Consider the following 71,492-nt stretch of genomic DNA (forward strand, 5'->3'; position numbering starts at 1 on the left):
AAAACTCCAAGTGAGAACAATGATAAATTTCAAAACAGTTAGAAACAATAAAAGTTAGGAATATATAAAACTAGCCTTGTTTGACGCTCGGGAAACAGCCAGGACACCCGAGTCTCTTTAGCATAATACAACAATCAGTTGGACATCCTAGTCAGTGGCAAGGCACTTCAGTTGCCAATTGGGCGCAGATGCCCCGAGACTCGACTAAGTAAGTTGGTCGGGTGTACGTTTCTGATGCAGCTCCGGATCTCACCCAAAATACCCAGGGTATTTTAGTGAATGCGTATTTAGTGAATGCGTGTAGTATAATACATTTATTAGTGAGGCACTGAGCTCGTAAGCTCAACATTCGGAATGTGTTTCCATGTGCAGGTTCATAGGAGACCAGTCGAGGAGCATTATCGTCGTTAGCAGTTCCAGATCATCCAAGACATCCATAGTACGTCTTGAGTTATTCTTAGAGGGCATGTACTATTTATGGACCCTTATGTATTCAGTCGTAACTCTTTGATTTAAACTCAGTGTTTTATTATTTTGAATATTTTGGGAGCTCTCGTACTTGTAAACTTGGTTTATTATATTTTCATTTACAATTATCATGGACGGATTTTACATATTACAGTTACAATTTTTTTTTAAAAAAAAGTTTTGGTTTAGTCACTCTGGTGGTCCTGTGTGACATCATGATCTAGTGACCTTCGGGTCAGATTGAATTAGAGTGTTACACCTTCTAAGTAGGGAGGGAGGTAGTGGATCTGGAAATGTAGGGAGGGTTATGATGATATACTCGTAAAGTCTTTGTTAATACGTGCTCATACACTCTTGTTAATAGTGAAAACCTGACAATGTAAGGTGTCAATACAATTTACTAAATGAAACAAGTCACTTGGATTTTGTTGTTAAATTGCGGTTGAATGATTTGCATATTTCTAATGTAATGCTCGGTCAGTGGAGTTTGCTACACTCTGGAGCAGTCTTGGACATTGGCGGGTGAGTGATTAAACATTTGCTTTGATTTTTCATTTCACGTTAAGCATTCATATCTAACCCTCGTGTTCGAGCACATCATGGTGTTCGTGTTAATATCATTTGACGTCTTTAATCAATTGATTAATGTTCAACGTATTCAAAATTTGTTGGCGATATTCGAGAGATTCCAATAAAGATAGAAGTGCGAGAATTGATTCGATGGAAGTAAGGAATGCTTTGTACAGCCTTGGATATGCAGTTCCACCTGTTTTTCAAGTTCTAATTTCCAAGTACGATGACGGAGTGGAAAGGCCCAACTCGATTTCGACAGATTCGTCGAGTAAGGCTTCCCTTCTCTTCGTAATTTTCCCCCTTTTTCCTCTTCGAAAATTTGAAATGTAATCTGAAGGATGTTGTTTTCTCATCTTTATTTTGATTTGCTTATGTGGGATGATTGTTAAGGTGAAATAGTGCTCTCCTTTTAGCTATTCCCATTCATATGGCAAAATGCTTATTGGTTCGACCGATTCAATCAGTTGAATCGGTCAACATGAACATGCATTCCGTGTAAAATCTGTATATACATGTTTACATTGATTTGTCATTGTTCGATTGAAGAGCTTGTTGTAATTTTCAGGGTCTTACAGACAAGTTCAAGGATCTTCAAATATCATGTGTATATATGCTATATATATAAAGCACATATATTCGTTAACCATTCCTGATTTTTGGCTTATGTTATTCGGGATTTAGGTTAGAGTGTCAAATAATAGTATGTGGTTTTTGGAATGTGTTATTTGGATTTAGCTGTGGGTGTCAAATAGTAATATGTGATTTTTGACTATGTTATTCGGATTTAGGTGAGTGACACGTAGTAGTAGTAGTATGAGATCTTTGGTGTATGTTATTCGGATTTAGGTGCGAGTGTCAAATAGATGTATGAGATTTTTGGCGTATGTTACTCGTATTTAGGTGCGAGTGTCAAATAGTAGTATGAGTTTTTTGTTGTATGTTATTTGGATTTAGGTGCGAGTGTCCAATAGTAATACATGATTTTTCGCGTATGCTGTTCAGATTTAGATACAGGTTTCAAATAGTAGTATATGATTTTTAGCTAGTCTTACTCTGATTTAGATGTGAGTGACAAATAGTAGTATGTTTAATTTTATTTCCAAATTTTTCTATGTATTTGAAGGGGCTTTAAAAGGTTTTGTGCCTGATTATGTGTTGGATAAATGTGTGTATTTCTAACAAAGCAAACTAAAGATTTACAAAGTATTTCGAACAAAATCAAAATGTAGAATTAGCACAGTCAGTATTCAATAGGGATGTAAATGAATCGAGTTTGAATGGATAATTCTTTGTTTATGTTAATTTATTTAGTTGTGAGTTTCTTCGAGTTCGAGTCTGGTTCGTGTTTGTTAAGAAGCTTAAAATTTTATTTTTGTTCGTTTATTTAGATTATGTATGTTATTATTTGTTTAATGCTTATGAACATGTTCATTTATCATTCACGAACATATTCATTTAGCATATTTCTAGACATGTTTACAAATATTAATCGAACATTTTTATCAATACGTTCATAAATATATAATTTAACATGTTCACGAAAAATAAAAAAATACATATTTTTGTGTCGAATTGACCAAAAATTGAATCTTAACCCAACCCGTTGTCATCCCTATTCATACTCTCTGACCGCCAGCATGATTAGGATCCATTGCAAATTGCATGATCTGAGCTAGGATTAGATTCGATACCTCAACTTCTATAATTCTAAGTCCTTATTTTTCTTATCCAATTAACCTTTATATTTCGTTGTTATAATTTCGAAAGTTTATCAATTCACACTCATTTGATGAACATTGACAGTCGAACCTAATATTTCTCTTAGACCAATTAACACCTCATGTCGTGTTACGATATTGTCGAATGAAATCTCGAGAGTAGTTATAGTTGGATTTAAAAGAAGAGTTTAAAATTGAGAGATGCTTACACTCTTGTTAGTAATTTAGATAAGAGTTTAAAGAGAGAAAAATTTGGGAAACATTTAGGCTCAAGAAGAATAAGATTCCTTGATTCAAGGTTGTTTGGAGTGTGTGTTCATCCACACCCGCCACTCGTTCATATCATGATTTATGCTTATGGATCGTTTGTCAACAAAGGTTCGTATGCTATCTCGGAGGTGTTGAATTGATCTCTCTTTGTGGTTCTAAAAATAAATTCAAGGATCGTCTTTTTGCTGAATGTGTTCTTTCAAGTTAGATTTGGATGAAGATATTGCATATTTGTCTTGTTAGCAGGCCTATGAGTGGTTGGACGGATATAACGAGTTGGATGCAAAATCATAGTAGAGATGAGTCATTAAGGGTTGTTGTCATACGGGTAATCTAGTGTTGTTACCTTTATCATATTTGGCTGCATGGGCTAGTCCTCGACATGATGGGGTTGTTCTTCAGATTAAAAATGTCGTTAACAGGTTGAGGTTGAGGGTGTATATAGGGATAATCTTAGGCGAAGCTGATGGAGGTGATAATCTCCTTAAAAATTTGAAATTATCATATATTTTAAATTTTATCTATATATTTTTTGTTAAAAATTTATTTTCATCTCCTAGAATTTTATAAGTTTAAATTTGTCTCTTAAAATTTTATTAGTTGAAGTTCATTTACTAATATAAAATCATGTGATTTTAGGGCAGGGTGCAATTTGATGTAGTTTTTCTTTTTCGTTTGTTTATGCCGACTGCCAGGTGTTGATTATCTTATCTGTTATAGTTGGTCTTTTATAATTTGGTTTACTTTTGGATGAATAAAATCATATTTATCTCAAAACAAATATATTGTCGACTGAAATTTCTAGAAATTTATTAAATTTTTATTTTTTTTAATGAAAATCATAAAATTCACATGAAAGAATCATAAACTCATTGTATCAGATCATATCTGAAAAATATAAAAATTGAACAATCAAAATCGATCAAATGTATTAATTTATTTAATTTTTTAATTCAATAATTTAATTGATTTATTTTATCCATTTGAGATTTGGATTGGGTGAAAATTTTTGATTTAATTAGTTTTTTCCCTCAAAATTTGAGGACTTTATACACTCTTAGACCATTAAAAATTGATTGTTAAAAGAAACCACCATTACCAACAACCAGTTGGTCTAGTAGGATGAGACACTAGGTCTCTTAAGCAAGGTCAGGGGTTCGATGTATAGGTTTTGTTCCGATACTATAACTACAAACATTTAGAAAAGAAACAACCCCTGTAAAGTTTTTGATTACCCAACACACATCAAATAATTCAAAGAACCAAGATCTTTCAAGACTGACGAGCTTATTGTTGCAAATATAGACTGCAGATCATAATATTATTTCTTACGAGTTAATATATCATTCACATAAACTGAGAAATAAAAGGCAGATGGATGAATAAACAAACATATGAAACTGAGTTCCGAATCATATTGAAGCAGAAAACTACTTATCCCTCGATACAGAGCTCGTGGTGCTTGTCTTGTGCAGTTTCAAAGAACGAGCTCCTAGATACCATTAAGGACGAAAGCCTTATTACAACATAAAGACGCTCGGTTGCACCAAATGGACAATCAATTATCTTGTGGCGCCTCAAATCTTGTTGGCGTATCGATGCCCATCATGCAGCAAAGGCCTGATACTAAAATTAAAAGCAACACGAGTCCCTGAAAATCAAGTAGTGCAGCCATATTAGAACCCCATATATGTCACAGCAGCTGACACTTTTATGAACATTGAAAGACCGGAATGCATATTCAAATTCGTATAATCATATCACGACACTGATAAAAATAAAAGCATACTGAATCCAAGAAAGGATTAGTTAACACTGAAAGACAATAATGTATATCCATATCCAAAAATATAACCATATAATAGAAAGTAGGCATGTAAACGAACCGAATGAACACAAACAAGGATGTGTTCATGTTTGTTCATTTAATTTTAACCGAACAAACACGAACAAATAAATGAAAATAATTTATTCTTCGTGTTCGCACGCTAAATAATGTAGCTTATTCATGTTCATTCATTAAAATGATAAATGAACGAACATAAAATATAATTTTCTTTTAAATCAAGAAAAAATTCTTAAAAGACAATAAATAAACGAACATAAATATAAATTTAATTAAACAAGCGGATTACCGAATGTAAATGAACATAAATGAGCAGATTACCGAATGTAAATGAACATAAACAAACAGATTACCGAACGTAAATAAATGAAGGAGCCCTTTCTTCGTGTTCGTTCATTTAATTAAACAAACAGAAAATCTTGTTCGCATTCGTTCAATAAATAAACGAACTTTGAGCCGAACGGTTCACTGAACGTTCAGTTCGTTTACAGCCCTAATAGAAAGACGTTATTGTTAGATTAGAGGTGAGAGAAGTGTGGAGCGCAAGGGCAGAGACTTACAACTAAAACTCCCTCTAGGAGTGAGGATTTTAGCTTGCAAACCTCATCACAGACTTGAGCACTAGCTGAAGCATTCTTTGGAGTATCTTCAACAAGAAACCTTTCAAGCTCTTTATAACCGGGGTAGTGGATGGATTTAAAAGGATCAGAAACATAAAGAGCTGCATATTTCACCCCAGATTGCTCCACTGAACTCATAACTTCATTCAAAATCTCGCCTGCATATTTAAATAAAAACGAATACGCTTCAGAGAAATGAGTCTTCAACAAAATAAGACACGTCATAGTATAGCATACTCTCAGGGAATGTCTGGTCGAGCTCTTTCAGAGATTGAAAGCCCCCATGGCATAGAACAACCAAATCAGTTTCCCCCTTTGTTCTCTGTTCCATCCTTGAAACTAGATGATCCTGTTTAATTTTTTATCAGAAAATTGTGAAAAAGGAATTAATAAGATTGAGATGACAAGATGCTAAAATCAATGTCATACTACCACATTTTGGGCAATTTTGATGGGATAATGAGGTGGGGGGGGGGGGAATAGTTCCTATGGGATGCCGTAGAAAGTATTTGGGGTGTTGTAGAAAGTATTTTTTCCAAGTAGGGTGAAATGAATAGTAGATGGAGGAAGACACTCATACTACCTGACATCTTTAGGAAGACGCTGGGTTAGGAAGACGTCGGGAAGCACAGCATCTTCCCTAGGCTAGTGTTAAAGCCAACCTTATCAATGTATCAACCCAGACAGCGTCTTCCCAGAGATGCCAGGTGGTCCAGATGTCTTCTCCCCCCATACACTACTCATACCACCCTAGTTGAGAAAATAAATTCCCCTTCACCCCATATGAGCAATTCTTTTTTTTTTCACCACATTATCTAAGGAAAATTGCCCTCACATTTTATATTGATACATTTTATTTTATTTAAAGAAAAAAACTATTGAAAACTTACATGGATCGAATGCAAGTTTCCAAGTTTCTGGAAACCTCCACCCTCTATAGAGCATGATTCCGAAAATGCAACATTACTGATTCCCAAACCACGCCCACAAGCTTCCTTAAAACTTGAAACCAACAAATTCTCCATTGTTTCCTCTTCGGAGGTAGCTACATATGGAAATGCCATTGAGAAGTTGGACCTGGTAAAAGAGGCCTGTTCAACGGTATGCGTCATTATGAAAAAGCAAAGACATCGAATCTAATGTAATTAATGCACTAGCTAATGACTATATATATATATATATAAGAATTGTAACCAGGTGAAATCTAGTCACCTTAAGCAAGTTCAAAAGAGCCGGATCCACATGTTTATTTCCTGCAACATCTGAAGAGTGCAACTACAGAAAAAAAAATCAACATCGTAAGTCAAGTGAACAAGGAAGCTAGCACAGCTTGCAGTTTATCACAATGCAACAGCGAACTAAATGTACCTTCAACCTCTTCAAGGAAATAATTAATAGCCTATTACCATCATAAGTCACAACCTTATGTTTATCCAGATCGTGACAAAATATCAACAATAATTGTAGATCACAGGGATGATCTACAGTATCGATTACCCAAAGAAGTAAAGAAATTCACTCCGCAAAAAACATCATCATCATCGAGGGGAAAAAAGGTCCATTAACATCATTAGTAGATCACTTCTCCATGTTGTAGGCAATGATTTGACGACAAAAGATGCTTAAAACTCAAAGCTTACAGAATAATATACAACATTCGAAGAATATTACCTCTCTACCAACAAAAACAATGGCGAGATCGACAGAGCGTTCATTTTTCCTCCCAGAGCACTAAAATCAAAACATAAAAATCGCAATTAATCAAGAAACCCAGCAAATTTAAAACCATGGCTAAAAGACTGAAGGGAAAGAAAGTTCAAAATACCAGTAAGTCAGACCAGCCCCCTTGAGAGAGAACAGAGTTTGCTAGATCCTTTGGAGACGTGATCTGATAATTTACATATTCCTTCAATTCATTGTTGGATAAGCTGCAAAAGCACAAGTCAAGATATATTCGGGGGAAAAAACGAGATCTCAATTATCAATTTACAAACCCTAAACTAGAAACTTCCAAATTTTACAAATTCGATCCAATGAAATCAGAAATTAAGACAAAAGAACTTACACCGGAGACCATAGAAAAGCGGGAACAGTGGATGCCGATGAAACCTGCGCCGCTGCAAAGAAACCCACCATCATCGCCACCACAAATATCTTGAAACCCATCGTGATTATTGGAATTGTGTATTTTCCCCCTCTTTTCCCCCTTATTATCTGAACAATTTGATCCGATCAATTCGTATATGTGAAGATGGAGAACCAGATCTTCGTTGGCACTAGAAAAACAACAAAATAAGGAAGGTGCATTGTTACACTTAATTTAGACTTTGGGAATTAGGCCGTCACTAATACTTTGGCCCAATAAAATTCTCAATGGGGTTATTTTCTTTGTATACTCAAACGAGTTAAGTCGAGTTCAAGTATTGTTGTGTTCGACTCGAAAATTCAAAAATAGAATTTGACCCAATTTCAAAATTTGTGAGCCTAATATTTTTAAACTCAACTCGAACTCGAAATCATTAATTGAGGCTCGTAAAAGCTCAAAATGGAAAAAGATATTAAATTTAACTTAATTGAAGCTCGAACTCGAACTCGAACCTGAACTTTAGATCCATGAAAATCTTATACTCTATTTTTATAAAATAAAAAAATAACACATAAATGTTAAAATTATTAAAAATATATATTTTTTTAAAATAAAATCTTAATATAATGTATTTTCGAGTTATTCGTGAGCTTTTCGAGTTGAATATTAAGTAGTTTGTTTCGGTTCGTTAAGAACTCGAGTCGAGTGCATTCGAGTCTATTATTTATTGAGATTTGACCGAATTATTTGCTCAAGTTCTATCTTTTCTCATTTATATCCCTATATATACCTATAGACACTTTCTCTCATGTTTTGTTGATACTTTCAAAGCATAAAATGCATATTGTATCAGTTGTTCAACTATTGTTATAATATGATAGGTGTGTAAATAAACAGAGTGTTCGATGAACTGTTCGTGAATCATTCGTATAATGTTTGTTTGTTAAGATAAATAAATGAACATGAATAAAAAAATTATTTTCATTTAATAAACGGACGAGCACGAATAGAAGTGTGTTCGGTTCGTTTATGTTCACGAACAAGCTCGATTATGAGCTCTTTTATAAGCTCGTTTATCAACTCGTTCATTTATCTTAATGAACAAACTCGTTTACCCGTTTCTCTTTTTCCTTTTATTTTTTTACATTTTAAATATTTGTGAAGATAATGATTAAATAGAATACATAATAAAAGTGCATTTTATACTTTTGCTTTAGCTTGCAAATGAAATTAAAAATCGAATATATAAACGAACTATAAACAAGCACTAAAACAACACTAAACGAACATTAAATGAACATTAAATGGACATTAAACGAATATGTTCATGAACACGTTAGTGAAGATATAAACGAACATGTTCATGAACACATTTGCGAACATTAAATGAACATATGAACATGTTTTGAATAGAGAACAAACTAGAGGATCCAGATAATTTTCGAATACGCTTGGAAATTATCAGGAATAGAAAGTATGAACTTACGTAAAAATTGATTGGATTTCAGGATCGAGGTCCCTATTAAAAGGGTTTAAGTGCTAACAGATCTAAACAACCATTCAGAGATTGATGCTTCATGACCATTTAGGATTTCAAGTGTACCAAAAAGGTATTTATGAAACTTTACATCATAATAAATTAAGATTTCAGATTGATTCCTCAAGTGTGATCCTGATTAAAAGAGTTTGGTAAAATAACGGATCAAATCAGACATTCAAGGCCGATACGTCGAGAAATTTATGAGTCCAAAAAAATCCACAGAGTATTCAAGAACTAAGACATTTGGATATTCACGATTTTAGATATATCAAAAAAGGTTCTGATATCCAGGCATGAAGGGACACTTTAGTCACTTTGAATCTTTGAGGAATTCCAGTAAAACGACCCACCGAGGATAAACGAAAATTTGTGGTGTTAGAGATCCCTAACAACGACATCAGATCCCAAGTCAAATTGAACTACAAAGGTCTCATCAATGTGGTACATGTCCAGAATTCTGACAGGAACACTTTACGAATGTAGATTTCTTATTGCGAACTGTGTTTTGAAGTTAAACAACTTATCCTATTAATTTCTTTGCCCATATCCCAAAGTTATTCAGGAGTATTCATACATAATTAATCAACTTTATTCTCATACTGTCGGTATGATAGAGACAGTTGCCATACTCGAGTTGTACTTCATAATCCTTATTGCCAAAAATGACATTTAAGGTTTTACCAATATTCCAAAACTTATTTCCAGTTATTCACTTAATCTAAGTCATAAGTTTATTTGGGGTCCTTAAAAAACTCAAAGGTATTATAGTCATTTTAATGCTTAGTGGTATTTATGTCATTTAAGTAAATTCAGTCGTACGAAAAGCATTTAGTATGAATAATTTCCAAGTATTACTCAGAGATCAGGAATTTAGATCGTATCTCCTCAAGGTTAAAAGTCACTGTCGAAACTTTCCCAATAAATTAGGAATTTAACAGGTAAATCAAAAGTCTTATAAACTTTAAAGGTATTTTGATCATTTTCCAAGCGAGAGTTGATGATATAGATTCTTAGCGGGAAAAATTAGGATTTTAGAGTTCGAAAGCTAACTTTTTTCAACATTATTTATACTGGTACTTTAGTTCCTTAAATGGGTCATTCAAGTCCTAAACAATATACCGAAATCAGAACAAGTTCATAATAACCAGTGTAACACTTATTCAACTAGTATTTAATCATGCCTTGAACAAATAACCCATGTGTATCCTAAAACATACATAGGGTATTACAATATTACCTTGATATCTGTGCCAAACTGGTTGATCAAATAAACTCCATTCAATCGCCCTTGAACTTCAATTCAACGTCCCAAAATATCTCAGATACAAGGCAAAATGAATTCAACAAAAATGAATCTTAAACATGAAAATATGATCAAATCAAATGATAAAATGCTAAACAAATATCTTTTCGAGTTGAAATTTGGCAAAATGGAACGGAAAAATCATATTTATGACGTTGAAAAGCATTAGAATAGTTGGTCTCAGTGAAAAGTCAACGTCGATCAACATCGGTTAACAACCAATCGACGGTGATCAAAGCGATCAACAGCTCAAGCGCACGACTCGCTCATCTCAACTCAACTTGGGTTGGGTCGAGTCGGAGGGAAAATTCAAACTGGTAGGCTGACAAAAAATAAGCCCACACGTGACGACGGTGCGTTCGAGCGCGTGTGGCCATTTTCAGTGATCGGTCGGCCATCAAAATGTGCAGAATTGAATTTTATAACACGGGGTGACACTTACCACTGGTTGAAAATAAAGAAAGATGAATGACTCGTTAAAGCTTCACTGAAACTTCCTTCTCCTCACCCCTCCACATATAAGCGACGGTGAGGGTGCAACTAGTACCGACGAACGAGGGACAGCGAAAGGGAGGCAATGGCAATGATGTGTCATCATCGAAGCGAAGAACGACGATGAAATGAAAGTGGAATATTTCTTAAAGAAAGGGAAAAAAGAAAGTTGGAAGAGACAAAAAGAGGTTTTTCTTTATTTTTCTCTAATCGAGTATGGTTTCTTTTGATTACATGCCAACTAGAACTTTATATACAAAAATACATATTATTCACCTCTCTTCTGATCTGACATTCGGTAAGGAGAACTGACCTGTCTTGTTCCTCTTTACTTTTCTTTTCGCTTTCCAAACCTACGTGTGAAACAATCACACGCTAAGTCGATGACTTAGTGAGGCATATAAAACATATATATTTCATATAACATAAAGCATACATAAACATATACCATATGGTTTCATGTAACACATTTCAAACCACTTACCTTTGATAACCATTTATAAACCAATCGTATACATATCACTTCAGTATGCTTGTTTAATCACTTTATTAGCCCATGTACACTAGTGAGAATTTAAGGTATGTGAGTACATTGAGGTTGTGCACACAATGCTGTCACCACAGCTCGATCAATATCCCGAAGGACCAGTCCATAGATTCCGAAGAACCTAAGTAATCATCCATATGTCCCGAAACATAGGTAAACAGTCCATATGTCCCAAAGACATAGGTAAACAGTCCATATGTCCCGAAAACATAGGTAAACAGTCCATATGTCCCAAAACAAAGGTAAACAGTCCATATGTCCCAAAGAACATAGGTTAAACAGTCCATATGTCCCGAAAACATAGGTAAACAGTCCATATGTCCCGAAGAACATAGGTAAACCTCGACCCTTGGCATGCCAACTATACCCTAGCTCTCATATCACATAACATGGGCATTATCATTTAACAGTTCACATTACTTGTCATTTCTCTTCTGTCACATACCACATGTATGTGTAACCATGTATTCCATATCATATCACATGTATCACGATTGCCTATTCATGTCATTTCATAGCATATATCATATGTGCATGTAATCACATAGATCGTATCATATAGCTTCATTCATATCACATATTCATATAAGCTCATAGTTCTTTCACATAGCTCACTATCATATTTTCATATCATATATCTTATAATAGATTCTTATATCCTTATTTGTTTCCTTTCTACCTATTCATAATCGCATAACATATACAAAGCATATCATTATCTTTAGTCATGCATACATACAATCAATGTAATATAGATTATCACATATAATTATAACAACACATAATCATGTCCATGACTTCATGCATATTACTCTAGGAAATAGACTCGTCGCAAGTCTTATTTCCATTAAACACTATATATCTCTAGTATGCACTCACCTTGGCCTCACTAGTCAATTCCAATCTCTTATCTTTCCCTTGATCGATCTTACTTGCCAAATGTTCCGGAATTGCTTTACGCGCAGAATCTACCTAAATGTACATTTTGAGGCAATCATTAGATACCTACACATTGTAATTGGATACTAGCAACTTAAACGAACTTATTAAACCAATATTCACAATTTTCCTTTAGGGGGTATCGATTCCCTACTGGGGGTATCGATACCCTCATGACATTCTGGAATTCTGTCGTTTGAGAGGGCATCGATTCCCCTAGCCCAGAAATCCTATTTTGAGCTCAAAATTCACTTCATTTTAGCTTAAACCTTCATATTTTACTTCCTTTAATATTCCTAACTTCCATACACATATTTAAACTCATTTCTATTCCCATAATCACTTCTTTAAACCCAAAATCCATCATTTACATGGCATTCAAGAATCACTAAATTTCAATGTGTTCTAATTCCAATTCTAACACTTCATACTTCTTAATTAGATTGATGACAAGTCAAATTCATCCATAAAACTTCAACAACCATACCATATCAAAATTCCATCTTAAAACTCATATTACAAATTCCTTCTTAATTCCTTTATCTTATTGTTTAAATCCCATATAAGCTTTCCTTAAGCTTATTTAATACCCAAAGAATCAAAATCCACTTAATATTTACAGTAATTAACTATAAAAACCTAACTTACCTATTGTAGCTAAGCCCCACGTGAAAAACAGAAAGCAAGAAGAAGAAAGCTTCCTGATAGCTCTCTTCCCACGTTTTTTCCACTCTTATAAAAGGGAAAAAATATCTTTTAAAGGAAAAAGACCATAATACCCTTAATTTCCTTTAATACTAAATAACCTTCATCATATATTTCCAATAATCATTGAATTATTTCATTCTTCTACTTTAGTCACCAAATTCTGAAACTTTCAATTTAGTCACTAATCCGGTATGCGGATGTTACAAATCTCCCATCCTTTTAAGAAAATTCACCCTCGAATTTTCACTGAACATTTTGATAAAACATATCTTCTAATGTTCTCATGTTGCTTCATTTACTTACTCTTTCTTGTCATCATCAGGAAGCGTACTTTTCAATCCTTTAACTTTTCAATTACCTTTTTCCTTTCTACATTCATTATGTCACTTCACTTAAACAACACCAATAACTTAAATCCACTTTCATCAATCAACATCATAAATCCATCTTTAACTACCTTATAATAATAACCAAATTCGTTTTCCATCATCATTTAACCAAGAACACGACCTAAATCTTCTTTAAATATGATTCAACATACACTTTATAAAATCTTTCACCTCACCAATCCCTATTTTCTCACTTGTATATCCAAAATTATCACCTACACTTCCATATAACCTTATCGTGTCTGATCCTTTAACTCAATCCCATTTCATTTCTTTATTCCATTCTTCCTTTATTTATTCCTTATGCACAAATCAATCTTTCCTTTCATGTTCACATACTCTTGTCTTATCACCTATATCATCGCTATATACCAATCTTCATTGCATCCTCATAACTTGATAACTATTCTATACAGAACTTTGTTCTTTATTATTTCTTATACTTGTATGTTCATTTCTTAAAATTCCATGCAATACTTATCTCCTTTCTACATCATAGCTATCTGATCAGAATACCCAACTATATTCATATTCACATCATATTGATTAACTCAACTTTACCTTTTATTCCAATCTTATAACTCTATCACTTTTACTCTGACAGTTAATCAATAACATCTGTCCAATCTAGAACACAACCCTAATCAACCAATCACATACATCCTTTCCAATCAAAATTATCTCAAAATTCATTTACTTAACTTGTCAATTCACCTCCATTCTCATACATCCTAATTTCGTTGTTCAACTGAACATTCTGACTTACTTTGTCTTATAAACTGATCATCGATATACCCATTCCTAAACTCTTCTTATCAATCCTCAGCTTTACTCAAATATACAAATCCTTATTCCCTTTACTATACCACAGTACTATGATCCAAATATACAATTGTATCCAGATCCATTTCATATTTGGTTGTCTTATCATGATAACATCTAAAAATATTAAATTCTATACCTTTTCCATCACATAATCTGGTTAGTCAACGCTAACTCTTTCCATCCAAAATATAAACCCTTATTCTATCCACATTCTTATTAATACACAGTACTATTCCTTTATTTCAAACTCATCAACTCTGACTGTATATATCTTATATGCTTGTCACTGATGCACTTATTCTTGAACTTTCCACAAATTCTAACCACATCCTTAGATCTTTTTAACAATCTTATAGTGACACTTTTCCACCATATTCTATCTTATCCACAAAATAACAAAACTATTCCATATCGTGTTTCCGATTCAAAACAATGAAAACTTTCTATCATTATTCAGATATGATTTCAGCTTTCTGAAATCAACTTTTGATCTTACTAGGCATTTCCTGAGGTGTCCGCTCTTCATCCTGCCTGGCCAGGGCAGGTGAATAGCTATCACAGTCAGGAATATCACCTTTCACTTACTTCAAAATTATCACGATCAGATTTCTACTGTATTAAACTATTCTTATTTTATTAGCAAGGCAACATACTCCTTACACTATCAGATCAGAAATTTTTCACTCTATGTTGGCATGTACACATTTTAAAACACTTTCGACTTCGTTTTTAGCCTAGAATCAGCTAAACCGTAGCTCTGATACCATTAAATGTAACACCCCCAACCCGTATCCGACCAGGATACGAGTCCGAAGTGTCACATTGACTTTTCAAAAATTTGTTCGTATAAAATAGTGAGTAATTTAAAAACTTTTATAACATTTAAATTATTCAAAACATTTACAAAATTATTCAGAGCTTATACAATATATTCTTTGATTACATGCCAACTAGAACTTTATATACAAAAATACATATTATTCACCTCTCTTCTGATCTGACATTCGGTAAGGAGAACTGGCCTGTCTTGTTCCTCTTTACTTTTCTTTTCGCTTTCCAAACCTACGTGTGAAACAATCACACACTAAGTCGATGACTTAGTGAGGCATATAAAATATATAATATTTCATATAACATAAAGCATACATAAACATATACCATCATATGGTTCATATAATACATTTCAAACCACTTACCTTTGATAACCATTTATAAACCCATCGTATACATATCACATTTAGTATGCTTGTTTAATCACTTTATTAGCCCATGTACACTAGTGAGAACTTAAGGTATGTGAGTACATTGAGGTTGTGCACACATATGCTGTCACCACAACTCGATCAATGTCCCGAAGGACCAGTCCATAGATTCCGAAGAACCTAGGTAATCAGTCCATATGTCCCGAAGAACATAGGTAAACAGTCCATATGTCCCGAAGAACATAGGTAAACAGTCCATATGTCCCGAAGAACATAGGTAAACAGTCCATATGTCCCGAAGAACATAGGTAAACCCTCGACCCTTGGCATGCCAACTATACCCTAGCTCTCATATCACATAACATGGGCATTATCATTTAACAGTTCACATTACTTGTCATTTCTCTTCTGTCACATACCACATGTATGTGTAACCATGTATTCAATATCATATCACATGTATCACGTATTGCCTATTCATATGTCATTTCATATAACATATATCATATGTACATGTAATCACATAGATCGTATCATATAGCTTCATTCATATCACATATTCATATAAGCTCATAGTTCTTTCACATAGCTCACTATCATATTTTTCATATCATATATCTTATAATAGATTCGTATATCCTCATTTGTTTCCTTTCTGCCTATTCATAATCACATAACATATACAAAGCATATCATTATCTTTAGTATGCATACATACAATCAATGTAATACAGATAATCACATATAATTATAACAACACATAATCATGTCCATGACTTCATGCATATTACTCTAGGAAATAGACTCATCGCAAGTCTTATTTCCATTAAACACTACATATCAATAGTATGCACTCACCTTGGCCTCACTAGTCAATTCCAATCTCTTATCTTTCCCTTGATCGATCTTACTTGCCAAATGTTTCGGAATTGCTTTACGCGCAGAATCTACCTAAATGTATATTTTGAGGCAATCATTAGATACCTACACCTTGTAATTGGATACTAGCAACTTAAACGAACTTATTAAACCAATATTCACATTTTTCCTTTACGGGGTATTGATTCCCTACTGGGGGTATTGATACCCTCATGACATTCTGGAATTCTGTCGTTTGAGAGGGTATCGATTCCCCTAGCCCTGAAATCCTATTTTGAGCTCGAAATTCACTTCATTTCAGCTTAAACCTTTATATTTTACTTCCTTTAACATTCCTAACTTCCATACACATATTTAAACTCATTTCTATTCCATAATCACTTCTTTAAACCCAAAATTCCATCATTTACATGGCATTCAAGAATCACACTAAATTTTCAATGTGTTCTAATTCCAATTCTAACACTTCATACTTCTTAATTAGATTGATGACAAGTCAAATTCATCCATAAAACTTCAACAACCATACCATATCAAAATTCCATCTTAAAACTCATATTACAAATTCCTTCTTAATTCCTTTATCTTATTGTTTAAATCCCATATAAGCTTTCCTTAAGCTTATTTAATACCCAAAGAATCAAAATCCACTTAATATTTACAGTAATTAACTATAAAAACCCAACTTACCTATTGTAGTTAAGCCCCACGTGAAGAAGAGAAAGCAAGAAGAAGAAAGCTTCCAGATAGCTCTCTTCCCACGTTTTTTCCACTCTTATAAAAGGAAAAAATATCTTTTAAAGGCAAAAGACCCTAATACCCTTAATTTCCTTTAATAATTACTAAATAACCTTCATCATATATTTCCAATAATCATTGAATTATTTCATTCTTCTACTTTAGTCACCAAACTCTGAAACTTTTCAATTTAGTCACTAACCTGGTATTGCGGATGTTACATGAAGTCGATCAGAAATTACAAAAAACTAGGCCTACTTTGGGGTATGACAACTCTCCCCTCCTTAAAAGAAATTTTGTCCTCAAAATTTACCTAGATCATAACGATACAGAAATTGAGTTCACCACTTCTTTAGGCTACTACAACAATGCTTGATTACCTTACTAAACCTTATCCATTAGAACAAGTTTACTTAACAAAACCATATCTTATCGCTATCCAAACTTTGAACAAACTTCTATTAGTAGAGTCAAGCAGACTTCAATTAAAATACATCCAGAAGACACTCAAATTTTCAGATTCAACTTAAGTCATTACATACCAAATCTCATTGTAGTTTAGAAACTTATAATCCACCTATGACAGTTACACTTTTACTATGTACGCAAACACTTTTTTTGGATCTTCCGATTATTCCAGAAGTTCTCTAATTGGTTTATCGAAGCAGAACTTAAGAATGACACCTTTTTACTTGAACTTTAAACCATATACTTCACTTTAACTTGCTCTTACGACTATTCTTGTCTCATAATGTTCTCTGAAACTTCCAAGACTAAATCAAATTCAACCTGAAATCTTGATAGAATTCATTATGCTTCCTCATCCACCTAGTCAAACATTTACTCCGAATCTGGATCAGACCTTAAATCTCATAGGCTTCAACTAGTTCGAGTACTTTGTTCGGGCTCCAAATCAATATATCCTTATAACTTAAACCACTGCAAATTAGTTTCAAGAATACTTCTACAACCATGCATCCAATTGGTAACGCCAAGGGAACTGCATCTCGTAAAAATCTCACTTAACTATGCATTATTACTATTATGATCCTTTGAAGACTGGCTCAGATATACTTTCTTTTTCTTTCACAAAACAACCTTAACGGCCAGAGCATTAAGGTGCACTTGTTACAGAGGAATGATTTAATTTCAGAGTCTTGGCTCCGAGGAGTACGATGATAATTTAAGGGCATGTATTGACTAGATGTCCTTCAACTGTCAATCGACCGATCTACCCGAAAGACTTGACTCAACCTAGGCTCTGATACCACTAAATGTAACACCCTCAAACCGATACGGGTGACCCGATCCGATCTGAGGTGTTATATTAGGGCCGTCAGAGCGACCCACAGTAAAAATCCAAGATAAATTAAATCTTTTGTTAAAACATGTAAAATCATAAAACAATTTATAAATATAATACAAGTTTAGAAAATCATTCATATAGTACAAACAGAATTAAAATCATACAAGTTTCAAAATTAGTATAAAAATTAAATATGAACTACATGCCCCTAATTATGCTTGTATCGTACTTTGCAAGCCAAGTTGAATGAACTCTTTACTGAAGTCAATAGTTGCACTAGATCGGTTCTTTTAACCTAAAATTATGAGTAAAAGAGTGAGCTTTGGGGAGCTCAATAATACATAACTATCAGGTGATGCTGAAGGGCATACAAATAAATGACAAGCATAAAAAATTTCTCATTGATTCAAGCATCTACAGGTTTTCGTGATGAGTTGAGGTTCCACTAATATTTCTTCAGTAACAGACAAGTAGCTTATAGCTCAAAGGAAACATTCAGAGGACCAAGTTCATAGATTGAAACATATGTCTAGTATGTTTTTTTAAAGCCAGAATAAAATGTAATCATAGTTTAAAAACATTAGTAGTTATTCAGTAAAACAAGTTTTTAAAATCATTATAGTACCCTCCATCCAAATACTCTAGGTGAAACTTCCCAGGACATCATCCATAAGGACTTACCTTAGACCTATAGGATCTAGGAGTCTAATATGGATGATGAGAACATAAATGATTTACTAGCTAGCTGAACCTCAGAGACTCCAGAATCCTACCCAATGTATACCCCAATAAAATAGTTTCAGATATAATCATTAATATTAGAAAACATAAATCAGAAGTTGGGTTTTTATTTAAAATACATAGTTTCCCTCCATCCATACACCAAATGCAGTACTCCAGAACAAGCATCCATAAGGACTTACCCTAGATCCCTAGGATCTAGGAGTCCAATATGAATTATCATAACAAAAAGAATTTATCAACTAGTTGAACCCCAGAGTCTCCAGACACATACCTAGGCAGTACCCCAATAAAATAGATCAGATAACAGATAGTAATATCATAAATCAAGAGCTTATTGTACCTTGTGTCAGAAATCAGATATCAGAAACCGTTTTTTATATAAATCAGAGAAAATATTTTGTTAATAGGGAACACACTTGAGGATCCATATAATTTTTTAATGCACTTGGAAATTATCAGGAATAGGAAGTATGAATTTACACAAAAATTGATCAGATTTCATAATCGATGTCCCTATTAAAAGGGTTTAATTGCTAACAGATCTAAAAGAATATTCAGAGGTTGATGCTTCGAGACCATTTAGGATTTTTGGTGTATCAAAAAGGTATTTATGAACCTTTACATCAGAATAAATTAAGATTTTAGGTTGATTCCTCGAGTATGGTCCCGATTAAAGATATCGGTAAAATAACGGATCAAACCAGACGTTCAAAGCCGATACGCAGGGAAATTTAAGAGTCCAAAAACATCCACAGAGTATTTGGGAACTAAGACATTCAGATATTCACGATTATAGATATATAAAAAAAGGTTTCGATATCTAGGCATGAAAGGATACTTTAGTCACTTTGAATCTTTGGGGAATTCCGGTAAAACAGCCCACCGAGGATAAACGAAAATTTGCGGTATTAGAGATCCTTGACAATGACATCAGCTCCCAAGTCAAATTGAACTACAAAGGTCTCATCAATGTGGTACGTATCCAAAATTCTGACAAGAACACTTCATATATGTAGATTTCTTATTTCGAAATGTGCTTTGAAATTAAACAACTTATCCTCTTAATTTCTTTGCATGGATCCCAAAGTTATTCAGGAGAATTCGTACATAATTAATCAACTTTATTATTATATTTTTGGCATGATAGATACAGCTTCCATACTCGAGTCGTACTTCATAATCCTTATGGAAAAAATGGCATTTAAGGTTTTACTAATATTCCGAAACTTATCTTCAGTAATTCACTTAATCCAAGTCATAAGGTTATTTGGGGTCCTTCTAAAACTCAAGGGTATTCTGATTATTTTAATGCCTAGGGGTATTTCTATCATTTAAGTAAATTCAGTCGTACGAAAAGCATTTGGTAGGAATAATTTCCAAGTATTACTCAGAGATCAGGAATTTAAATCGTATCTTCTCAAGTTTAGAAGTCACTGTTGAAAGCTTTCCTAATAGATTAAGAATTTAACATGTAAATCAAAAGTCTTATAAGTTTTAAGGATATTTTGCTCTTTTTTAAGTCAGGGTTGACAATATAAATTCTTAGCGGGAGTAAATCAGGATTTTAGAGTTCAAAAGCTAACTTATTTCAACATAATATTTATATTGGTCTTTTAATTCATTAAATGGGTCATTCAAGTCCTAAACGGTTCATTAACAATATACTGAAATCAGAACAAGTTCAGAATAACCAGTGTAACACCTATCCAACTCGTATTTAATCATGCCTTGAACAACTAACCAACATGTATCCTAAAACATACATAGGGTAATATAATATTTTTCTCGATATCTATGCCAAAATGGTTGATCAAATAAACTCCATTTAATCGCCCTTGAACTTGAATTCAACGTCCCAAAATATCTCGGATACAAGGTAAAATGAATTTCATCATAAACGAAGCTTAAACGTGAAAATCGGATGATAAAACGCTAAAAACAACTTATCGAGTTGGAATTTGGCAAAATGAACCGCAAAATTAGACTCAATACATCAAAAAACCTTATGATAAGATGTCTTGGTGAAAAGTTAATGTCGATTAACGGTCGGTCAATAATGGTCAGTGCGGGTCAACGCAATCAACGACTCAGGCGCACGACTCATTCAACTCGGCTTAGGTCAGGTTAGAGGGAAAATTCAAACTGGTAGGTTGACCGAAAATAAGCCCACGAGCGATGACGACACGTATGAGCGTGTGTGGCCATTTTCGGTTGTCAGCCAATCACCAAAATATGCATAATTGAATTTTGCAACACGTGGTAACACTCACCGACGCTGGTTGGCTACAGAGAAAGATGGAGGACTGGCTAAAGCTTCACTGAAACTTCTTTCTCCTCACCCCTCCACACACTGACGACGGTGAGGGTACAACCGGGTATTGACGGACGCGATACAACAAGAGGAAAGCAATAACGAGGGTAGTGTTGTCATCGGAGCGAAGAACGACGGCGAAACGGAGGTGGGAGATTTCTTGAAGAGAGAGAAAGAAATAAAGTTGGAAGAGAGAGAAATATGTTTTTATTTATTTTTCTCTAACCGAGTGTTGGTTCCAGCTTTTTGATATTTAAATCCCACTTTAAAAAAGGTAAAATCACAAGTTTGACCACTGAGTTTTCAAGATCTCCAAAATTGGGTTAAAAGTTACCAGAAATTTCATTTTAGTCTCAAATCTAATCGAACTTTAGAATTGAAGCCGATAAGAAATTAGAAAAAAAATTAGGCCTAATTTGAGGTGTGACACTATCAGTTTTAGTCTGTTTCAGTGCCTAAACTTTCAAATTTTTTTAAAATTTAACGTTAAGTTTTGAACGGATACTAAAATGAAACAAAAATTAAACTTTAGGTATAATTTTGAAAAATTTAAAGTTTAGGTACTAAAACGAATCAAAATGATAATTTAGGTACTGAACGCGTTGTTTACCCAAAAAATAAAATTAACTGTTTCAGCATTGATATACACCTTATTTATTCGTCAACCTGTAAAATTAGAAACTGCGTAAACAAAACTAATTCCTAAGAAAAAGAAGAATGAAGGAAGAAGGAATCGAGTTGAATCATTCAGTATTTTAATAAATTTTTCTTTTGAATTTCGATTTATTAATTTCATTTCGATGTAGCCTTGCAAAAGCCCAAATCAGAAGCGAGAAAGAACGAAAGAAACAGTTGGGATTTTGATTAGATTGGTGTTGGTTTTGGAGGGGCAATCAAAATTTGGATGAATTGCAGCAGATGATGATTTTTTGTTGCTCTCTGAATCTGAGAGATGCGATTCAAGCTTGTCTTCGTGATTACGATAAGCTTCTCTATGTGGCCGTCATCCTCATTTACATCCAAGTAATTCCACTACCTCCTCGTTGATTCTAACCCTAATTTACAGTTAATCGGGTTTCCTTATGCGTAATCTTTTCATTTTTTCGATTGATTCAGATTGGGTGCGCCTTGACCGGATCCGTCGGCGCATTGTACAACGGCGTGTTGTTGGCAAATTTGGGCATAGCCTTGTTTGCTTTGGTCGCCATCGAGAGTGGCAGTCAAAGCTTAGGCCGAGCATACGCCGTTTTGCTCTTTTGCGCCATTTTGCTCGACGTTTCGTGGTTCGTCCTCTTCGCCCACGATATCTGGAACATGTCGAAAGAGAGCAACGGCGACGGGGAAGAAGGGGAAAATCGTGGGATGTTGTTCATTTTCTCGGTGAGATTAACGCTTGCGATGGAGATAGTCGGGTGTTTCGTGAGATTATGGTCGTCTATCTTGTGGTTTCAAATATACAGGCTTGGGGTTTCGCATGTAAGCAATGGTGAAGATATAAGAGACCCTGATTTTGATTTGAGAAATGGGTTTTTAGCCCCTTCAACTCCCTCAAACGCCTTACTCAGACAGTGCTCTCAAAATGAATCCGATGAAGCTTTAGGGGGCGCCATTTATGATCCTCCTTATTACTCTTCTCTCTTTGAGGATCGTCAGCAACACAATAGGAATTCTTTTCTGGTATAGATGCAGCTCTTCTTTTATTCCTTACCTATTGCATTTTGTCCATCATTTTTAATTTTTCATTTTCGTTTTTGCAGGGTCATGATGGTATTGGTGGAAGTGGATCTGCTCCTGATGCTGAAATTTCTTTGCTAAAGCCATCACTTGCTTCAACTCTTCGGATTATCGATGTAAGCTTCTATCTGTTATTTCCCTCCGACTTTTGGCTTTACACTTTTTTCCCTTTTTGCAATTGGTCCGCTGGCTATTACAGACTGCTCAATTAAGAAAAAGTCACTCCGACTTCTATGTAGATTTGGATTCTAGATAGTAATACTATATGGGAGTCATTTAGTTGTTTGAAGTTATCAGTATTTTTCTGCTTGGACTATTTAGGTCCTTTCTTGTTGACCAAATTTCATAAAGTTGAAGATTGACTTCTTCTTCGGTGAATGTTTATATAGGGAGGCTTTCTGCTTATTGGTGTGATTGTTGAAATTTATTGGCATTACCTATCTTGATTGTCAGCTTCAAAAAGGAACTAGATTTTGATTACTAATAATGTCAATGAAATTTTACAGATTCTGGCCTATATCTCATAGGATTTCACTGTTTTTTTTTCATTTCTATGATAAAAGTGTTTTTCTATTTCTTTTCTTTTTGGCTCAAACCTTCATAAATTTAGTGTGTTAGTTTTCTGGTGACGCTGATGAGTGTGCTTCTTTTATCCTATTTGTAATGTATGGTTTATTCTTGTAGTTTTTTAGGGTAAAGTACACCGGAGGTCACTGAACTATACGAAAATGAATGTTTGGTTATTGAACTTTTAAAAGGTACAAAATGGACATTAAATTTTATTGAAAATGTTACAAAATGATCATTAAATTTGTTGAGCTTTTACAATTAATCATAACATCAGGGTGGCCAAAATGACCATTTTAGCATAATAGTCCAGTGACCACCGGCATACTTTACCCTTTTTTAGTGGCTTGTTTAATCCTTCATCTGATCTCTATTTTTCATCAGGAGAAACCAAAAAGTAAATAAATCAATAAATTAAAATCCAGTGCTCGTAACCTATCACTAGTATTTCTCCATTCTTATTCAGGAATGAAATGTATTAGGGGAGAGAGATTGAAAAAACTATAATTAAATCATGTGTCTCTAACCAGTTTGGAAGGCAGTGAGTTACTTGCATGGGTTCTGCTTTTCTTGTTTTGTTTTTCATGGATTAGTTGTCTACGGCTTTGGTGATCCTTAAAGCTATTTCTTCATCAACTTGGCTATGCAAGCTGTTAAAATTATGGGTTGTCAATACTTAATAGCATGCTTCATCTCTTAATGTGGGTTTTCTGTGCTAATTATTGGTTTATAGTTATTATGTTTTCTTAATTACCAGTCGATCACTTTGTTCGGTGCCTTTACCTGCTGAACTCAACCATTGCAGGAGGAGAATGCTACGAAATTGCCTCAGTTGAATCTGAGCACGATATCCGTGAAAAATTGAGTTTATCATTATCATTTTGCTTAAATTTTTTGGGTATGGTGGGAGTGAGATTTGTACAGGTTCCTACTTTGTCATTCTTTTGGCAGGAAGCTGAAGGTCTTCGAGTTAGAAAAAAACCCAGCCAACGGTGTGTTGATAGAGTTTTATAAAGGTTTTTTTTCCCTTTTATATTTATATTTGAGAAAAGTAGTGAGTTTGGTATGAGATAGAGATATAACTTGCTTTGCATTTGCCTTTTGTTGCCTGCCGTTTTGGGCAATTTTGCTAAACATTTTTCAAGTTCCCCAGGTTATGAGAGTTGGTTGATAGTTTCGAAAATAATCAGATTATCATTTGATACACTGAACTAGTCTATGAACTCAGATAATCGTGTCCGGAAAAGTAATCAGTTATGCCGTAAAATTGAAACGAGGTTGTGGAAATGTTGATTTTACGGCGCAATTGGTGACTTGTCTGATTAACATTTTCGGACACAATTTTGCTGACCACTTTCCGGATTAACCGAAAGGAAAGTAATCAATTACGTTTGCATAATGCAGCGATCGATCTAACGCCATGGAGCTGGAAATTGTCTGTGTACCGGCAATTTGTTGCAGGCAACCCTCCAAAATACCCCCAGAGCTCTGGCTGAAAAAATGGTTTTGGATATAAAATTTGGGTAAAGTACACAAATGATCTCTCGATTATAGGATTTTTTGTTAAGTCCCTGGATTATTAAAAGTTACAAAATAATTTTCTGACTATAGAATGTATTTTATTAAGTCTATCGACTATTAAAAGTTATAAAATAGTTACTCGACTATTCATAATGTTTCAAACTTGTATTTTCTATTAAAAAAAAGTATGGTTGTATAAGTTAGACGTTAACATGATGACTGAGATATGATGATTGTTTGAGATATTAATATTATATTTTATAATATCACAACCTGTAAATTAATGTTCAATTTGGAATATTTTTTTAACAGAAAAAATGAGTTTGGAATATAATAAATAGTCAAATGATTAATTTATAACTTTTAATAGTCAAGTGATTCAACAAAGTAACTCTATAATTGAATGATAATTTGTAACTTTTAATAGTCGAATGACTTAATAAAATAATACTTATAATCGATGATCATTTGTGTATTTAACCTATAAAAAGTAATACAACATTCTCATTTATTTGCTATATTTTATAATAAATATTTTTAACAATAAAATAGAGATTTTAACTTACATTCATGTAAATCATTTAAAGTAACAAAGTATACTTTTTGCAGTATCTTTAACTTTAAAAGTATTTAAAAAAAACATTTTAACTCAATAATGGTGAGCACTTTCAAAAGTATTTTTGGAACTAAAAAGAATACAAAGCATGTGTGCCTTTTAAGTCAAAAGTATTTCATAATAATCTTTTGAAAAGTACTTATAAATAGTTTGACAATAAAGTTAAATATTTGAAATTTGAAATTATTAAAAATATTAAAAGTTCTAAGAAATTATTAAATTAATTTTATATTTGTAAGAAAGAAGTTATCTTAACGTTTAAGAGATTTGTTGTTATCGCTTGATATCTAGATTTGAGCATTGCAAATGTCAAAAGTATGATCATTCATTATCAATTGGTTAAATCTTCAAACAAATATTATCTTGTATTTACTTCTGATTTTTCAAAAAAATATTAAATTAAACATTTTAGAATTATAATATTTTAAATTTTACAACATAATGTCAAACAAAACTTTTATTTTCTTCGAAACATTTTTACAGTAATTATAAACAGTTAAATTTTAATTTAAAACTGACATTAAGATCCCGTTTGGCGTGGCTTTTCAAACGCACTTTTAACTAAAAAGCTCGTTTTGACCGTAACATCAATATCAAATGGGTAAAAATATATAAAAAAAAATTACGATAAAAACAGTGGTTTCAAACCAATCGCAAAAATTAAAATTTGTAACTTTTTCATTTTTAACTTACATTTGAAAATAAATTATAACATTACTCTTATTAATGTATAGACTCCACTCAATTATATATATATATATTATTTTAATAATTTAATATTAACATCCTTAAAAATAATTTATTACTTAATAATTTAATATTAACATCATTTAAAAATAATTTATTATTTAATAATTTATTACCTAATAATTTATTTTATATTTTTATTATAATTTAAGTGATATATTTTATATATCATAGTATTAATAAATATAAATATAGTTTAAATTATATATTTTTAATTTATAATATAATGTTACATTTTATCTTTTCAAACACACACAGATACTAGTGCTTTGGGTATGGATATGGTCAATTTGTTCCAAGCTTCCTATATCTTTTCAACATTCCCGGTTCATAGCAACCAAAGGAAGCATTAATAAGTAGGGTTCTCCGATCAGAGAACCTGAACCGTACATGTACGACATCCATAATTCATGATGCATTCGAACCTCAGTATCGCTGAAAAATAAACTCAAAAATATGACGATAAGAACGAACCATATGTCATTCAAATTAATGTTCTCTTACTATTCATATACGTTCTCCAATGCAGAAATTCAAATAAGCATGGCACGGGACCGATTCATTTTTACCATAATCAGTTCAGCTCACCGAACAAGCATAACCGTACCTCAATCCATCTATGTAAACCCGCAACATGAAGAATACTCCCCTATGAACAAATATTTCAGGAGGCTATCTCAGATATTGCTTGAAATCCTTCTCTACCAGCTCGAAAAGGCCACATTCTACATCTCTTCATTAACTAGGAATGAACTGATAAGTGTTCTAATGATAGATTTTTTATGGAGTCAACATCCTCTAATCGTTGTCTGAATCTTCTTTCTGGTTTCCTCAAAGTTACCAAACTGTTTAGATTATGTCGAAGCAGTAGAGAAGAGAATTGCATCATCGAATTCATTGCAGTTACTGCTTATTACCTTCAGTTTATCTTTGAGGCAAAGAGATGGGGTGGACAATAGAGCTACGTATCTGACATTACAAACAAAATTTTAGGAGAATAATTCGTGCACACATGCATGGACGCACCACACACACAGACAGGGAGAGAGAGCCTTACTCGCAACGGCTTGGTTCATCAACATCGGTGATCTCGTTTTTCAAGCCACATCTTAATTTCACCTGAAAGGAAGAAGACATTTATTGAGAACAATTACAACAATTTGATAGTCAACTTCATGATTCATTCTTGTTTTACTTTTGCCTACATCTCACTCGTGAAATAGTCCATAAGGAAATTGGAAAATAAAACCATTTCATTATTTAACGGCCCTGATCATTGGAAAAACCATGTAAGAGGACAGTACCTTCATGCTTCGATCCGGGCCATTCCAACACTTATCTCCATTTGAAAATACCATCATCTTGTATCCGTCCTCAAATTTGTCCCAACGTCTAGTATAACCCAACAAAAAAATAACCACAGAAGTCGAGTGAATATGAAACTTGTAAATGTTCAGTTGAAGAGAATTATGAAGGTATCCTACATGCATTCATCCATGCACATCAGGACAAGCACAATTACACTATCTATATTACTTATTATACCAGTACATGTTTGACATAGGTGGTTCCGTTTATTTTTCCAGAGTTTTTTCCTATATTTAGAGAGTAGGAGCACAAAACACATGTTTTCACATATGAGTAGTGCAAGGGAACTGTAAGGCATGTACCATAAACATGCACGAATAAGATACCACCTTACTAGCTACAACCTGGAAAACTACAGTTCCAAACAGATTCCAATATATCCTAGGAATTCAAAGCAGCAGGCGAATAAATAGACCAATAATTCTCCAAACAATGATTGATTAAAAAGCTAAGAGATTCAGCTCTAGCATTGACTTCCAAGGTAATAATAAAAATTTCGATAATCTCACAGTTGATAAAAAGCAAATAGATTTCATACGGTATATTCTATCCCTTTACATCCCAAATGACACCTTAAACTTTCCACTTTATAAAACAATGTTTCTATCAAGAATTTGTTTTCCATATACTAGTTAGAAAAAAGTTAAACTCCGTAAGCAAGATTAAGAAATTGGCATGTATTAATTAATTAGTTAATTTTTTAATGTTAATAAATATACCTTTTACCACACTCATCGACCCTTTAACCCTATAATGGAGTCTAAAATGTATGAGATGTTTTTCTTTAAATCAATTAGAGAACAAAATACCGTCTCTTTCCCTGCCTTCGGTGATCCTCTCTCTCCTTAGACAAGGTTCGAGGGCCAGTACCCAAAGAAATTATACAAAAATTAGAGAACAAAATGAATGCAAGAAGCCTACCCTAAATTGGTTTTTGAGTAGCCCTCCTCCTGAGAAGCTTGCTTGTACGGGCAGACTTTGTAAACATACCTGAAGCCAAAGGTCTCAATCATAAAAAGTGAAATAAATGGAAATTATTATAGCAATAATTTTGTTTGACAATCTATGCAATAGAGTATCTACTGCAACAAGAAGTTCTTAACTTGTTTTGCTTGATCTCAAAACAACGATCATAAAACGCGTAGAACTCCTTCTCGGGTCCTGTAATATTAAACACAATTTCAGTTTATTGAAGCCAAAGCAATACAATTCTTTTTCACCATTAGTCACTGAAAGAGTTTACCACATACCAAAATCATGTTTTAGCTTTTGTGTCAAACTTGATATCCTAGATTGTATTTTAGACAACTTGGCACTGGCTGCATCATATTCCTTGCGTATATGAGCTGCATCTGAACACGTAAAACATAAAAGGTTGCTCATTTCCATATGCTCAAATAAATTTTTAGCAATCATTAGTGGGAGTTCAGCATATACCTGATATATTCACTGGAGTTTTGAATACATTAACAGCATCAAGAACATTCCTAAATGTTCTTTGTATCTTCTCCAACCAAGACTGGTTATTTGAGGCGCTTGTTTCTAACAACATATTTAACAATAAGCTTAGTGATTGCATTAGCCCAGCTTAAAATGAAATATCAACCCAAAAAGAATTGCACACCTGACAAGTAAGATTCATCATCTGTGTCATATTTGTACGAGGTTGAGTCATCATTATTCTCCTCTTCATAACGATCATCCGGTTCATCATCTACATCATCTATATTATCATCATACTTTCCAGTTTCCTCCTCATCACTATCAGAAGCGTAGCTGTCATATTCTTCCTCCTCATGTTCGTCCTTTTGCATTTCTTCATGGCTGTCATCAGTATCATGTTTTGTTTCCCCTTGATTCTCAGTACTTTCCCCAGTCCAACGGGAAGCAATACGACGACCTAACTCTTCCCTCGACAATCCCTCTGTAATTTCAGATGCATCACTCTCCTGCAGACACCAGAGAGCAATTATGTGGACGAAGAAAGATGGAGTACCTCATAAACTTGTCAAGTTCATGCATGGACAGACTATTGAGAAACTTTTTGTACGGCTGCCTATTATAAAAACTATACGCTGCTTAAGTAAAATGTACTGAAGTAAAAGCCCTAAAAGAAAACTGTACTTCATAATTCACATATACTGAAAACCAAAAATATGCTACTCATGCTTGTTTTCATCCTTTCATTCTCAGTCTCAGACCCTTTCTTAACCCTACAACAGAATTTTTTTTGATAAGAATTGAAGGCCTCATTAAAAACCCCTTTCATGATTAATGGGACTCAAAACCTACAACAGAAAATTACAGAAGCTGCTACTTGTAATAAGGAATAAAGAATCCGGAACATAACCAAACGTGTTAGCTGATACAGTGGATCTTAAATCAACCTGCTTCTACTTCAACTCTATCATAGAGACAATTAAAAGAAACAAGTTTTGCAACAGTGCAGGATAACATGTTTACAATTAAAACCAAAATGTCAGCTAACATGTTGCTATATACCTCTTTGTGAAACCATAATTAACGATTTCATCTTTCTTTGTCCTTTGTGAGCTATTTCTGGGACAACTAATCTCCGGCTTCTAATACAATTTTTGTTTATTATTTTAAATGGCGCAACCATGACCCTTGGGTTAGATAGATAAACTATTCAATAGAACTTTTTCAACAACATGCTTCAATTTCTTATTTCTGGAAAGCAACTTAACTACTTAAGGGGGCTTATCCCTCAAGACCAATCTGACAACAATTTCTTCAATAGATTATAGCATAATATCCTATAAGCTTTTGACAAAAAAAGGAAAGTTGAGTAGTAGAGTAAATTACTGTTTTCTTGTCTTCACCAGATGGTATTTTGCTTCCGGCATCTTCATCAACTTCAGTTGACACCACAGAATCTTCATTGTGTCTTGGCAAAGAAGGCTCATGCTTGTTTTCTAACAAATGCTACAAAACAAAGCAAGAACATGCCATTCTCTAAGATAGAAGTAGAAAAGACAAGCATTCTGGAGGTTCTATGTGAAAGAAATGACCATTACAATATACCACCTCTTCCTTATTAAGAGGAACTCCTTCGGTTTTGGAAATATCACTGTTTTCAACTTTGTTTGATGGATCGCCTTCATTAACATCTACTTTGGGGTCCTGCCAAAAGTCGATAATAACAAAAACAATGAAAAAACAAACAGAAGTAATAAAATGTGCACTCATGTAAAGACAATTCAAGAGAAAATTAAAAAACAACCAAACCAACCTCATTTACAGAAGAATCCTCGATGTTACCAATTTTATCATCATTTGTACTTTCTTCGTGTTTGTCTTCACTGCTAGCTTCTTGCTCAACTTTCTCATTTTCCACCTTTCCTTCCTCCTCAGCTTTGCCTTTTTCTCTTAAAGCTTCCTCAGCTTTTCTTTTCTCATTTTCTTCCTTCTCTTTTTGCAACCTTTCTTTCTCCTCTGCCTTCTCTATTTGTTCTTTATGTTCTATACAAGGTAAACAAATAAATTATGTTGCAATAAGCTCAAACATTAACATGTACAAAGAAAAATGTAGGTACAGTTTGTGGACCCTTAGGTCAATTTTTAACAGCAAACAGATGAAAACTTGATTATTTGAACCCTCGACACACATAAAATGTAGGTTCTATTTGAAAAACTATAAATATTTCATGCATAGTTTTATTGTAATTATGTTTGATATATAAAGCCTACAACAAAGAGCAGTAAAATCACTAGATGGGTTTACGAAAAAAGAAAAAAGCAAAAAGCAATTTCTTCATGGATTGTCCTTGAAATGGTTTGGAAAAGGAAGAACATGAGATGTTTTAGTTAGAACAATAAATACCATGTTGTCAGACAATAGAAAATTTTGACTGCTTCTACCTACTTCACATTTTCAATACCTTTTAACTTGAATTAGTCAATTGTTTAGTTCCCTAATGAACAATCATCCACAAAGAAGGTAAATCTTTGATATTTAATTTTTGATGCATTAGTAATAAGAGTAAAGGCTGGTTTATTTTATTAGAATCAAGAGCAGTTTATAAATACACCTTATAAAATCATAGACACCATATTAAGGCAGTGTAAAATTTGGGATCTAGTATTGTGATGACATTTGCTATTAACACATGAGATATTTTACTTAATGAACAGATGAGAAAAACAATGAAATGATCAATGAGCTTCAGGGACAAAATCTTGTTTCAGGTAAACTATAAACGTATGACATGCCACATATTTGTAGTTACCTTCTTCACATGACATTTTAGTGTCACTGATCATGAAAAAGCTCACACCATAAACAACCACAACAGAAAAACAAAACAAAACACTTCAACAACATACACACGGAATCCAAATCAGACTAAGTTCAAGATTGCCTCATCCACAATGGTAACACGACAAGTAGGACGGAATCTTCAGAAGAAAATGTTACCTTTAAGCTGTTCAACAATGTCCTTCAATGATTTCTCCTCGTTTTTAAGCTTTGCTAGTTCTGCTTCATCTTTAGCTAGACCTACTTTAGCCACTTCAATTTCCTCCTCTCTCAATGTAATCCCCTCCTTATAAGTACTGATTTTTTTCATCAGCCTATCTCGAGCCACTTTACCAGCCTCCCAACACGTACTGGGGCACTTCACTTTACCATCGTACTCATCACTCCCATCACAACAATCTGAAGATAAAGTACAGTGAATAAAAAGCAACCAAAAGGGTACATACAAAAACAAGAGTTCATTGTTGCAAAATAAAATAAAATAACATCAGCCATTTTCTACTAGGCTGTAAACGAGCAGAGTAGAGCTCAATTCGAAAACTCATGAGTTTAAAATTGTCAAGCTTGACTCGAACTCGAACCTTATGTACATGAAAACCATAAATGTTAATAATATTAATAATTTAATTTTAAAAATCTAAAATTTTAGAATTCGAGTTCGAGCTCGAGTCTATTTGAATGTAACCTGAGCTTTAACCGCGTCAATCTCAAATAACAAGCTATATGTCTCGTCTCGTTTACAGCCCCATTCTCTACTAGTGAAATGAACTTACCACAGATCCCATCATTGACTCTAGAGGAAAACAAGAATTGCGAAACATGTCCAGCATTCCGGCAGTAGAATTTCGCTGCTGGGCAGGCGGATGTACCTATGAGAGAGAGAAAATGAAGGTTAAATAAGGAAGATGACTTATACCATGTCAAACCCATTAAATCAAAAGGGGGGAAAACCACCAGGCTCGTCCGTGCCGTCGGGACAATCGCAGAAATCATCATTGAGCTGAGATTTGGAGAATTTTCTGGATCCGTCTTTGCATTTAACGGTGTCCGACGATGATTTGTAGTAATCCAAATCTGGGTATCATTCATATAAGCAATTATCAGCATAAGTAAACGAAACAATGAGAAATCCGTTGGAAAATCGTTAGAAAAAAAAAAGAGATTGTACAAGACCTTGAGGAGAAATTCCATGGTAAGGGTGCTTAGGAGCAGAGGAAGACGATGATCTAAGAAATGAAGCTATGAAAAATACAAGGAGAATGAAAATGGAATGTGATTTCATCTTTCTAATGCAAAAAAAAATCTGAATCAAAAGCTTTCGCAAAGCCAGTCGGAGAACGAATACTAGTCGTCGTCTACAGCTTCCAACTGGGGATCTGTGACGGGGCTTTGCCAGGGCTTAAAATCTGAAGGACGTGATTTCAGAAACAAAACGGCATCGTTAATAAGAATTTAATATCACTCTAATAATTAATCTAATCTAATTACAATTTTATTTTACATATATTAATTTATTTTACTTTTGTGGCTGATAATTTGAATATGTATAAATAAAATACACAATCTAAGGGTAACTCATGTCCGGCAGCTTCAACGTCGAACTCTGGAACTTTTCGTAATTCGTTTTTACCTGGAGGAGGCGTTCCGCTCCACCTTCTTCAAGCTCATTCAAATTTAAGGGTCACTCATTCTAATTTTATATTAAACTCCTTGTAAAAAGATAAATGTAAAGATAAAAAACAATTTAATAAAATTAGAATAAACTAAGGTGCATACCGAACGAATAAATAAGAAAAGTAAGAGGCCATAATACACCTAAAAAACCATGAAGAAATAAGAGAAAATGATAACTGAAATACCAAATATATTATTTATCCTAAAAATAAATTTAAAATGACACGCAAATATTCTGAAAATAGCATTAAAAAAGTTTTAAAAACAAATAAAGAGATAGAGGCCCAAGCCCAAACAACAAGACATTAGGCTCTTTTAGGGTTTTTCTCCACGAGTTTCCACTATATATACCCTCAATATCTACTCCCTTCTCTGGAACAAGCTGCCGGGTTAACTCGTATCTTCTTCACAATTTTCTTAGTTAGTTAACGCAAATTTCCGAGTTCGATTTAACTCGGTGTATAGAAGGCCTAGTAATTGCAATCCTTTGATCTTCGTATACATGAATGGATCAGGGGATCTATCGTTAGGCCAAAGCAAAGGTTCGCTGTATACGCAGTTTTCCTCTGTGTATGCTCTTCCTTTAGCTCCGATTCTTCTTCTTCTGGGATTTATTGGTGACAAGGTAGATACATTTGTTCAGTATTCTTTGATTTTTTTTAGAAATTTGGAGGAAAATGATTAGAGGATGATGAAAAAGATCAGACGGATTCCCATTGATTTATTCCATGAGAACAGTACCAGCTACTTCTGACTCTTGAGCTTTTTCCTCTCTTTTTATTGAAAAATTAAGGTTTTGAAAATTGATTGCCCGTGATGTGATAAAATATTTGCTACTCTTGATGGTATTTCTTACCATCTGATGATCATTTCCACCGAGATCTCTGAGGCACTTTTGATTATTTTTCCACTTAAATCTGTTCCAGGTTATTTCTTTCGAGTCTTCTAATTGTTTTTTATTTTGATTTTGGAAAAAAAGAGGATGATGAAAATATTCAGACGGATTCCCATTGATTATTCTATGAGAACATTACCAGCTACTTCTGACTCTTTGTTATATTTCGTAAAGAAAATATTCATAAGAAAAAATATATATAAAATTAACGTGAAGGGTAAAAAATATTAATAGTGATTATAAGTTGAAGTTTTTAAGTTTACTTGTTTGTTAATAGTTATAAAATGATTTTATTATTAAAATTTATAAAATGATTTTATTATTAAAATTTATAAAATGATTTTTAAGTAAAAGTTATAGAATGATATTTTTTATTATTAAAAATTGTAAGGTTTTATTAACTACAGTATGTTATTTTATTGTCTTTTAATTGTTAAAAATTATGAAATGGTTATTTAATTAATTTTGTGTTCTAAATTTATCTTGTTTTGTTAAGAAATTATCAGTTATTTAAACTTGATAATATTTTAATAATGTTTATTAGTATTGTCATTGTGTATATAACCTTTTATGTACAGTTTAAATAGTTTTAAGATTAAGTTTTATCATTTTTTTAATTAATGTGTATGTATTTGAGTGTATGGATAGGTGAATAATTATTTTGTCTGTTATTAATTAATAGATTTAGTAAAATAATATTTTATTATAGATTATTTGTATATTTTTTATTTATTTGAAATGAATAAAATAAATGTATGAATATTCTTTCAATATGATTTGACAGAAGAAAGAATCGATAAATAAATGTATTGTTCATGAATAATAATAGTAATAGTAATAATAATGGACAATACTGAATATAATAAACATCAACGAAGAAGATAATAATATCATAAAACGAAGTCGTTTTGAACTGCAACAAGGTTTCTTATTAGTTTTCCCCCTTTTCTTTTTCAGAAACAGAATACTGCATAATAGTAATAATAATGGAAAAAAGAAAGAAAAAGGGGGTAATAAAAATAGAGAAACGAAACCTAAAAACCCAACTACTAAGAGGTAAAACACTAAATAGAAACATGTCCATTCATAGCATGTGGTCACCCATGGATCTGTGATCTATAGCAATTCTAAAGCATCAAAAATTTCACTTAAATAATCTCACACCCTGTGCAAGCATCATATTCTACAAGAGACCACAAACCACCGCAAGGGAATTCACGAAACGGCTACTGACCCATTTTGGGTATCTCCGGATTTTGTCTCTGGGCCGTTTTCCGATACCTCTGCATTACTGTTCAGGTGAGCGGTACTGGGTTGATTGATCAAACCACCGTTTGTTGCTACATCGTTCCTTTCAACCGCAGCTTCTGGCTTTCCTTCCCACACCTGTGATTTTGAAGAACCGAATCAGATCAATTTTCATGGATAAACAAGCACAGATATAAAAAGAACGCAGAATTTGGCCTTGAAGTGTTTTGCCTGCTTTTGCGACTGATGTTTAGCCTTTTTCTCCTGAATTGCTTTCTGGCGAACCTCGTAAAATTCAAAGTCGTCAAGAATGCAAGTTTTGCTCGAATGCTCCTTGAAGATTTTGAGCAACTTAAGCCCTTGCTCGAGCTCAATCTGCAAAAAAACCAAATGAAAGTTACCCTGACTCCGTAAAAAAAGAGAGCTCTTTTAGGAACAAAGAATACCTCTTGTGTATCCCTGCTATTCGTGACAGGCTTATTCTCGTTGTTCTCTAGGGTAATGTGCTTCAAGGAGTTGTTAGGTATATCCTTAACGATGTGCCACTTTAGTGGAAAACAACCTGTCCACTTGTCTTGTTGCCAGAATTCGACGTTCTTCTGAAAGTCGACAGGCCCTACCATTTCAGCAAGGCCAACAAATTGCCCGCTTGTATTGACCTACAAAAGGTTTAAAAAATCATAGAAATTAAGGGCAGCAACAAACAAGGAATAAATTGCCAAGATAGATAAGATGCGATAAGACACTAACCGAGAAGAAAAGAAATATAGGGCAATGAGCAGATTTCTGCTGAGCCTCCTGGTAAGCTACATCAAGCTTTTTGTTACCGTTTGGTGTGCTTGCCCAAACATTGTACTTGATGCTCTTGTGCACATCATCCTCGCTGTAAGATTTAATAACAAAGAACTTGGCATCATCAAAATCCACAGGGAATTCCTCTCGGTTATATTGTTCACGGTCTGGAACAATGTATTCCTTTTCTTTCTCCTCATCCGAGGTTCCATCTGCGGGAATATTTTGCCCATCAGTAGCAGCTGAGACATGAGTTGCACCCTTCTGGTTCTTGGGTCCCTTGGCCCTAGGCCCCCTGTTCAATTCATTAAGACTGTCCATGATATCATTGTCAGAACCAAAGTAACCATTGTCTCGTCCCCTTGGTCTATACTTGTTGTCAGGCAACCAACCCTTTCCATTTGTTCGCAAATCATAACCATTAGATCCAAAGCCTATTCCAGATCTGAACGTGTTACCATACTGGTTATATGGTTTGTTCGGGTACATCCTTTTAATATAACCATGTGCAGTGCCCATTTCGGACATTGGCCCAGGATGATGCAGTCCCTACAAATTCAAAGGTACAATCAATAGAAGAAAAATTTTAGAAGAATATAACACCAAAATAAGTAAGATCCATATTGTGTTAAATACTTATTAGACAAGCCAAATCATACATACCATATAATTAGAATTAGATTGGAAGTTTTGATTCCTTGAAGATGGAAAACCATTTGCTTTTGAAACCGACTTGTTTATTCCAGTGTTTGTCACAGGCCTGTGCTGTCCATCAGGATACATAGAGCCATCATGCCATGGGATAGGATACCGAAACCCATCAAAACCATATCTTGTATTCTGATATCCGGAGGTAGAAAAACCAACTGACGGTGCTCCCTTTCCATAAGAATTATTAGAATTAAATGAGCTGGGATATGATGCTTTTATTGCAACTGGACCATTATTGCCCTTCACACCGCCTCCATTAGCAATTCCATTGGAATTCAAATTCACCGTTTCAACAGGTGAGGGCTTTTGATCAGCAGCAGCAGAGGTCACAAGCTCACCATGGGGTGGAGCAGCAGGGTTTGGAGTGAATGGACCACTGGACATAGTAACCGGCTGGAAGAAGGGAGGATACTGGTAGTGCTGAGGCCCATACAGTTGACCATCACTTCCCAAAGTCGGAACTGGGGAAGTTGCAGGTGAATATGGTCCATATGGTGCATAGCCATAACCATGGTACATAACAGATCCAGTGTCCGTATATACTCCCTGACAACACAATATTACATAAATTTAATAAAAGATATAGCAGCTAACATTTACTTCCAGTACAAGGAGAAAATGAGGACTCACATTAGTCATGTCAACTCCATCAGGATTCACATATTGTGAATACTCATCCCAGTCATTACCAGTGCCATCAAAGCCTGCGATACACAACATGCAGATGAAATCCAACTTTAGCTCCAATTATTTCATAATAACAGATCCAAAACCAAACGAACAGTTTGTTTGCTACCTCCATAGTAATAGGCAGATGGATAACCACTAGGAATATAACACATAGTTGGATCCACAAAATCGGGAAGCAAAGGCGTTGCAGATCTCTCAAAAGATGGAGCTTGGGTATTTCCAGCGTTGCCTGAATCAACAGAACCGTACTGATAAACAGAAGGCTGCAGAGAAAATAAATCACGCATTTAGATAACCATGATCCAATCAACCAAAAATAGATCCGTATTCTTTCCTACTTAATTTCGACTAAAACATCAGCATCGCACAGCAGAGTTTTATCCATACTAGCAATCAAAGTAGGAAAAGGAAGCTACCTTCTTGGTAGGCTCAGGAATATCCAAAGGCTTTGCTTGTGAATCTATAGACAACTTCTGCAACAGCTCTGCTGCTTCTAAAAGAATGCAACAAGTTAAAGAAAAACGAATTTTCGCGATTTAGACTCACAAATTATAAATAACAAGTCAACAACAGAGAAAACATTCCTTTTGCAGCAAATTCAATCAATCAATCAAATTGAATAACAACAAAATCAAAAGCTTCTGGAATACTCGAAAAAAGATCAACAACCATATAAAAGGAAGCAAACGGGGGCATCAATCTTATAAAATTGAGAACAAGAATCGTTAGAAACAGCAATTTCAATGCATATGAGGTGGATCGAAAAGCGTGAACACGTACAGATCTACACGAAAAAACACATAAACGAATGATCGAGGATACCTGCAGGGCAACTGTACGCCATCCCACACTCTAAACCCTAAAACGGATCCCAAGAGCTCAGATTTGGGGGTTTTGGAATGGCAAATTACACTCCAAGCCTCGAGGCCACAGCCGCCAAGAGAGAGCGATTTGGGAAATTAGGGAAAAGAGATAGAGATTTGAAAATCCAAATCCGGTGATTCAAAGAGCACCACGAGGCCTGTCTCAATTTTGCCTCTTTTTGTTTTGGTCTTCACCCAATCATGCTTTTCCAATGTGCTGTCATTCTACGTGGCGTTATTCTATTGGTTTGATTGCATCATAGATTCTTTTTTTATTAGTGGATGACATAGGTACGGTAACCGTCGGGGACGAAATTCGTTAGAAACCATAAATTAGTTCTAATTGGAAAGAAATCTTATCCACATTTAATAATATAAAAATAATCAATTTACTTTTATTAATATATAGATTGATGGCTTAATACTTTTGAGGCCTCAAACTTTTTTCCTTTTAAAGAAAAAACTAATTTTATTAGATACAAAAAATATCTCAAATTATAATAAAAATTAATTACAATTGTAAATCAAACATATAATTAAGGAAAAAATTATAATACATCAAGTAGATCTGATCGCATCAATAAACGATAAAAGAGGATCAAACTATTGAAAGACCACCAACAAACCGTAAATCAGACTCGAGCGATGTAAAAAGCTACCCACAAAAGCAAATTGGATAGTCAAATCCAATTTGAGAGTCCAAAGCACGGAATATCAACAAGATATCAGATAAACGTCATCTTAATCAGTCGTGACGATGTCAAATCAACCATTAGAAAAAATATAAATGAAAAAAATGAATAATCAATCGAAAAACATGTCAAAAGGAACACAGAAGAAAACATGTCATAAAGTTAATAAAAACGTGTTATAGAAACATACATATTGAAAACTAAAAAATAAAAGAAAATAGAGATACAATATAAGAAAAAGAAAAGACAATAAAAAAATTAATGATCGATAATCAATATTAAAATTGTTATCTTCGTCGATCAATAAAACAAAAAATAAAATAGATGAACAACACACCAAAGACAACTTTTGAGGCCTCAACTTAAAAAAGAAATCAATACGACCCCTATATTTTTAACTTGATTAAGCCTTTTGAAAACCTAAAAGAATTATCATTCTTTAACCGACTAGAATGATATAATTCATTTGACTAGCGATACGCATGTAAATGCTAGGAATTTAACTATTTTTTAAAATAGACTTATTTAATTAATTAAACATATCTACCACGATATTATTTACATGTGAACCTACATAATAACATCATAATGTGAGCCTACATAATAACATCATAATAATCAAACGATAATTTTCATCGGTCGAAAGGTGAAATAAAATAATTTTTTAGGTTTAAAAAGGCTTAATTAGATGAAAAAAAAATCTAAGAAATGAGGAAATTTTTTATTTCAAAAAATCGAAAATCTCAAGAACCATTAATTAAGCCTAGATTTATACATATTCTTTAACATAAAATTAAAATCAATATAACCCCACTGTTTTATTTTCTTGATTATATTATCATAAATTAATTCTTTTGTCAACTTTATTTTTAGTTTCACTTAATCGATTTAAATATTTTATTTTATTATTAAAATATAATTTCAATATCAACTATTGATTAGCCTAATAAAATAAGACATTAAATTTCCTAAACAATGTCCGATATTCAATAGTTGGAATATGTTCCATTGGTTTAGAACTCTTATAGCTTGATAAATTATAAAAAAAAATTAGCACATTGAATATAATAGAAATTTAATATGATTGCTTAATTATATAAATTTAATGACTGTTTTGTAATAATTCAATAAAATTTTGTAATTTTTAAAAATTTGATGATCAAAACGATCATTTTTGCATAGTCCAGTGATCTCTTTTACCCTTAAAAGAATTTAGTCATAAATGTTCTTTAATCCTTTTAAAATGTTTATGATCTTTCCACCATAAACCCTGCACTGAATGCTCAAATAAGGGCAATAAATAAAAATTATCACCAACCTATCGATTCCAAGTCCCTACTGTAGACACCCGTTTTTGTCCGGGTCTTATTTATATATATTTATTATTATTATTATTATTATTATTTATTATTATTATATTATTAATATTACATTTTACATATTTTTGCAGGCCAAAGCCCAATACAACAAGGCCCAACCTAGGCTTAACCCGAGCCCATCATATGATAACCCAACAAAATTAGGGTTTCAAAACCCTAAATCATCATCAGCCGCCCCAACAGAGGAAAGAATGCCACGCCGCCGTTACTGTTCCGGCCCACTCCGATGGTCCAGCCGCCGTCCCCACGTCACCACAGTCATCTACAGCAGAACCAATCAAACAGAAAATAAAACATCATCAACAGTGGACCAAATCAACCAAAAAACCAAACCCCAAATTAAAATACCAATAAATCCCTAAATATTCGGGATTTATATCTTACAAAATCAGAGAAAGCCATGAGCTATTCTAGACATCATCATCTCACCAAACGAAAAAAATCAACATGCAAAGCAAGATAAAAGGAAGGAAGCAAAGAGAACAGAGAGGGGGATAACAAAAAAAAGAGAGAGACTATTCGGGTTCAGGGAGAGAAAAAAAAACCAGAAAAAAAACAAGAAAAAAGAGAACTACTAGAACCAAACAAAAAAATAAAAAAAAAACAAGAGGGAAATAGAGAGGGAGGAGACCATACCTTGATCGGAGAAGTCATCGAGAAGAGGAAGGGTCACCGGTTTCTTGTTTTCTCAAAAGGTATACCTTAGATTTAAGGGTTTAGGGTCGGTTTTAGGTTAGGTAGGGGTGATTTTCGGGTTGAGGGTAAAGGAGGGGGTCTTTTGAGACTGTTTACTCCCTCCGACCGCCGGGCACTGCCGTGCCGGCCGTCATGGGCCTCCGGGATAGCCGCCGGTATGAGGCGGCCCTTTCTTCCCCGATGGGAAGAAGTTGAGAGAGTTTTAAAACTCTCTCACTTCTGTTTTCTTTGGTTGAGCGGCTGAGAGAGGAAGAAAATAATGAGGGATTAGGGTTTAGAACCCTAAATATGGTTTATGACCACACAGTCGAACGACGTCGTTCTATGGGGACCTTATGCGTGTTTTCGGATTGTGGGTTAACTACATGTTTGGTCCCCCATATTTTGTAATCTGTTTGTTTAATCATTAAACGAAATTTCTAATATTCTGTTTCAGACGTGTATTTTACAATATTTGTATTTCAGTCACTAGTTTGTTTACTTTGTCATGTTTATGTATGTTTTACTTTAGTATCAATGTTTTTAGTTATTTTATTTTAGTCACTGGTAGCTTGTGTTGTGTATTTTTGTTGACATTTGAATCTGGTCATATCATTTCTAAATATTTTATTTTAGTCACTGCTTCACTTTTGGTTTAATTATTAGTCGGTCTTAATGTTTTGTTTTAATTCATTTTAGTCCTGTATTATGTCTTTTAAATGTTTATATCTAGCTGTTAATTTCATGTAGTTTCATTTTGGTCATCAATTAATGATTTATGTTTATTCTATTTTGGAGTTGATATTTATACCTTTTCATTTTGATCCCTATTTGATCACTAGTGTGCTTTGGGCAAATACTTTGTTTTGAGCCCTGATATGTGATTTATTTCATTTTAGTCACTAATTTTATATATGGTGTATTTTCTTTGATGTTTTAATTCGGCCATGTCTTTTGTAGGATTTTTATTTTAATCATTGTTGGGCTTTTGGTTTAAGTATAGTTTGATCCTTTATCTTTCTGTTTATCTCATTTTGGTCACTAACAATATTTATGGGCTATTTTCATTTTTAACACCTGTATTATTTAATATGTGCAATTTGAACTATGGTAATTACTTCTTAGCCCTGTTAGTTTATGCTTTTACTAATTTAATCCATTATGTTTATGTATTTCTATTTTAGCCCTATTAATGTATGTTATGTCATTTTGTGGATATTTGACTTTAGACCCAATGTTTGTAATAATTTCGTTTTAGTCTCTGATTTCATATGATAGGTATTTTGGTAGATGTTCGAATTTATCCCTGATATTTGTGAATATTTTATTTCAGTCATTTATGTATGATTTTATTGTACTGGTTATTCGGTTATTGTATTATGTAAATAATGTTTTTAATTTCATTTAATGTAAATATTTTATTTGTATTTCCAATTACATTTATTCTCATTATATTTGTATCTATGTATGAAATATTGATTTTCGATTTTATTTTCAAGAATACATATGCGTAGAATGAGCGTGGAAAGTATCACTTGGTCGAAGTGGTGTGATCCGGTACGGCATTTTAACGACATAGAAACTTGAAATAAGTTGAGTATATTTTGCTAATTAATTTGTTCAAACGATGCAATGTGTTATTTTAAGTGACAATTTACTTTATTTTATGTGAATGTAAATTTCAAAATTTTAATTTGTATTCAATTCACGTTTTTAGTTAATCAATTTATTCGTATGTAAACATTGTTTTTAGTTATATTCGATTTGTATTTTTAACATAATCAATGGTAGAATATTCTTTTACGAATGAGAAATAGTTGAAATAGCTTTCCCGACGGAGGATTGCAAATTTCAAGATTTCTGATTGAGTTAAAGGATTTTCTTTAAATAATTCGAGGCAAATTAAATAAATCTCAATAAATAGATCATAGGTTAATTTTATATTCGATTTATCATTTCCATCATCACGACGATATGTAAGCGATACAGTACCAATTTTGGGCGCTGTGGGGGTGCTAATCCTTCCCCACACGTAACCGACTCCCGAACCCATCAAATCGATTTTCTGGTAAACGTAGACCCCTTTTGTCTTTAAAAATGATTTTTCTTAAAATTATTTTAAAAGATGTTTTTAGGTATTCGACCTGCCTAATCTAAAGGTCGATGGCGACTCTTTTCAATTTTATTCAAATCAATTCAAAATCACCCAATTTTTCCAAAATAAAGTCGTAATCGTTTTTAAAATAATATTTAATTGTTTTACCTAAAAAATGGTTATGACAGCTTGGCGACTCTGCTGGGGACTTTTTTTTAGAGAGTCAGGCTGTATGTCGTTTACATATTGTCATCTTGGTGGAAATTATGATTTCTAGTTTTTAGTTAATTTATGATCCGTTTATTGAAATTTTTAATTGCTTCGTTTTTTTGTCGTACTAACATTTTATTTTTGGCTTTCAGCTTTGTCAGGATTTTATCATTTTTCCTTGTTTTGTTTTCCTTTTGGGTCGAAGGTAGGTATGTTCCTCCTCACACACATCACTCGCATTAGCATAACATAAGCTCTAGACACGAGCTTCGATCCAAATTAGTTGGGGTGAATGCTTTACTCTCGTAAGAATTTATTCTTCGTATGAGTTTTAGCAAATAACCCATGGGATACATACCTTATACCTTCGTAGGGATTTATTCCTCGTACGGGTATAAGACAGTGAATCCCCTCGAATTGAACTCGTTCCGTTTGAAACCTGTAATGGGTGAGGATCGAGGGTCTGGCAGACCAAGGGGGCACCGACATCAAGGACAATTCGAGTCCCTTTTTTCCGTTAGAGCCGAAACCAAGCATATAGTGAACCGTCGAACGATCACCCTAGGTATAGTCATACCGAACCTTTGTCCGTCAGTAGGTACCCAAAATAGGTGTACACGAAGGAGGAACGACTCTAAACCTTAACCTTTTAAATTTATAGAATTTTTTTTTCCGAATAAAGCATGCGAACTAGATACCATGCGGTTAGGACCAATTTCTTGAATGAAAATAGATCATTTTGGGTAGATAGCATGTCCGGGTAGGATTGTTATTTAATTGAAAGCATGTTTGGGTAGATATCATGACAGGGTAGGTGTTATATCCATCTCTGAATTACATTTTATCCGTATAAATTATTTTACACATACTAACTCGTTTTTCTCTTTTGTTTTTATACACTAACTTATTTATTTTGTTTATGTCATTTTTTATCTTTCTTTGCATTGCATTGCATCGTCATGACATAATGCGAAAAGTGTTGTTCCGCAAGGGGATATTCGAGAGAGAAAATTTTCACAAGAAGAGATAAAAGTTTTCAATCAAGCGATCGCATACACAGACATGCATCGAGGGCTAAAAAGAAGTCCAGAGTACAAGAATGAGATTTTCTCGAAGATCGTGCATCATTCGAGACTGATATGATAATCCACTGATCTAAGGAGTAATCCAGCAGTAGATTCTCATCCACAATTATTCCATCGTTAACCATCAGGGAGTGAAGCACAAACTTCAGCATAGCCGAGGTATTGATGGAGTTAGTTTACAGAGCATTGAGGGGTATCGGTTCCAAGTACAAAGATCCGAGACGAAGCAGTGAGCTTGAAGATAGTGCAGCATCCGAGACTGAAATGATGATCAATTGAGCCAAAGAATACTCCAGTAGTAGATTTTCATTTACAATCATTTCATCTCTAGTCATTAAGGATTGACGCACTGACTTCCGCATCGTCGGGGCATTAACGGAGTCATATTACAGAAACGCTTGAGGGGCATCGTTTTCGAAGACGAAGATCCGAGACGAAGCAGCGATCTATTTCAGACTCAGCATCTAAGCGAATGCATGTCTGTAAAGTGGATTGTCTTGTGAGGCGAAGGCTTTTATCTCTGGGGAAAATTGTTCTAAAATATTCATCGTTGGGATCAACATTTCTGCATTTGCATTTGCATCATTGCATTTTGCACAATATCCATTTAAGCATGTTTACATGAATTAATCATACATTGCGTGAAACTTTGAGGAAGCACTTCTAACTGTGCAATTGCATTCACACAGTACTGAGAATGGATGTAAAATTTGAGGAATTGAAGAAAGCGTTGAACGAGAGTTTGCAAAAGATGCAAGTTGAGTGGGAGGTTAAAATGGAGCAGATGCAAAAGACTACCGTGGATCGTATCTTGTAAAATCAAAGTGACCTGGTGGATCAAATGGTAACAAAATTGACTGAGCTTAACCAAGAAAAAGGCAAAGAAAAGATTTCATTGACCCGTGAAACAGTTAAATGTGTGAAAGCACAGGCTAGTTCGCAACCAATTATCTCGCCCAACAGGATTCCTAGTCACCTAGCGACGAGAAGAGCCAAGAACGAGATCCCAGATAATTTGAAATAGTGGTGCAGAGAGACATTCCATGGAATGAGAGGACAAAACTCTCACAACGGGATAGATTCAACAGAACTAGTACTAGTTCCTGACCTGGTGCTTCCGCCCAAATTCAAGATGCCCGAGTTTGAAAAGTATAGTGGAACCAGTTGCCTTAATTCACATCTCCCGATGTTTATCCAAAGGATGACTGGATACACCAACAATGATCCGATGTTGATCCACTGCTTCCAAGATAGTTTGATGGGACCCGCTTCTAGGTGGTATAATCAACTGAGTCATACCCAAGTCCGCTCCTGGAGGGATTTGGCTAGTGCTTTTCTGGGCCAATACAAGCACATGATTGATATGGCCCCCGATCGAGCAATGCTTCAGAACATGAAGATGAAGAATTATGAGAGTTTCCGACAATATGCTCAACGATGGAGGGATTTCACATCTCAAGTGCATCCGCCAATGACTGAAAGAGAGTTCATCACTCTATTCATCGATACATTGAAGTCTCCATATATCGACTACATGATAGGGGTTGCCACTAAGAGTTTCTCTGACATTGTCATGTGTGGAGAAATGATCGAAAGAGCAGTCAAGAATGGCCAGATAGGAGGCACTAGTCATTCCGACAATGAGGAAAGAGATGATATTAACATTGAAGGATCTTATCTAGCTAATCTGGGGACCAAACCTCATAAGGCATTATGTCGCATCAATCCAATCCCAATGACATATGAGGAATTGCTCCCAATGCTAGTTGAGAGGAACCTTGTGACTCCAGTTCAATCCAAACCAAGAGATACCCCATATCCTGAAGGCCATGATATTAACGCCATATGCAGCTATCATGTTGGGAGCTCGGAGCATACCACTGACAACTGCAAGACACTAAAGCACAAAATCCATAATATGTTTTATTCAGGGGTATCCTAATACTAAGCCAGAGAAGTCATTGCATCAACCACTTGCATCCATAGAGATTGTTTTGTTTGAACTCGTTTTTGTTCTTTCTTCAATATTTGCTTAAATATTTTTAATCTTTGATGACTGAAATGATGCTACTTTCTAAGGTTAAATAATTGAACAAATTTTAATCTTTAGTTCTTTGAATATCGAATGAATTACATATTCTTTTAATTCTTCAAGAATTATAGATTTTTGACATATGGCAAGATTAGACCTATTTTATTCTGTCTAAACCCAAAATAAAATCTCTCGATTTTTTTTTACCCGAAATAATTCCTGGTCACTACCAATTTTTGACATTCTATCTCTTTGAGACCTTGAAATATTCTTTTCGACCTTGAAACATTCCCTCTCTTTGAGACCTTGAAATATTCTTTCCACCTTGAAACACTGTATTTATTTTTTGAGACACAAAAGTCATACCCATACCTTTCTTTGAGCCAATAAAGTCACCATCGTCTCCTTAGACGTAAAACCAACATTTTCTACCAATGAAACCTACAGACATTGAGTACAAGATGTTCACTTGAACATAAACCTTCCTACAAAGAAGACACAGTGTGGGGCATCTCGCATCAATTTTCTGAAGACGAGCATGAGCAATTGAGACATGTTGAGAGCAAGAAGCGAAGAGAAAAAATACAATTCATTCAAAATAATTCTATCATGCATTAATTACTGTTTTCATTTAAATAAAAATTAATCCTGAAAATCTATCCCCCTGGGGATACCTCTTCTGCAAGGACTTCTGTGTATGAGATGATGAACGGCTTTCTTTCTTTATCCCTTCACAAAAGGAGAAAATATATCCCTTGTGTCCCCTTTGAGCCTGAATGATATTTTCTTTTGATTCAACCCTAACCAAGGATCACCCTCCACACTGGGGGTCAATGTGAAGGAAATCTGAGTGAAGAAAATTGATCCAAATGAGATACCGAAAGGTGAACCAGACGCAGAGTGCAAAGATCAAACCAAAGAAAAAACAAAGAGCAAAGAGAAAAATCAAAGCAAAAATCAAAGAAAAAACAAAGAACAAAAAGAGGACAAAGAACACAGACAAAGAGTCTCCTGACTCAAATGACGCATTGAGCTTCAAACCGTGAGATTAATCAAACACAATCACTCTAGAATCACTTGACTCGAAGATCATAAAACATCAAGAGAAGGACATGCGAGTATACTCAAATTGAGCAAAACAAGATCGAAGGCATCAGAGTTAATTGATCCTTGGTTCAAATACCCTTAAAACACATGTTTGGGCCTTTTATCCCTTTCTTTCATAACCCTGAACCATGACCTACATTATGTGCCTTACAAGTCCCTTCTAATCATACATGGATTTCTAAGCGGAAGAGACTATCCTCATATTTCATCCCGCCTATCAGGATTAATATTTTACTTATAAAGATTTTCTAAAATCTTTAGTGCATGATAGAGAAAAATAACAAAGGGGGGTTAAAGACGTAAAATTCTGAGTAACGTCTTGAAACCAAAGGAGGATTCGAGTTGAAAACCTGAAAGGGCGGCTCGAATATGAAGATTATTACATAGGAGACGATTGCTCAAATCTCTTGATGAGGCATCACACAACATGAATGAGAACATGAGAGTTGGGAGTCAGAGAACACTTCCAATAACTGAGTACAGAAGCTACTCCATCAGATCAGAGAACATCAAATAAATGAGAACACTATACTTTTGACCAAAAATAACCACTTGCGACTTTTGATCCTTCCTTACTTAACCATTTCTCAAAGATAGCATTGATCTTGACACTTGTCAAATAGCTATAATTTATTGAAGGATTAAAATTGTAATTAATTCTTTGATATCCAATGAACTCTTGTTCTATGATTTGTCAATTGTGAAACCTTGAAAGGAGCAACATTTTTAAAACTTTTGATTAAACATTTTTCAAAACTATTGATATTTTCAGACTTTTGAAAATAAAAGAAGAAGAAAAACATTTTCAAACAAGATAATCTCTCTGGAGGCGTATCTTGGAATTCAAAAAAATATCTATCTGAAGCTCAAGATCGAAGCTGGGGCAAGAGAAGTTAAATTTTAGGGCAAAATTTGATGGAATAAACAAGTTGTCTCAGGTCTAAGTTTGCAAGAGTACACCCTAGTGGAAATGCAGACAAGCTGAATCAATGATAGAGTGAAGAATACTCTCGCAACTATTCTCCTTCCAGATCGAGAAAACATACATACATACATACATACATATATACACATACATACATAATACATAAAATTTGCATCAAACATTTATCATCATATATATTAAAGACATTTTTCTCCTCACTTGAGGACAAATTGGACAAAAAAATCAAATAAATTTCATATTGACATCTATCATAACATCCAAGATAGTTAGTCAAAAATGCATCATTCTGATCTTTTCAGGAAATAAGAGCTCGGAAATAACCAGATGTTTTCAACTTGAAAGAACAATGCAATCCACATATTTGGCTTCCTGAAGTCAACAATCAGATCTTCTGAAGACGTTTCCTCAACATGCAGGAATCAATAGACAAACTTTGAGCTATTGAGATTATTTTCTTAAAAAAAATATAATAAATAAAGTGTCGTCTCACTAGAGATAGTTTTCTTAAAAACAAATTTTATTTTGTCTCGCTTGAGACAAATTTCTCTTTAAAACAAATTATGTCTTGCTTGAGACATTTTTCCACAAATTTTGAGAATTTTAAAACAAATTGCGTCTCGCTTGAGACATTTTTCCTTTGAGATACAAATTTTGAATCTGATTCACTAAAAACAAAATTAATCTCACCTTAGATTGTTGTTTCTTTCAAAACAAATTTCGTCTCGCTTGAGACCTTTTCCCTTTGAGATCTAAATTTCGAATTTGTTTCACATTAAACAAAGTTGATCTCACTTGAGATCGTTTTCTCAAAAACAAACTTTGTCTCGCTTGAGACAATTTCTCTAAAAACAAATTTTGTCTCATTTGAGACTATATCTTAAAGCAAATTTTGTCTCGCTTGAGACATCATTTTCTCTCATAATACAAATTTCAAGGTTGTTGTACTTAAAGCAAAATTAATATCACTTGAGATTTTCAAAGCTGATTTGTCTCGCACGAGACAGTTTCCCCTTTTAACAAATCCTGAAATTGTTTTATTTGAAACAAAATAAACACTTTTGAAAACACCCTTGAGATTATTTCCATATAAACAAAATTGACAATATTTGAATCTTTTAAAACGATTTTTTTGTCTCTCTTGAGACAGTTTCTCTTGAAAAAATCTTTGAGTTTGTTCATTTTGAATAAAAATCTTGGAGTTTGTTCCTTTTGAATAAATATCTTTGAGTTGTTTCTTTTGAAAAAAATCTTTGAGTCTATTTATTTTGAAACAAAGTTTTGTCTCTCTTGAGACAGTTTCTCTTGAAAAAATCTTTGAGTTTGTTCCTTTGGAATAAAAATCTTGGAGTTTGTTCCTTTTAAATAAATATCTTTGAGTTGTTTCTTTTGAAAAATCTTTGAGTCTATTTATTTTGGAAACAAAGTTTTGTCTCTCTTGAGACAATTTTGTGAAAAAAATCTTTGAGATTGTTTCTTTTGAAAAATCTTTGAGTCTATTTATTTTGAAACAAAGTTTTGTCTCTCTTGAGACAATTTCGTGAAAAATCTTTGAGTCTGAAACAAAGTTTTGTCTCTCTTGAGACAATTTTGTGAAAAAAATCTTTGAGATTGTTTCTTTTGAAAAAATCTTTGAGTTTGTTTCTTTGGAAACAAAATTTTGTCTCTCTTAAGATAGTTTCTTTTGAAACAAAAATCTTTGAGTTTGTTTCTTTGGAAACAAAATTTTGTCTCTTGAAGATAATTTCTTTTGAAAAAAAATCTTTGAATATGTTCTCTTGAGACAGTTTCTCTGAAAAACTAACTTTTGAGTTGTTTCTTTGAAAAACAAATGTTGTCTCTCTTGAGACAGTTTCTAATGAAAAACTAACTTTTGAGATTGTTTCATTTGAAACAAATTTGGTCTCACTTAAGATTGATTCATCTTTGAGTATGAAACAAAATTTTATCTCTTAAAGACATATTTCTTTTGAAAAAAATCTTTGAGTTTGTTTCCTTTGAAACAAAATTTTGTCTCTCGAGACAACTTCTTTTGAAAATACCAACCTTTGGGATCGTTTAGACCATTTATTTTAAAACTACCCACCTTTGAGATTGTTTTTATTAAAACAAATTTTGACTCCCTTGAGGCAGTTTCTCTAGAAATACAAAATCTTTGAGTTTGTTTCAATTGAAATAAAACCATTTTTGAGTCGTTTCACTTGAAACATTTTCTCTTGAAACATTTTCTCTTGAAACATTTTCTCTTAAAACAATATCATCTTTGAGTTTGTTTCTCTGGAAACAATGTTTTATCCCTTAAAACAATTTCTTTTGAAAAAAAAATCATTGAATCTCTTTCTTTGGAAACAAAATTTTGTGTCTCTCGAGACAGTTTCTTTGAGAAAAATCTTCGAGTTTGTTTATTTGGAAAACAAAATTTACCATCTTTGAATTTGTTTCCCTTGAAACAAAACAAACATCTTTGAGATCAATTCCCTTTAAACGAATTTTGTCTCATTTGAGACAGTTTCCCTTTAAACGTCATCTTTGAGTCGTTTCCCTTAAAACGAATTTGGTCTCTTTTGAGACAGTTGCTTTTAAAAATATCATCTTTGAGTTTATTTTTCTTGAAACAAATCTTTGGGTTTGTTTCTTTTGAAACAAATCTTTAATTTGGTTTCTCTTGAAACCATAACTCCTAAAGATGGCCAGCCGTCCTCATCATGTAGGAACCGTGTCATCCCCAGACCAGATCTCTTCATCACGTATGAGCCGTGTCAACCATAGATAACCAGCCGTCCTCATCACGTAGGAACCGTGTTATCACCTTTAGATGGCCAGAACTCTTCATCACGTATGAGCCGTGTCATTCCCCAGACCAGATTTCTTCATCACGTAGGAGCTGTGTCAACTGTAGATAACCAGCCGTCCTCATCACGTAGGAACCGTGTTATCACCTTAAGATGGCCAAGAACTCTTCATCACGTATGAGCAGTGTCAACCCTTGACCAGATTTCCTCATCACGTAGGAACCATGTCACCCTTAGACGACCCGAACTCTTCATCACGTATGAGCAGTGTCGTCCCCAACAACCAACATTATCCAATTTCTAAGTTTAAAAGGGAGAGAACCAGACAAAAACGTGATGTCTTGTCGTCTTTGCCCTATTCTTGTTAACACAAGAATGTGCAAAGAGGGGCAGCTGTAGACACTCGTTTTTGTCCGGGTCTTATTTATATATATTTATTATTATTATTATTATTATTATTATTATTATTATTATATTATTAATATTACATTTTACATATTTTTGCAGGCCAAAGCCCAATACAACAAGGCCCAACCTAGGCTTAACCCGAGCCCATCATATGATAACCCAACAAAATTAGGGTTTCAAAACCCTAAATCATCATCAGTCGCCCCAACAGAGGAAAGAATGCCACGCCGCCGTTACTGTTCCGGCCCACTCCGATGGTCCAGCCGCCGTCCCCACGTCACCACAGTCATCTACAGCAGAACCAATCAAACAGAAAATAAAACATCATCAACAGTGGACCAAATCAACCAAAAAACCAAACCCCAAATTAAAATACCAATAAATCCCTAAATATTCGGGATTTATATCTTACAAAATCAGAGAAAGCCATGGGCTATTCTAGACATCATCATCTCACCAAACGAAAAAAATCAACATGCAAAGCAAGATAAAAGGAAGGAAGCAAAGAGAACAGAGAGGGGGATAACAAAAAAAAGAGAGAGACTATTCGGGTTCAGGGAGAGGAAAAAAAAACCAGAAAAAAAACAAGAAAAAAGAGAACTACTGGAACCAAACAAAAAAATAAAAAAAAAAACAAGAGGGAAATAGAGAGGGAGGAGACCATACCTTGATCGGAGAAGTCATCGAGAAGAGGAAGGGTCACCGGTTTCTTGTTTTCTCAAAAGGTATACCTTAGATTTAAGGGTTTAGGGTCGGTTTTAGGTTAGGTAGGGGTGATTTTCGGGTTGAGGGTAAAGGAGGGGGTCTTTTGAGACTGTTTACTCCCTCCGACCGCCGGGCACTGCCGTACCGGCAGTCATGGGCCTCCGGGATAGCCGCCGGTATGAGGCGGCCCTTCCTTCCCCGATGGGAAGAAGTTGAGAGAGTTTTAAAACTCTCTCACTTCTGTTTTCTTTGGTTGAGCGGCTGAGAGAGGAAGAAAATAATGAGGGATTAGGGTTTAGAACCCTAAATATGGTTTATGACCACACAGTCGAACGACGTCGTTCTATGGGGACCTTATGCGTGTTTTCGGATTGTGGGTTAACTACATGTTTGGTCCCCCATATTTTGTAATCTGTTTGTTTAATCATTAAACGAAATTTCTAATATTCTGTTTCAGACTTGTATTTTACAATATTTGTATTTCAGTCACTAGTTTGTTTACTTTGTCATGTTTATGTATGTTTTACTTTAGTATCAATGTTTTTAGTTATTTTATTTTAGTCACTGGTAGCTTGTGTTGTGTATTTTTGTTGACATTTGAATCTGGTCATATCATTTCTAAATATTTTATTTTAGTCACTGCTTCACTTTTGGTTTAATTATTAGTCGGTCTTAATGTTTTGTTTTAATTCATTTTAGTCCTGTATTATGTCTTTTAAATGTTTATATATCTAGCTGTTAATTTCATGTAGTTTTCATTTTGGTCATCAATTAATGATTTATGTTTATTCTATTTTGGAGTTGATATTTTATACCTTTTCATTTTGATCCCTATTTGATCACTAGTGTGCTTTGGGCAAATACTTTGTTTTGAGCCCTGATATGTGATTTATTTCATTTTAGTCACTAATTTTATATATGGTGTATTTTCTTTGATGTTTTAATTCGGCCATGTCTTTTGTAGGATTTTTATTTTAATCATTGTTGGGCTTTTGGTTTAAGTATAGTTTGATCCTTTATCTTTCTGTTTATCTCATTTTGGTCACTAACAATATTTATGGGCTATTTTCATTTTTAACACCTGTATTATTTAATATGTGCAATTTGAACTATGGTAATTACTTCTTAGCCCTGTTAGTTTATGCTTTTACTAATTTAATCCATTATGTTTATGTATTTCTATTTTAGCCCTATTAATGTATGTTATGTCATTTTGTGGATATTTGACTTTAGACCCAATGTTTGTAATAATTTCGTTTTAGTCTCTGATTTCATATGATAGGTATTTTGGTAGATGTTCGAATTTATCCCTGATATTTGTGAATATTTTATTTCAGTCATTTATGTATGATTTTATTGTACTGGTTATTCGGTTATTTGTATTATGTAAATAATGTTTTTAATTTCATTTAATGTAAATATTTTATTTTGTATTTCCAATTACATTTATTCTCATTATATTTGTATCTATGTATGAAATATTTGATTTTCGATTTTATTTTCAAGAATACATATGCGTAGAATGAGCGTGGAAAGTATCACTTGGTCGAAGTGGTGTGATCCGGTACGGCATTTTAACGACATAGAAACTTGAAATAAGTTGAGTATATTTTGCTAATTAATTTGTTCAAACGATGCAATGTGTGTTATTTTAAGTGACAATTTACTTTATTTTATGTGAATGTAAATTTCAAAATTTTTAATTTGTATTCAATTCACGTTTTTAGTTAATCAATTTATTCGTATGTAAACATTGTTTTTAGTTATATTCGATTTGTATTTTTAACATAATCAATGGTAGAATATTCTTTTACGAATGAGAAATAGTTGAAATAGCTTTCCCGACGGAGGATTGCAAATTTCAAGATTTCTGATTGAGTTAAAGGATTTTCTTTAAATAATTCGAGGCAAATTAAATAAATCTCAATAAATAGATCATAGGTTAATTTTATATTCGATTTATCATTTCCATCATCACGACGATATGTAAGCGATACAGTACCAATTTTGGGCGCTGTGGGGGTGCTAATCCTTCCCCACACGTAACCGACTCCCGAACCCATCAAATCGATTTTCTGGTAAACGTAGACCCCTTTTGTCTTTAAAAATGATTTTTCTTAAAATTATTTTAAAAGACGTTTTTAGGTATTCGACCTGCCTAATCTAAAGGTCGATGGCGACTCTTTTCAATTTTATTCAAATCAATTCAAAATCACCCAATTTTTCCAAAATAAAGTCGTAATCGTTTTTAAAATAATATTTAATTGTTTTACCTAAAAAATGGTTATGACACCTACGAACAACCATTTTCACCATTACGTTTTGTTGGCGGAACATGAGGGAGGATGAATATTATATACAAGTCCCCAAGCTTAAAACCCAGAACAATACTCAAATAGTACACAGATAATACACATGGATTCGGGTATGTATGTATGCGTGTGCGTGTGTGTGTATGTACACATGAAAGCGTGTCAGCTTGATAGGGAAGTCCAGATTACGTGCAACAATATCAATCCAATCCAAAAGGCACATTTGGATGTAATTAGTGAATGGTGCATTCGAGATCAGTCATAACCCAACATGTATATGATCAGGTGGAACCAATTATTATCGACAAATTCAAAAAAGAATGATTAATGTCAATATCTGTGAACCAGAAGAGGAGCATACCATTCCCGAAGCCGGACCCATATTCCAAAGCAGTAAGAAAATCATCGTCAAGAGTCACTTCGTACATGGAGTCGTCGTTTTTATTCTTTTGTTCTTCCGTGCCATCTGTGACTGAAACAGCTTCTGCTTTCTTCTTGTTATGTTGTTTTACTTGCTATTCCAGGCGGGCCCTCTGCCACCATGGAAAACAATTGCAAATTTCTTAGCTCTCAAGTGAGAAACTGAATTGAAAATCACAGTTTATAAGATCATTATAAACATTATCTCGTAAATTGTGCCCCGAGAAGACTCTTCAACCATGCTTTGTACCTTCAAAGCCACTAAATGAGATATAACGTTTTGTCCGAGCTATAAACGAATGAGCATCTGAAGAAGAATAAGTGTACAGACTTCTGTATCATCAACAAATGTATTTTAAAGTCGCAGCTATCTCGAGGCCGACTTTATAAGTTTGATGTCAGGTAATGCAAAAAGTACAACAGCTTCCGCGATGCTGTAAATATTCAAATAATGCAAAAAGTAGGCATCTGTAGCATATTAAAAAAGCATCATTATTACCTGGTCCAAAGGATCAGTTAACTCCGATAATGCATTGGCCAGTTCCCGACCGCATATGAAGAGTTCAAATCTCTCAGTCAAACCTGCATGCCTATATTCCAGAGCACTAAGAGGAAGTAATTCTGAATGTGAAGACATGAATAGATCCACGCATAGAATTGCACCAGTTCCCGGTAAAACTTCCATACCTTCGGTGTGGTTTGGCAAGAGGAGATATCTCAATGGGGTAGTCCAAAACAAATGTAGGTTGCAGGAGCTTCGGTTCAACAGATATTTCGAAAACCTGAAGGTGATAAATAAACCAAAGGCTTATTGCAACTAACGTGAACTATTACTAGAAACAGTCTTAGCAAAATAATCGAAATCAGCATATGGTTCAAAAACTCCCCACCAATGGATAAATGTGCAACGAATTTCCCCGAATTGTTCGACTAGAGAGATGAGAAAGGGTGAAACAGGAATTTCATTTCCTTTTGCGAAATCTATTCAGTTTTTCTTGTACTTTCATTCTTATTCTGCAAATAACTTTCTATAGCAGCATTTTGCAGTAAACTCTATAAGGAACTAGAATTCATGAAATATTAAAGAAGATAGACCTCATTAAGGAGGTTCCCAAGTGAATGGCAGGCTTCAATAGAAGACTTGTCCTTGCTATCGAGCCCAATTCTGATTGCCTTCAGAACATCTTTAGCAACTGTAAGATCATCTTCCAGTTCAGTGAAACCAACCCCGGTGACCTCCTTAACAAGATTGTGCATGGTTTCTCTCCTCCATGGCCGCTGCAATTGTGTCTCAGTCCCCTGTATATAAGGCGTACATTAGTAGTTCCAATGCCTGTTTCAAATAGATTTTACACACACACAATACAACCTAGTTATCTAAAACCTCCAGAAATGAAATCAAACTATTTTTACTGGCCATGAAATGCATTACCTGGTAATCAACGGTGAGCTTTCCATGAACTGCAAGAGCACATTGGGTCACAATTTCCTCAGCCATGTCCATCATAGTCTGATAATCCGAATATGCTTCATACATCAAAAATTAATTAAAAAAGCCGATAATCAGAGCTTCGGAAAACAATTTTAAAACTTGAAATCATATGAAGCATATTTGCACTGCCAAGCACGGAATCAGCATCTGACATTTTTATAAATACCTCTATAGTTGTAAATTCCAGATTCTGACGAGTAGAAATGCCTTCATTTCGGAATATCCGACTAATCTCATATACTTTTTCAAATCCCCCAACCTGTAATTAGGAGACATAAATATTGCTGGCAGTATAAACATAAAGGCCAAACAAATATCAGAATCGGACACTAAGGATAAAATTATAAAAGAAAACGTGGATGGAATGAAGAAATCGGTGTCGTCAAAGGTGCAAGGAAGACTCTAGGTGTTAGATCCCTTATAATCCCAAAGGGACAAGGCCCAAGAAAACAGTTGCCTGAATGAAGGTGCACTATGTATACGTGTATATATTATATGATAAGCTCATGTTTTACAAATATGATAATAAACTTTAAAAAGTAGTCTTCTTATCATTTTGACGCAAAATTTACGTCTTCCTTGCCAATATGCATGATTTCCGTAAGGTTCTATGCCTATTGTTGGACATCAAATATTGCGAAGCAGAGTGTTAGATATTATCCCTCTTCTTACTAATTAGGAACTTCAAAAACTCAGTCTGACCCTAAGGTTTAAATACTTGAAGCTGCAAAGCCTTATTATTATTGATGAATCAGGAGGGAGGGGGACCAAATTTAGCATAGATAATGTAACGAAAATGTTTAGGATCTCACCAGCATTCTCTTCAAGTGAAGTTCAGTTGCAATTCTTAGATAAAGATCCCTTCCTAAGGAGTTATGGTACGTCACAAATGGTCCTGCTTCAGCCCCACCAGCTGCTCCCTGGTTGATTAAATTAATTAGTCAAATTCCCTGAAAACGATACTTGCTTTGGCACCACAAAACAAAGTAAAATATATAAATAAATAAGTAATGCAATAAAAACTATAATCATAGAATTGGGGTACGTAATTTTATTTAACCAAAAAATATGTTACTAGATAATTTTTCAGACCAATTGCAACAGCTCAAGTGACAGCTTTTTCAAGTGCCTTCTAAAATATTTCCTATAGAAATAGAAGAACTCCAAAGCCTCTTAGAGATCTCAGCTCCTCCATAACCCCGAACTTCAACATAACTTTTAAGCTTAATCAGTCGAATTCCTCTCAACCTTACACCTACCGTACTTGGAGCAACATGGTTCCCTAACAAGAAAGAGTGTTCCCTAACATGGTTCCCAATTGACACAAAGCTATGTGGATTTCATCAACTCCTAGAAGAATTCACATTAATTTTGCTTAATAGTCACGAGAAGGCTTTGAAGACGTTAGATGAAGAAGTGATTCAATCAAGATTCAAGAATCAGTAAAACATATACCACAACCAAAAAAGGCTACACCCCAAAAAACTATGAATCTATTCACAAACCTGCAGTACTGGAGTTTCAACTTCAACAAAACGTCGAGATTCTACTGTCTTCCGTATTTCCTTCATGATCTACTATAAGAAAGGTCAATAAGAATACAATTCCAAAGTGTCAAATCTCTAAACCCATAGGCACCAGAAAAACAAGCCATACACTCACATGAACATACATACACGTCAAAGCAATCCATAACTTATAGCCATTTAAACAAGTTCAGACTATTCTAGATAGACAACCGGATGGTCCAAATATTTTTCAACTCAATAATCATTATTAATGGGGGGGAAAAAAGACACGAAAAGTTCAGCAAGTTAATACTTTCCTCCAAACAAGAATCTGTATTTCACTAAAGGAACAGTCATGCTCAATAATTGAAAGAAAAAAATCAGACAAAAATTATACTTGTACAAGCAGCAATATCAAAAAACTAGGCTACAGTAGAAAATTTGTGAAAAAGGTTGAGGTTTGAATAAACATCAATCTATGACACTTACCAACAGTTCATTTGCAGTAAAGATTTAGACATCCAAAAAGCAACAGGTCTCAGTATAGATCTCTGGTCCTTCATTTTACAGTTCGACAAATCAGGCTATTAACAAAATATTACCACCTACAGTCTACTAATTTTATTTTTTTATGAATTTCTTCTCTAAAACCAATGGCTATATGATTTTTCACCATCACAAAGCAAAATTCTACATGGTTTATCAAAAGCAAGAAAAGTATATATTAGAAGAAAAAGGAAAAAAATGCAGCATAATATTTCCTTACTAAGAATATTAACTGATACCATGATGAAGACCAAACATGTATGTATACCAACTGAAATGTAGTTTTATAAAAGATGAAATACTCAATACCCTAGAAGAACAAGCAATTTTTCTCTTTAGTTCGATGAACAACCAAATGGTTATAAGAACAGCCTGATAGTAAGAAAACAAAAGGAGATTTTAACATCATTCCGAAAAGCGGGAATACATCACCATTGCTCGTTTCCGGAATATATCAGCTACTTCAGGATTTGCAATCGTATCAACAGACCTAAACATGGGAAGAGGGAGGAAATATTATCAAACCGGATAAACAATCCAGCAATATAAAAAGAAACGCAAAATATAAGATGTATAAGGGAACAAACAGTTCATAATGTGTTATATCCATAGGAATGAGTGTTTTGCTTCCTTAATGAGATTGCTAATGAGTAAAAGAATGAAGAATATTAATAAATGCAATGGTAAAAGAAAAAAACAAATTAACTAATAAATTATGCTCACTTTTTTCTTCTTTTCCCCCTTAAGGGGAAAAAGATTTCAGAATATATCATATCTTTTTTTTATTCCTTAAGGGGAAGAAATGTAGAAAAGAAAATCAAACATCCAGCAACATCCATTGAGAAGCTCAGTAGGATTGGGAAATATATGTTTGAATGACATTTTTTATAAGAATTCAAGGTCTCGTTAAAAACCCCCTTCTTGATTAAAGGAGCTTGAAGGGAAACTCCTTAATCAGCGAAAGGAGGAAAATAGTGCCTTAGGATTTTATTGAACATAGAATACACATAAGATACAACCTGAAAACACTCTTAACAGAGACATATAAACACAACTCAACCTTACGACCCATAAACATCAACACTAATTCAACCAATTCATTCTTTAGCTAAGGCATCAACCTCTAGATTGGCTGTCCTATTTACCCATCTAACCACACCTTCTAATGCGTTAAGCCTATGAACAATGTCTTTAATCAAAAAAGCATAAACATCAGGACATAATTCAACCTCCTTAACCCAATCCACTGCCACTTTGCTGTCACTTTCCATAATCAAACGGTCATGTAGCCTCTCTCGAAAATCAGCATAGATTAACAACCCCTTTTGAATAGCTTTTAATTCCATAAAGGTCGGAGGCCCTGGACCAACCGATTCCTTGAAAGAACCTAAGGTAAATCCAGAGGAATCCTTTAAAATTCCTCCTAATCCGCTCTTCTTCCAATCCTTAGTAGTAGCTGTATCTACATTAAGTTTTACAAAACCCATAGGAGGAGGAGACCAAGGAAGAATAGATACTATCATATTAGGATGGAGAGAACAAGAGTCCCCTAAGGATGGATCTGAAATAAGAGAATCCTTCAGAATAGACACTCCTTTATGCTTTGCTAGGAACCAGGAAGCAAGCCTAAGCCTTGCTAAGAAGAAGAATTCAACCTTATCCAACTTCCCCCCTTCAAACACAATTAAATTCCTCATTTTCCAAGTGGTCCAAATAACGACCCCTGAAATGAGAGACCAAATCGGAGAATTAGTCTTCAAAGCATCCCAAGCAAGGAGAAAGCTTTTAGCATTAGTATGAAAGACATTCTTAATCTTCAAAAAGTTAAGGAATTTATTCCAAATAGACCACACCATCGAACAAGAGAAAAACAAATGCGAGGGAGACTCTTCCTCCATCTTGAAAATAGGGCATACCAAGTCTCCAATACCTAGAATTTCTCTTTTAACAAGTTATGTTTTAACTGCCAGCTTCTCTAGAACAACCTGCCACATAAAAGACTCTACTATTGGTGGAAACTAACCCCTCCAAATACTCTTATTCCAAAAATAGACCTCCTCTGATTGCAAAGGATCAGATGAACATAGATGAACACCAGATTTAACAGTGTACACCCCATCCGCAGAACCTTTCCAAATCATCCCATCAGAATTTTCCATAGATAGATAAAAAGTCGAGATGATAGCCAGCAAATCAGCTCAATGTTCTAGTTCCCAGTCATTTAAGTTCCTTCAAAACTGCACATCCCAAATCCAGCCAGAAAAGTTATACTCCCCAAATTCAAATAATTTGCCTGTTTTTTTGTGGAAATAGAAAACAATCTAGGGAAAATGAGCAAAAGAGGATAATCCATAGCCCAAATGTCCTGCCAAAACTGAATAAATTTGCCATCTCCAGCTAAAAAAGAACACATACTTCTCAACTTAGAGCCAATAAGGTCATCTTTATAATGGTTTTTAACCACGGATCTCCAAATCCAAGAAACTTTATCTAGGATCTTACTGTCAAACATTAATAAAGAAAGATCCAGATTATATTTGGAACAAATAAAATCCCTCCAAACAGACTCCCTTTCATTTGCATACCTCCAAGACCATTTTTCTAGGAGTGCTCTATTCATCAAGTTAAGATTCAGCATACCCAAACCCCCCTCCATCTTTGATTTGCATACATTCGACCAACTAACCCAGTGGATCTTATTTTTACCATTACCCCATCCTCATAAGAAATTAGACATAATGGAGTTGAGGGTTTTAAGAACCGAGGTTGGTATCTTAAATAATGATAAATAATAAGTAGGGAGCGAACAAAGAACTGACTTAATCAAAACCAATCTCCCAGCTAAATAAAGGGAGGAAGCCTTCCATCCTGCTAATTTTTTTTTAAAATTACTGACCACTGGATTCCAAATAGTAGCAGAATTCCTAATAGCACCCAAAGGAAGCCCTAGATAGTCAGAAGGGAAGCTACCAACAGAAAATCCAATAGGGTTTGCCAACTCATGAACTTCCTCTTCATTCAAATTAACACCAAACAATTTACTTTTCTTCATGTTGAGCTGTAAACCCGAAATCACTTGAAACACTCGAAGCACCCTCTTCACGTTTAGAATATGCATTTTCGAAGCACCACAAAAGATAATGAGATCATCTGCAAACTGCAAATGAGAAAGATTGAAAGACCCTTTATCCCTCCCAATAATCAGTCTAGAAAACAGACCCTGTGCAACAGCCTTTAAAATCAATAAATTGAGTAGTTCACCAACAAAATTAAACAACAAAGGGGATAAAGAACATCCCTGTCTAAGTCCCTTTTCCATAGAGAATTCCTCAGTAGGAACTCCATTAATAAGAACCAAAACTGAAGCAGTGGAAACACATTTTCTGATCCAACCTCTCCACCTGGAACCGAATCCCATTTTCTCCATTACTAGAAACAAAATATTTCAATCCACCAAATCATATGCTTTCTTGAAATCAGCTTTGAAAATACAACCCTTGAGTCCATTTTTTTTTTCAAAAACTTGACACCTTCATTGGCAATTAGAGAATAATCTAATATTTGTCGACCTGGGATAAAAGCAAATTGTGTAGGACTGATTAATTCTGAAATACAGTTCCTCAACCTCCTCGAGAGACACTTAGAGAGGATTTTATATAATCCACCAACTAAGTTAATAGGTCTAAAGTCATCAAGGTCACCACTGTTAGAGGCCTTAGGAATAAGAGTAATAAAGGTATGATTAATGTTATGTTCCCAATCTTTCCCCACATAGAAGTTATGAAAGAATTTCATAACATCTCCCTTAAGCACATTCCAAAATCTTTTGAAGAAACCTAGATTTAAACCGTCTGGCCCTGGAGCTTTGTTAACATTACAAGACTCTAAAGACTCCCATATTTCCTCTTCAGTGAATTCTTTCTCCAAACTCAAACTCTGCTCGAATGAAATACTGGAAAAATCCAACCCAATGTCTTCCACTTGTAAGGTAAATTGATCATTGAAAGCCTTAAAAAGTAATCTCTAACTGTTGACTTAATAACAATCGGGTCTTGAACAACATTGACGTTGATATGTAAAGCATTCAAGGCATTCATGTTCCTCCAAAATGTAGCACAGGTATGAAAATATCTAGTATTTCTGTCACCATCTTCAACCCACTTCGATCTAGAATTCTGAAACCAAATCTGCTTCTCAATCTTCAACATTAAAAAGTGATCTCTGACTGTTGACTTAATAACAATCAGGTCTTGAACAACATTGCCGTTGATATGTAAAGCATTCAAGGCATTCCTGTTCATCCAAAATGAAGCATAAGTATGAAAATATCTAGTATTTCTATCACCATCTTCAACCCACTTTGATCTAGAATTCTGGAACCAATTTTTCTCCTCAATCTTCAACAGCCTCCACAATTCTGTTCTTAACTTCTTCAACTCTTCTGTTTTCTCACCAATAGAACCATCTTTCACCTGTTGGACATCCACTTCTAGCTTTTGAATCTTTAATTCTAATTATGAAATCAAATCTCCTGGAAAATTATCTCTTCTCCCTGCCCTTTTTTATGGCAATTTTTGTTTTTTTTTCAGAATATTGAAAATTCCAGCATTCCTCCGATTTTCCTTACATTCTTGAATTGAATGTAAAGTCGGAAAAACTTGTTTCGAATAAATCATATTTATTTATGTCGAATATGGTTGACTTAAATAGAGTTTACAATGTAACAACTTTACATAAAAAGATGCATAAAATTAGCAACAGAATAAAACTGATTTTATCTAATTAAAACTGATCCTGTCTAATAACTAACAGAATAAAAATTGATTCTATCTAATTAAAATTGATCCTATCTAATAACTAACAGAATAAAATATCTAGTTAACAATCATAATATTTAATTTAGATATTCTCGATACCCCCTCAAGCTGGAGAATAGATATCGATCATTCCCAGCTTGGACATAAATCCTTCGAACATCGTAGTAAACAGTCCCTTGGTGAGAATATCGGTGAGCTGCTCTGATGATGGAACAAATTGTATGCATATATTGCCATTTTCCAGCTTCTCCTTGATGAAATGTTGATTTATTTCGACATGTTTGGTCCTGTCATGCTGTACAGGATTCTGAGCAATACTGATTGCCAATTTGTTGTCGCAATACAACTTCATCGATTTATCTCCTTCAACCTTCATCTCCTCCAAGATTCTTCTAAGCCATAACAGCTCACATACTCCTTGCGCCATGGCTCTGAACTCGGCCTCTGCACTGCTTCTAGAGACAACTGGTTGCTTCTTGCTCCTCCAAGTAACTAAGTTACCCCAGACAAAGGAGCAATAACCGGTGGTAGATCTTCTGTCTGTAGAACTTCCGCCCCAATCAGCATCAGTAAAGATCTCCACTCTTCGACTTCCATTCTTCGAAAACATGATTCCTTTACCCGAACTCCCTTTCAAGTAATGAAGAATCCGATAAACAACCTTGGAGTGTTTTTCTGAGGGACAATGCATAAATTGACTAACCAAGCTCACAGAAAATGCAATATCTGGTCTCGTATGAGCCAAATAAATCAGTTTTCCCACCAGCATCTGATATCGATTCTTGTCTACAGGCTCATCACCATATTCTTTTTCGAGTTTTTGATTCGGATCAATAGGAGTCGCCACTGGTTTACATCCAAGTAATCCGGTCTCTTTCAAGATATCGAGGAAATATTTTCTTTGCGAGATAATTATACCTTTTGAGGATCTACCCACCTCCATTCCAAGAAAATATTTGAGTTGTCCTAGATCCTTGACTTCAAACTGGTTGGATAAGAAGTTATTCAGCGACTACAACTCTACTGTATCATCTCCTGTCATAACAATGTCATCTACATACATAATTAAAATAGCAATTTTACCATTATTGTGTTTGTAGAACATAATATGATCGGATTGGGCCTGAGTGTAACCATGTTATTTCACAACTCTCATGAATATCTCGAACCAGGCTCTCAGAGATTGTTTCAATCCATAAATGGATTTCTTTAGCTTGCAGACCATGACATCCTTCTTCAATTCATCAAAGCCTGGAGGAACTTCCATAAACACCTCTTCCTCTAGCTCACCGTTTAGGAATGCATTATTCACATAAAACTGTCTGAGAGTCCAATCCATATTGGTGGCTAGTGAGAGTAGGACACGTACGGTGTTTAGTTTGGCCACAAGAGCGAAGGTTTCCTCATAGTCAAGGTTGTATGTCTGAGTGAAGCCTCATGTTACGAGTCTTGCTTTGTATCTCTCGACCAAGCCATCTACATGGTATTTGATGGTGAACACCCACTTGTTTCCTACATATCGTTTCCCCTCAGGTAAAGGAGTTAGATCCCACGTGCCATTCTTCTTCAGGGCCTTTAACTCCTCAAAAACTGCCTCTCTCTATCTCGGAACCTCTAGAGCTTCATATATCGACTTAGGTAGTTCATCATCCATAATCCTGGTGGAAAAAGCTTTGAAATCTAGAGAGAGTTTATGATAAGACACGAAATTAGATATTGGATGTTTTGTGGTACATGATCTGACACCTTTACGCAAGGCTATGGGTTCAAAGAATTCTGTAGAAGGCTCTAAATTTGGAGAAAAAAGAGAAGTCGTACCTTGGACCATAGTTGAGTCCGATGGTTGGCATACCTTGGGGGCTGGTGGAACATTATTTGGCCGAGTCATTCTTCTAGAATAAACACGAAGTTCAGTAGGTGGTTCCAAGTTGGTTTCTACACGAGTCTCACGAGTGAATTTATAGGTTGTGAAATCCTAGGATTAGTTACAGAAATATGAATTGGTTCCACTGAGCTATTTACAACCAATTTTGGCAAGGATATTTGTTCCCAAAAACTCATTTCAGAATCATTCTCCCCCGGAAGAGAGTTTTTGTCAAAAAAAAAGGTTGTTTTCAAAAAACGTGACATCTATACTCACATAATACTTCCCAGATTTAGGAGCAAAGCATTTATACCGTTTTTGTGTTTGTGAAAAACCTAGAAATGTGCATTTATGTGCTCGGGGATCAAGTTTTCCTCTATTTTGGCCGTGTATATGAACAAAAGCAATCCAACCAAAAATTTTAGGTGTTAAATCAGTGAAAGATATATTTTCAGGAAATATATTCTTTAGAGCTTGCAAAGGAGTGATATAATTAAGAACTCTTGTAGGCATTCGATTTATCAAATAAGACGCCGTTAAGAGTACTTCATTCCAAAAATGATTAGGAACTTTCATAAAAAATAGTAAAGCCCTAGCCACCTCTAATAAATGCCTATTTTTTTCTTTCAGCAACTCCATTTTGTTGGGGAGTATGAACGCAAGAATTGTGATGAATAATTCCTTTTTGTTTCAAAAAATCACCTAAGATTGGATTAAAATATTCTCGGCCATTATCGGTTATAAGAACTTGAATATTTGCTTGAAACTGAGTATTGATCAGTGAGTGAAAATTTTTGTAAACACTTGCTGCCTCGGATTTTTATTTTAGTAAATAAATCCACGTGACTCTAGTGTGATCATCAATGAATGTGATGAACTATCTAGATCCTGAGGCTGTTTTTACTCGTGAAGGGCCCCAAATATCACTATGCACAATAGAAAAAGGTTTTGATGGCATATACTTTAAAGATGGATAAACAGATCTATGATGTTTTGCCAATTCACAAACTTCACACTGAAAAGAAAAACCGCCTTTTTTTTAAAAGATTTGGAAACAAATATTTCAAGTAATTAAAACTAGGATGGCCTAACTTATAATGCCAGAACATTATTTCATTCTCACAAGACAAGGTAGTAAAGCATCTTGGTTTCTTAACTTGTTTATCTGAAGGATTTTCTGTGACCAAGTGATAGAGTCCATCAACCTCCTAAGCATTGCCAATCATCTTCCCCGAACAAGGGTCCTGAAATTCAAATCCAGCAAATGTTATTGTAGCAATGCATTTGCAATCATGAATAATACGATTAACAGAGATGAGATTGTAAGAGAGCTTTGGGACATGTAGGACATTTAATAATATGAGAGATGGAGAAATAATGATAGAGCCTTTTCCAGCTATAGGGGTTAGGGAACCATCATCAATTTTTACTTTCAGATTAATAGATAAAGGAAAATAATATGAGAATATGGAGGAACTACCAGTCATGTAATATATTGCCCCTGAATCTATGATCCAAGGGTTTGATTTAGAACCAACTATGAAAGCTGTAGGATATGTACCTTTCTGGGCTAATGATGAATAGGCAATATAAGATGATGGGTTAGGAGTGTTGGATATGGAATGAGAACTCATTAGTTGATACAGTTGCTCTAGCTATTCTTTGCTGAAGGCAGACGATTCTGAGGCATGTTTCAGCTCTTCAGAAGCATCTTCAGATGAGGAATAAAATCCCTTTACATTACAAGAATTCTGATTGGCTGAAAAATTCTCGGCTGGCTTCCCGTGTAGCTTCCAACACTTGGCTTTAGTGTGTCCCGACTTGTTGCAGTACTCGCAGATTGGTCGATCTCTATCATTCTGACGATCGTTGCGACTTGGTGGCTGACCCGAGAACAAGCAGAAGAGTCGATGGGATTTGGTTAGTGGCCTCCAAGCATGACTGTTTGTCGGCTCTCCTCTCGTCTGACTTCAGAGAAGACTTCTATTGTGCTTGGTAGTGGTTCACGACCAAGAATACGCCCTCTGACTTCATCCAATTCCTTGTTAAGGTCGACAAGGAATTTGAAGACGCGTTCTTTTTTCACCATCTTCTGGAATAGAGCCCTGTCCTTAGCACAACTTCATTCGTAGTCGCTGAACATGTCAACCTCTTGCCATAAGGTCTTGAGGTCGGTGTAGTATTGAGTGACTATTTTTTCTCCTTGTTTAAGCCTTCATAACTCAGTTTTTAGCTCAAACCATATCCTGCATTCCCGAGATCACAATAGGTCTCGTTCACAGCATTTCAAATGTCATAAGCAATAGGTAGGAAGAGATAAGTTCTCCCTACACTCGGATCCATGGAATTTATGAGCCAAAACATAATCATCGAGTTTTCTGCCCCCCATCTTTCAAATTCTTCATCTTCTTCCGCAGGTTTCATAGTGGTACCTGATAGATAACTGAATTTTCCACGACCATGAATAAACAGTTTTACAGATTGTGACCACTGTAAGAAAATATTTTCATTCAACTTGTGAGAAGTGATGGATATATTTTGGAAGGATTCAGTGTTTAGGGTGATTGAGGGTGAGCGAGTAGAACTCATAGAGTCGATACCAGATGTATCATCATAGGGTTTGACCATTTTGGCTCTGATACCATAAAGTCAGAAAAACTTGTTATGAATAAATCATATTTATTTCTGCCGAATATGGCTGACTTAAATAAAGTTTATAATGTAACAACTTTACATAAAAAGATGCATAAAATTAGCAAAAGCATAAAATTGATTCTATCTAATTAAAACGGATCCTATCTAATAACTAACAGAATAAAAACTGATTCTATTTAATTAAAACTGATCCTATCTAATAACTAACATATTAAAATATCTAGTTAACAATCCTAATATTTAATTTAGATATTCTTGACAGAATGACTGACCAAATCCTTGAATCCAACTTCATCCATCAGATAATTAAAAAGTTTAAAAGGTTTCTTTCCCTAATTAATACCACAATTTTTAATTATTACTGCATTATGGTCAGAAACAAACCTATGCAGTAATGATTGAGATAAATCTGGAAAAACCTCCATGAATTGGCTATCAACCAAAAATTTATCCAGTCTAACATAGGTTGGGGAATATTGGTTGTTACACCAAGTAAACCTACCTCCACTCAAGGGCAAATCAATTAAACCTGTGATGAGAAGGAATTAGCTAAAAATCCCTATTGAATTCTTATTCTGAGCTCTACCAATATTCTCGTCTTTATGTAAATAAACATTAAAGTCCCTTCCAACACAAATAGGTTCACTGTGACCTCCTATGAACATGCTTAACTCTTCAAAAAGCTCCCTTTCTCCTCCTCAATAGAAGGACCAGACATATTAATGAATCTGCATCTTAAATTATTGGCACGAAACCTCCCAGTTATAGCAATAAATCTACTGGTAATGAACTGATTTTCCAACTCAAAAATATTATCGTTCCAGTAACTTAGTAAACCCCCTGATGAACCAACCGATGGGGACTCAATAAACCCTTGCAAATTATTTAATCCATGCCTTCTAAGAAAAGATTTCTGAATTTTTTCCAATTTTGTTTCCTGCAACCACAGAAAATGAGGAAAATGTTTAGACATTAATCTCTGAACAACCCTTTGCTTTTCTTTTCTATCCAAACCTCTAACATTTCATGTTACAATGGTTAACTTTAACTTCATCATTAAGAAATCATCCATCTAAACCCCCATCAAGATCCCCCGTCATATCAACCATCCATAACTACCTCCGAGCCATTCTCAAGACATAATTTTTTTTCAATGAAAGCCTTCTTCCCCTCCTTGAAAGAAATACCTAACATATGTCAAACTTCCCATGTAACCATAGCTTCCTCCACCACCTTCGAAAATTGAGGTGAAAAGACATTATAAATATTAACCATGTCCACAGATTCCCTGGTTAAAACTCTCATTTCCCTTCTGTTATCTCTTCCTTTCTCTGAAGCAGAATAAGGAGCTACTTCCAGACCCTCAGAATAATTATTCCAAATTAAAGGAACCATAGATGTATTCTAATAATTAACAAACCAATTGAAATCAACTTCCTTTCCAGTTCCCCTATTTTCTGAAGAAGACAACTGGATATTTCTGCATTCTATAGCGTTCTGTACATGATTCGGAATAACCTTTGAACATATTATATCAACCTCATTACTCGAACATTGTCAGATTCGTCTATGTCTTGTCCTTCTATATACTCTAGCATAGCGACCTCTTTTCCTCCTTCCATCAGGTGCAGATCTAATTGACATACAAGCAGAAACAGGAAATCCATTTTTCTAACTTTTAGAACTCTTCACATTTTCTTTCTTATTTTCCTCCTGCAATACTTGTCCTTCTATTTCCTTACCAAGACCGTTAACTTCAACTTCATGGACACCCTCAGTTTCCTTTGTTGTTAATTCGCAGCCTTCAACCTCTATTAAATCATAAAGAGACTGGAATTTATTATGCTCCCCTAGCTCATCCCACTCAATTTTGACAACAGGCCGAACATGAATTATTTTATTAACTGGTGAATATGATTCCCAGTTTGAATCAGATTGGGCTAAGCAAATCTGGTCCACATCCACTCTCAACCCAAGACCTGAATAATCCCTATTGTGATCTAACTCAAATTCACATTCAAAATTTTCTGACAACCCATGAATATTGGGATTCGTGTGGGTCTTCTTTTTAAGAGAATGTTCCCCACCTTCTTCAATCCACCCACTGTCTTGACTTGTGTGCCGCCGCGCTTCCACCTTTGACCAAACTACCTCTGCTGACTTTTCCTGATTGTCTTCTTCCTTCTCTGTGCTTCCTCCAACATCCTTCTTCGAAAAATCAACACTATATCCATCATCAGAAAACTTCTGCAGCTCTTCTCCAGTTGAAGCTGAGGATTTATTACATCTCCCTCCCAAAGAAATTTTAACTTTAAAAGTTTCCATAAGACCCTACAGTAATGTATTCGGGTATGTCAAAAGGATTTGCTACCCTTAACAGCAATCTCATCGATGAGAGGTCATCCCTGTTACTTGTCTCCTCCAGGATCATAACAAACTCTCCCCACTTTCCTGCTAGTTTCTCTAGAAGAGGTTCAGACCAACAAAGAATTGGTAACCCAATCAACTCAACCAAGCAATACGCCAATGGAACGCCTTCTTCATTC

At 34.4% G+C, this 71,492-nt stretch overlaps 6 protein-coding genes and 3 non-coding genes across 13 annotated transcripts; 4 read left to right on the top strand and 5 right to left on the bottom strand.

The window, feature by feature from the left end:
• Positions 1-4,412: 4,412 nt before the first annotated feature.
• On the bottom strand, positions 4,413-7,780 carry LOC120142323. Its single transcript, XM_039157044.1, has 8 exons — positions 7,561-7,780; positions 7,321-7,423; positions 7,167-7,226; positions 6,708-6,770; positions 6,386-6,586; positions 5,733-5,844; positions 5,436-5,653; positions 4,413-4,680 (listed from the first exon to the last, which is right to left on the bottom strand). The coding sequence occupies exons 1-8, from the start codon at positions 7,659-7,661 to the stop codon at positions 4,588-4,590; spliced, it is 951 nt and encodes a 316-aa protein (XP_039012975.1). The 5' UTR covers positions 7,662-7,780; the 3' UTR covers positions 4,413-4,587.
• A 14,414-nt stretch (positions 7,781-22,194) lies between these two features.
• On the top strand, positions 22,195-25,368 carry LOC120142324. 3 transcript variants are annotated; one of them, XR_005517837.1, is made up of 5 exons: positions 22,195-22,527; positions 22,621-23,181; positions 23,262-23,354; positions 24,611-24,821; positions 25,210-25,368. XR_005517837.1 is itself a non-coding variant. In XM_039157046.1 (4 exons), exons 1-4 carry the CDS (start codon positions 22,423-22,425, stop codon positions 25,219-25,221), a joined length of 771 nt encoding a protein of 256 aa, XP_039012977.1. In that variant the 5' UTR covers positions 22,195-22,422; the 3' UTR covers positions 25,222-25,363. The 3 variants fall into 3 exon arrangements, 2 of the variants coding, with proteins under 2 accessions (XP_039012977.1, XP_039012976.1); XM_039157046.1 differs by lacking the exon at positions 24,611-24,821 and having other exon boundaries at positions 25,210-25,363; XM_039157045.1 differs by lacking the exon at positions 25,210-25,368 and having other exon boundaries at positions 24,611-24,881.
• Positions 25,369-27,532: 2,164 nt separating this feature from the next.
• On the bottom strand, positions 27,533-50,381 carry LOC120142408 (glucosidase 2 subunit beta-like). 3 transcript variants are annotated; one of them, XM_039157113.1, is made up of 17 exons: positions 50,376-50,381; positions 42,194-42,202; positions 33,510-33,622; positions 33,291-33,410; positions 33,110-33,205; positions 32,496-32,735; positions 31,311-31,540; positions 31,103-31,201; positions 30,884-31,003; positions 29,682-30,006; positions 29,495-29,599; positions 29,308-29,409; positions 29,161-29,218; positions 28,979-29,047; positions 27,994-28,081; positions 27,747-27,808; positions 27,533-27,658 (listed from the first exon to the last, which is right to left on the bottom strand). In XM_039157113.1, the coding sequence occupies exons 3-17, from the start codon at positions 33,616-33,618 to the stop codon at positions 27,544-27,546; spliced, it is 1,938 nt and encodes a 645-aa protein (XP_039013044.1). In that variant the 5' UTR covers positions 33,619-33,622; positions 42,194-42,202; positions 50,376-50,381; the 3' UTR covers positions 27,533-27,543. The 3 variants fall into 3 exon arrangements, with proteins under 3 accessions (XP_039013044.1, XP_039013046.1, XP_039013043.1); XM_039157115.1 differs by lacking the exons at positions 42,194-42,202; positions 50,376-50,381 and having other exon boundaries at positions 29,682-30,003; positions 33,510-33,701; XM_039157112.1 differs by lacking the exons at positions 42,194-42,202; positions 50,376-50,381 and having other exon boundaries at positions 33,510-33,698.
• LOC120142442 lies at positions 34,693-34,769 on the top strand. The gene has a single exon (XR_005517851.1). It is a non-coding gene; the product is annotated as a small nucleolar RNA R12 (small nucleolar RNA).
• LOC120142439 lies at positions 34,819-34,902 on the top strand. The gene has a single exon (XR_005517847.1). It is a non-coding gene; the product is annotated as a small nucleolar RNA SNORD24 (small nucleolar RNA).
• On the top strand, positions 34,987-35,062 carry LOC120142441. The gene has a single exon (XR_005517850.1). It is a non-coding gene; the product is annotated as a small nucleolar RNA R12 (small nucleolar RNA).
• LOC120142407 (YTH domain-containing protein ECT2-like) lies at positions 35,963-39,357 on the bottom strand. The gene is made up of 9 exons (XM_039157111.1): positions 39,169-39,357; positions 38,763-38,839; positions 38,453-38,609; positions 38,287-38,360; positions 37,609-38,202; positions 36,904-37,494; positions 36,600-36,812; positions 36,385-36,528; positions 35,963-36,291 (listed from the first exon to the last, which is right to left on the bottom strand). The coding sequence occupies exons 1-9, from the start codon at positions 39,188-39,190 to the stop codon at positions 36,121-36,123; spliced, it is 2,043 nt and encodes a 680-aa protein (XP_039013042.1). The 5' UTR covers positions 39,191-39,357; the 3' UTR covers positions 35,963-36,120.
• Positions 50,382-56,027: 5,646 nt separating the features above from the next.
• LOC120142368 (lysine--tRNA ligase, chloroplastic/mitochondrial-like) lies at positions 56,028-57,597 on the bottom strand. The gene is made up of 5 exons (XM_039157074.1): positions 57,497-57,597; positions 57,160-57,363; positions 56,752-56,846; positions 56,564-56,654; positions 56,028-56,177 (listed from the first exon to the last, which is right to left on the bottom strand). The coding sequence occupies exons 1-5, from the start codon at positions 57,569-57,571 to the stop codon at positions 56,160-56,162; spliced, it is 483 nt and encodes a 160-aa protein (XP_039013005.1). The 5' UTR covers positions 57,572-57,597; the 3' UTR covers positions 56,028-56,159.
• Positions 57,598-57,611: 14 nt separating this feature from the next.
• LOC120142334 (lysine--tRNA ligase, chloroplastic/mitochondrial-like) lies at positions 57,612-60,220 on the bottom strand. Its single transcript, XM_039157050.1, has 5 exons — positions 60,198-60,220; positions 60,043-60,100; positions 59,062-59,130; positions 58,369-58,476; positions 57,612-57,815 (listed from the first exon to the last, which is right to left on the bottom strand). Exons 1-5 carry the CDS (start codon positions 60,218-60,220, stop codon positions 57,612-57,614), a joined length of 462 nt encoding a protein of 153 aa, XP_039012981.1.
• Positions 60,221-71,492: the final 11,272 nt, after the last annotated feature.

Source organism: Hibiscus syriacus, unplaced genomic scaffold (genome assembly GCF_006381635.1).
Source record: "Hibiscus syriacus cultivar Baekdansim isolate YM2019G1 unplaced genomic scaffold, ASM638163v2 tig00110828_pilon, whole genome shotgun sequence".
NCBI classification, from domain to species: Eukaryota; Viridiplantae; Streptophyta; class Magnoliopsida; order Malvales; family Malvaceae; genus Hibiscus; species Hibiscus syriacus.

Coding starts and splice junctions, on each gene's coding strand:
- LOC120142323 (XM_039157044.1), bottom strand. CDS start 7,661: ATGGGTTTCAAGATATTTGTGGTGGCGATGATGGTGGGTTTCTTTGCA. Junction 7,424..7,560: donor GCTTTTCTATGGTCTCCGGT/GTAAGTTCTTTT, acceptor GTGCTTTTGCAG/CTTATCCAACAATGAATTGA. Junction 5,654..5,732: donor CGACCAGACATTCCCTGAGA/GTATGCTATACT, acceptor TTAAATATGCAG/GCGAGATTTTGAATGAAGTT.
- LOC120142324 (XM_039157045.1), top strand. CDS start 22,423: ATGATGATTTTTTGTTGCTCTCTGAATCTGAGAGATGCGATTCAAGCT. Junction 23,182..23,261: donor ACAATAGGAATTCTTTTCTG/GTATAGATGCAG, acceptor TCGTTTTTGCAG/GGTCATGATGGTATTGGTGG. Junction 23,355..24,610: donor CAACTCTTCGGATTATCGAT/GTAAGCTTCTAT, acceptor CAACCATTGCAG/GAGGAGAATGCTACGAAATT.
- LOC120142408 (XM_039157113.1), bottom strand. CDS start 33,618: ATGAAATCACATTCCATTTTCATTCTCCTTGTATTTTTCATAGCTTCA. Junction 29,048..29,160: donor TTTGAGATCAAGCAAAACAA/GTTAAGAACTTC, acceptor CTTTGGCTTCAG/GTATGTTTACAAAGTCTGCC. Junction 27,659..27,746: donor GATGAACCAAGCCGTTGCGA/GTAAGGCTCTCT, acceptor TTGTAATGTCAG/ATACGTAGCTCTATTGTCCA.
- LOC120142407 (XM_039157111.1), bottom strand. CDS start 39,190: ATGGCGTACAGTTGCCCTGCAG. Junction 36,813..36,903: donor CTATATTTCTTTTCTTCTCG/GTTAGTGTCTTA, acceptor AACCTTTTGTAG/GTCAATACAAGCGGGCAATT. Junction 36,529..36,599: donor ATAGCAGGGATACACAAGAG/GTATTCTTTGTT, acceptor GTTTTTTTGCAG/ATTGAGCTCGAGCAAGGGCT.
- LOC120142368 (XM_039157074.1), bottom strand. CDS start 57,571: ATGATGGACATGGCTGAGGAAATTGTGACCCAATGTGCTCTTGCAGTT. Junction 56,847..57,159: donor TTGGGAACCTCCTTAATGAG/GTCTATCTTCTT, acceptor TATCACCTTCAG/GTTTTCGAAATATCTGTTGA. Junction 56,655..56,751: donor CTTGCCAAACCACACCGAAG/GTATGGAAGTTT, acceptor TCTGGAATATAG/GCATGCAGGTTTGACTGAGA.
- LOC120142334 (XM_039157050.1), bottom strand. CDS start 60,220: ATGGATATAACACATTATGAACT. Junction 60,101..60,197: donor GATATAACACATTATGAACT/GTTTGTTCCCTT, acceptor TCCCATGTTTAG/GTCTGTTGATACGATTGCAA. Junction 59,131..60,042: donor TATTCCGGAAACGAGCAATG/GTGATGTATTCC, acceptor TTCTTATAGTAG/ATCATGAAGGAAATACGGAA.